The 72,089-nt window shown below is 43.0% G+C and overlaps 1 pseudogene across 1 annotated transcript; it reads left to right on the top strand.

Moving 5' to 3' along the window:
• The first annotated feature begins 47,772 nt into the window (after nt 1-47,772).
• LOC309823981 (signal peptidase complex catalytic subunit SEC11A-like) lies at nt 47,773-48,317 on the top strand (annotated as a pseudogene). The gene has a single exon. The product of its transcript is annotated as a signal peptidase complex catalytic subunit SEC11A-like (transcript).
• The last annotated feature ends 23,772 nt before the right edge of the window (nt 48,318-72,089 follow it).

Here is a 72,089-nt window from a genome sequence, read left to right as displayed (position 1 = left end):
CCACATGCCGCGGAGCGGGTGGGCCCGCGAGCCATGGCCGCCGAGCCTGCGCGTCCGGAGCCTGTGCTCCGCAACGGGAGAGGCCACAACAGTGAGAGGCCCGCGGACGGCAAAAAAAAAGAAACATACAAAAACATTCAAAACAATCTTTTCTGTTTGTTAAAAGCAGAAAAGTTCATTGTTAACTTGCCATTCCCTTTTATTTCTTCTGAAAGCATCAACTCTGAGAAGAATGACTTCTGCTGACACCCACACCAGTTGGTGGACTGAGACAATGGGTCTCGCTCTAGTGAGTAACCTAAGGGCAGGAAGGGAGTTAATGAGCCCAAACGGAAGACGCTGAAAGAAGGCTCTCCTTATTGTTACTGGGATCTATGCTTTGTTATGAGACATCTTCCCAAAGTTTGTTTTTTTTTTTTAATTTATTTTTGTCTGCGTTGGATCTTCGTTGTTGTAGTTGCGGCGAGCAGGGGCTACTCTTCGTTGCGGTGCGCGGGCTTCTCATTGCAGTGGCTTCTCTTGTTGTGGAGCACGGGCTCTAGGTGCGTGCGGGCTCAGTAGTTGTGGCTCGCGGGCTCCAGAGCGCAGACTCAGTAGTTGTGGCACACGGGCTTAATTGATCCAGGCATGTGGGATCTTCCTGGACCAGGTCTCGAACCCGTGTCCCCTGCATTGGCAGGCGAATTCTTAACCATTGCGCCACCAGGGAAGTCCCTTCCCAAAGGTTTTTTTTTTGTTTGTTTGTTTGTTTGTTTGTTTTTTGCGGTACGCGAGGCTCTCACTGTTGTGGCCTCTCCCGTTGTGGAGCACAGGCTCCAGACGCGCAGGCTCAGCAGCCACTGCTCACGGGCCCAGCTGCTCCGCAGCATGTGAGATCTTCCAGGACCGGGGCACAAACCCGTGTCTCCTGCATCGGCAGGCGGACTCTCAACCACTGCGCCACCAGGGAAGCCCCTTCCCAAAGGTTTTTAATGTACTGCAGTCTTGTTTTTATTTTCCCTTCTTGAGAGGGAGACAAGCACTGTGTACCAGGGAAAGGTCTAATCTACACTCTGTGGTCATCTCGTAGCTCTCTTCCACATCCGAGGTCTGCTCCTCAGCACCGGCACCTTATCTGTCAAGCTCAGGGCCCAAGAAGTAGACCATAGAGAATGTTCCACTCTATGGCAAGCTGTGCACTGAAGCAGAAGCTCAGTCCCTGAGTCCATGCTCCTTTCCCCACCCTGGGATGGCAGAGGAGATACTGGAAGGTTCCTGTCACCTTTGTTTGGTTCATTCATTCTTTCATTTAATAAGCATGGCAAGTCTAACATATTGCAGGCTCCATGCTAGATGGTGGAGGTTCAGAGGTGTCTCAGATACAGTTTCTAACCTCAGAAGTTTACGGTTTGGGGGATGCACTTGGGGTATGGACGAGGAGGGGTGGACTGGGGCAGTGGCAATGAAGGGGGCAGAGTCGGGAGATCACGGATGGCTTTCTGGAGCAGGTGACACACGAATGGAGACGCGAGATTTCTTGCCCTTCCTTGCCTGTTCTTCTTGAGCACATGAAAAGTTATGGCATGATTGCATGCTGACAACTTCTACTTAAAATACACATACATACTCAAATACACGCTTTCCTTAAAGACAATTTTTTAAGAGCAGTTTTAGATTTACAACAAAATTGAGAAGAGGGGACAGAGATTCTCAGATAGACTATTAAACCAAGCCGTCTCCATTCTGGGAATTTACAGCATCGAAAAAACGCTAATACGTAATGGCATGAATATACAGATGTTCTTTGCAGCAACTGCTTAAACTGACAAAATAACTGGAAAATAAGAGAATTACTGAGTAACTAATCATACATTCATCTCATGGGATATTTTGCAGCTACTTAAAGAGAAGAATAAAGAATAAAAAGAAGAAGAAAGAATGAACGCAGCTCTACAAAACAACCTGGAGGGTTAGTCTATGAGCCACTGTCGAATGTAAAAAGCAAGATAAGCAAAAGTGCGTGCCATATGCTGCCTTTTTGGTAAAAAATGATAAAAATCTCATGTACGGCATATATGGATATCTAGAGAGTTACATGTCTGCAGAGAAATCTTTGGGACAACGCATATTAGGTTGTGCTGGGTTTTTCGGTTTGTCTCGCAAATCCATTCCCTACCTTCCCCCACCAGCTCTGTGCCCTGGACCCTGACCTTGATGGGCTGTATCTATGGACCAGTGTACCCTTTGGCTTCCGGTTGGTTTGGTATGGGAAGTACCAGCAAAAGATGAGAAACAGGGAGGAATGTGAGGTCAGGGTAGATTCCCCTGGCTTCGTTTCTGCCAGTGGTGGTGGCTGCAGGTGGATGCCATCCCTTTATTGAAGACCATCGTGAAGACCATCTGGGGGGGACTCCAGATGACCATTCTCTTTGTTTTATAATCTTTATTTTTGGCCCTTCAAGCCTAGAGGTCTATCTGCTCTTGCTTCACCAACTTTTGCTAGTTTTTCTTGGTCCCACTCACACCTTTAAAATTGTCCCTTTAATAAAAGCTCCTTGAAGAGTCTGTATGAGTGTGCCGTCTGCTCCCTGCAAGGGCCCTCACTCATCCTGTTAACATGGGGTATCTAGGGGAAGGGATTGTAGACATGAGAGACAGTGATGGAGGGGAGAGGAGAGAGAGATGGGGAAGTCACGCCAGAAAGAAAAAGAGAAAAAACACACTTGTGGAGTCAAGTAGTTTATGTAAATCATGGGGACATACAGAATGAAGTTAAATAAAATACTAAAAAAGGAGAGGATTTAAAAAGCACTACCAAACGTAAGGTAGATAGCTAGTGGGAAGCAGCCACATAGCACAGGGAGATCAGCTCGGTGCTTTGTGACCGCCTGGAGGGGTGGGGTAGGGAGGGTGGGAGGGAGGGAGACGCAAGAGGGAGGAGATATGGGAACATATGTATATGCATAACTGATTCACTTTGTTATAAAGCAGAAACTAACACACCATTGTAAAGCAATTATACCCCAATAAAGATGTTAAAAAAAAAAAAAAAGCAGCCTGGAAAAAGGAATAAATTAATTCAGAAAAGGTTCCTGTCTTCCCTACACCCACCCTTCTGCTCAACAACAACAACAACAAAAAGCACTCCCCTGTCCCTACCCCTTCTCTCCAGCAGTGGCGCTATAAGGAGCCTTTCTCTCTCTCACTCCTGTTTGACCCCGCCTTTCCCTAAGCCCAGAATAGGAAGCTCAATGGGCTCCACTTCGTGCTCTCACCCCAGCTGAATGGCATGAAAGGGGCAAGGTCAACGTGAGTACACGCAGGACAGGGAAGGAAGACACAGCCCTGGACACGGGGAACCTCCTCGGATGTCCACAGCAGGCTTTTCTCCTTTGTGTTACACACTCAGCGCTTTTCTCCCCACAGGCTTTATTCCTGCTGGTCCTTCTGCTTGGTCCTTCCAAAGTCCTGTTCATTATCTTTCCATCCCCCAAAAGTTTCCCCAGAGCTCCCCCTCCCTACTTTTCAGATGTTAATCACTTTTCCCATCTCTTCCCTTTTCCATAGATCTGTTATCCCTTTTTTCAATGGTAGGCCAATTTTTGGTCTGTTTTAGGCACTAAAGTGGGAGCTCTTTAAAGGCAGGCACTGGGTGCAATGCTCACGCATAACTCTGGCACCTAGCCCAGGGCCAGGCACTCAGAAAGTATTCACTGATTGTGCGTTGACTCGAATTGATCTGTAGAGATTTCTCAAGGGACTAGATCTCTAAGCTGAACCAGGCCACTTTGTTACCTTATGTATGATGACTTATAGAGAGGAGAGGTAATCTGCTTGAAGTCTCGGAGCCAGCATTAGCAGAGCTGGTCTGGAGCCCCTCGTCCAGCGCCTGTTTTGAGGACACACACGGCCTCTCGCAGTCGGAACCCTCTCACTGTCTTCTCGCTCGTGCTCTCAGCCTTGGGGGTCCCAGCTGGAGCGGTGAATGGCTGCACGTGGTTCTTCCTCTTGCCACGCTGAGCACTACCTGGCTTCTCATTTGGCTTAGACTTGCTCCTCTGTGCCCGATAATCTCCACTCCAGGATGGCTGCCTGTTACCAATCCCGCAGGGAGGGGCAGTGGAGGTGCCTGTCTCCTGGGCCCTGACATGTTATCCTTTCCAGAAATCTAGAGTGAAGCATGTGAGGTCGACACTCCTGTTTTATTGCAGGAGGGAGAGGGGCAATTCACCCTGCATGGATAACCAGAAAAGAAATGCTCAGGCTTCAGAAAATTTATATTCCTTCTAACCCAAGGCTTGTTGCAAATATCTCCCTAAAGAAATGATGGCCCTGGTGATTTATGGCCCAAAGCTGACTGCCATCCAAAAGGATTATTAGACACTCTGGGCCTAAAAAGTAAGTTCGTGTCATACATACATATACACAGATACACATTCTTCCTCTCTCTCTCTCTCTCTGTCTCTTTCTCCCAATAAAACCTAGACACAAGCTCCCTTATTAGGCTTCAGACTTGCCAGGGTCCATGATACCACTGTGGCATTAGAATTCATGTCACTGTCACTTAAAAAGACTATCCCTATGGGTGTCCTGATCTCCTGAACAAGAGTCATTCTGGGCTGTACTTTGAAAACCATGAAGAACTGTACAAATATGAGCTCTTAAGGTTAAGATGATTATCTAGGTGATTCAGAAGGGAAATTCTCTTGTCTCAATGGAATAATTTAAGGAAACATTTTGACTTGAATCGCCCGGATGATTACTTGAGTTCTCCAACAACCATTGTTTGTATTGACACAGCTTTTGAAATTTGGAAAGGAATTCTGCCACAAACGTAAAGTTGGAAACTTCTTTTTCCTGGATGTGAGTTTTTGCAGTATCTTTTAATAATCCTTCAGACTCTTCAGACTGGCTTTCCTATGACCAGAGTTCTCAGGTTGGTTAGAAGTAAAACCCAGCGCTTGTTAACCAACCCTGTTCCTCTTTACCTGAAAGAGAAATGAGCATAGGCACGCAATACCTTTAAACACATAGGGTGGTGCACACCTTTATTTACTAGCTAGAAAAGAGAGTTATCTGCTGGGCAGTGTGACAAAATCGCATTGTGATTTCTGGTTCTCCAAAGAGGAAGAGGGAACACAATTCCTCCCCAAGAACTCTTTGGTTTGGCAGTTGGGATTGTTTGAGTTGTGATAAAGGCTAATATTTATCCAACCAGCTTCCCAAATCTGACCTGCTACTTGGAATCTGCTCAGTAGTGACCAATTGGTTATCTCAGAGCCCTGTTTGTTATCACAGCCAAGAACCCAGGCTGGTATGAAATACCAGTATATCATCCCTCCAGGACTGGATTGTTGAGTCATGTGGCAAGGCCTGAAGGGAGGTTTCCAGTTTAATTCATTCTAGTTCGCAGAACGATAATTTACAAAACGATGAAATCTAGGAGTTGACTGTGGGTTTAAAAACCAGTTAATGGTCCCAAAATATAACAGATGAAGAATAAGATGCCCAGAGAGGATTAATGACTTACTTGGGTCACGTGGCTGGTTCGTTGCAAAGTCAAGCTGGAGTTGTCTTGGCTAGTGTTAACATTAATAAGAACTGTGTACCGGGCACTGGGCACTCTGCATTGCAAGTGATAGAAGATCCACCTTCAAGTGGCTTCGTTTATAAAGGAAACACATTTACGTATGGTCCCAGGGCTGGCTTCAAGGTTTGGTTCAGTGGCTCAAATGAGTAATTAGAGTGGAACTTGGCTTCTCTCTCTTCTTTCTCAGCCCTCCTTCCTTAGCACTGGCTCTCTTCCAGGAAGACCTTTTCCCTTATGCTTGCAGAATCACTGAGAGCAACTTGTGGGGCTGTAGACGCCAGGGTTCAAATTCAGTAGATAGTAGAATGTGAGCTTTGCATGTAGCTCCACGGGTCCCACTGGCCTGATTTGTTTTTTGTGCCCATTGCTGAACCAGTCACTGTGACCAGCGGGATGGGATTTGTTGATCTGTTTAAGTCAATCAGGCACCCTCCTGGGAATGGATTCGGAGCCCAATCCATCTACATCCCCACAGCTCAGTCCATGTTAACCTGACTACTGTTGGGCTGTCTTCACTAATGTGACTACTGTTCCACTGTCTTCATCCATGTAGTGATGAAGATAAAAGTTGCAGTTTATTGTTCATTTCAGGAAATTCCTGCCTAGTCTTTATAAACAAACAAGCAAAACAAACACAATTTAAATAAACATCAAACTCTGAATTTTCAATAAATAGCATCAAATGACTGTCAATTCTCTAAGACGCTTCGAAACTCTGCCTCAAAATACTTGATTGTCCACCAATCCCAAACTCTTATATCATGATCCTTATCTAATCCTAATCAAGCCTCCCCCACATTGAAAGCCTATCTTAAACCAGACTTCAGAATCTTATGAACATTCCAACTTTGCCCCTGTGATGTTAGTAAGACTCTCTCATGGTGGCATTCTCCCTTACCTTGATAAGAATATACTCAGCTTTGTCTTATCCACTGTTTATTTTGGTGATATTTCCAGGGAGTCAGCATTCAGGATTCATTCCACTCAAAACACTTTACTAGGGAATTCAGGGTAGAGTTAAGAAGAGGGGAAGGGGGATGGATGATGGGGACAACCAACAAATGTTTACACATGCCCCATGAGTGGGGCTACAGCCTTTCCATCTTACACAGGTAAATGACTGAGGAAATGGAGTGGAGCGATCAGGCATTTGGCATCACTCATTTGGCATTTATTTTAGGGAAGTAAATGAATGAGAAGCCAGATGAGCAACAGGGTGATAGATGACAACATAGACTCAGCTGGGAAGGTATGAATGCATGGTCTTCCCTACGGTGTGTCCCCACTGCCCCTCAAGAGCCTAAGGGATTTAAGACAATGTCTTTAACATTAGGAAGAGTCTGGGTTTGTTTCGAGGCAGCAGGAAGAACACTGAGCTTGAAGTCAGAGACCCTGGGTTCCAGCTCTGGTTTCTTTCACTTACTAGTTGTATGGTCGTAGGTAGTCATGGCACACTCCCTCTCTGAACCTCAGTGTCCTTCTTTGTAGAGTGAGAAAGGTAAAACTCATCCTATTTTATTTTGGAGATGGAAAGTGGATAATAAACATGAAAGGAAAATTTTAAATGCAGAAATATCATATAGATGTTCTTACTCATTATTAATTTTGCTAGCCATCAACAAATTCTTACCCAGTTGCTACTGTAACCAATTTGGCCAAACTCTGGCAGGATTTAGAACGTAGGCTGCTAGGACAGAGAATATCTAATTGCCCCAAACCAGGTCCACAACCTTGGCACTGCACAATTTCCCCATTTGTAAGGAACCGGATTTCTCCTGCTTTAATTCCCAGGTTGGTCAGTGGAAAGAGCACAGTACTTAGAGAAACAGGGTCTGAGATCTGATACGACATTTACTGGATATCTAGTTTTGGGCAAGTCACTTACCCTGTTGAAGACTTAACTTGTTTATATGTAAAATGTCTTTTTAAGCAGCCAGTTCATATGCTGTTGCAAGGATTGTGTATGAGTAGACTTTCAATACAGGTTGTCCAATTTGAATCTGATAGTTAAGTCATGTTCTGTGTGATGTTTTTGTGACAAAATTACACTTTTGTGTTTGGACATCTTAGTGCACCAGTGACCCCAGAGAAAGGAAATACATGAGGGAGTGCCTCCGTGTCACCGTGAAGCTAATTGATTACAGCAATGAGAATTTTTGTAATCCTAAGGATGAAACATCCAGTGACTATTTCAGGGATAATTACTATGTCTTATAATTGTAGGTATTCCTGGACAGGACATTTCCTAGTACTCTGGAATTCTCACGAAGTGGCAGAGGTTGGGATAGTTGCATTTCATGAGATAGTTTTACATAGCAAAGCATTTCACAATGGTACGTGTTTCTCCCTCCCACACAAAGAACCCTGGTGAAATGTCCCTTCCCTTCATGGTAGACCTTATTTTCCCTCAACAGACTGCTCAAAGATGCACATGAATTGTCTTGAATGTTGGCAGCAGTGTGGTTCTGTCTGTACAATTAGCAGAAAGCATGGTTCTGTCTGTATGGCTAATGATTTGTGTGGGTTATTTAATTAACGTGATAGTGTAGATTTTGTGGTAGAACAAAATGAAAGTTGTATTCAGTATAAAAATTTAAGAATCATAGAGAAGAAATTCATTTTACTAAGGGCTCTGTGTTCTTCCCTTTAAGTGGAAGGAGAGAGGACCAGGAACATGGAGCCTTGGGGTTCTCTAGTTATCGTGGATCAGCTCAGCATATCTTGTGCATGGTGAAAGAAATTCTGGTGGTCACTGCTGGTCAAGTGTCAAGATGGGACAGCCCAATGGTCAACATAATGATGAAGGGGTTAAAACAGCATGGCATTGAGATACACAGGTTGGAAATGAAGGGAAAAAATGAGAGAGACGGAGAAAAGGAAATCATGTCTAAAGAAGATTTTGCTTTTTTGTTGTTGTATTCTTCCAACTCTTTGCATTGATTCCTTTGAGAAAACCTAGAGTGCAGATCTGCATTAATTCTTAAGGCTTTTAGAGTTTAAAGCTGTTACTGAATACACTTTCATGTAGAAATTGGTCCATGTAAGGATACAACCCATGGGAGGGTTGTGATTATGAATTCTTAAGGGAGATCCTCCCCTCTACTTTCTACCAGAATATAAGATGTGCGGTTTTCTTTGCAGTCCTCTTTGAAGCCAAGTTGATGGAATGGAAGCCAAGTGGATGTCTTGCTCACCATTACAATGAGGGTGTAGACATCTGGAAGCCCAACTTCATGTATTTCTATTAGACTCCTTAGAACCCTAGGCTTATCTTCTTTCATTCACTTACCATGAGGCAGCAAAATGATGCTCATATTCATCAGGCTTGGTGAATGCCTTTGAAGTGAAAGCTGGTTCCAGGGCTCTACTGGTCTTTCTGAGTTTCCACCTTTATTCAATCCCTCATATGAATATTCCTTTATTTCTTAACAGCTCATTTACTGGATGTCCTAGCCAGAGCAATTAGGCAAAAATAAGAGAAAGAAAGAAAGAAAGAGAGAGAGAGAGAGAGAGAGAGAGAGAGAGAGAGAGAGAGGCAGGGAGGGAGGGAGGAAGAAAGAAAGAAAGAAAGAAGAAAGAAAGAAAGAAAGGAAGGAAGGAAGGAAGACAGAAAAGAAAAGAAAGAAAAGAAAAGAAAAGAAAAAAAGGCATTCACATTGAAAAGGAAGAAGTAAAATCATCTCTGTTCTAAACAACAAAAGAAAAATAGACTGAAAAAGAAAATGAACAGAAGCTCTGGGATGATAACAAAAGACCTAATTGGAGTCTTGTAAGAAATGTCAACACAGAATCCTACACTCTGCAAAAATATCCATCAATCAACATGTTGCAACTGACACTTATAGAACAATACACATTCCTTTCAAGGGCCCACAGAACATATGCAATATATATCCTAAGACATAATACAAACCTTAAAAAATTTAAAAGAACAGAAATCATATAGAATGCATGCCTTTACCACAATGGACTCAAAGCAGAAATCAATGACAGGAAGATTAGAGGAAAATCTCCAAATACTTTGAAACTAAACTACACACTTCTAAATAATCCATGGATCCAAGAAGAACTTTCAACAGATATCTTAAAAAATACATTGAACTGAATGCAAATGGAAATGCACATCAAAATTTGTGGGACACAGCTAAAACAGTACTGAAATGAAAACTTATAACACTGATGTACAAAATAGAAAAGAGGAAGAGGCTCAATCAATAATCTAAGCTTCCATCTCAAAGACCTAGGGGGAAAAAAGCAAAATAACTCCAAAGCAAGCAGAAGGAAGTAGAAACAAAGACAATGGCAGAAATCAAAGAAACTGAAAACAGAAAAATGATAGGGAAAATCAATGAAACAAAGAGCTGGTTCTTTGGAAAGATCAATAAAATTGACAAAATTCTAGCAAAACTGGCAGAGAGAGAGAGAGAGAGAGAAAGAGAGAGAAAGGAGAAGATTCAAATGATCAATATCAGGAATGAAACAGGGGGTAACATTACAGACCTTGCAAATAACCAATGAATAATAAGGAAATACTACAAACTATACACATACGTTGGACAACGTGGATGAAATGGACCAATTCCTTCAAAAATACAAAGCACCACAACTCACTCAATAGGAAATAGATAATTTCAGTAGCTTTGCAACTATTAAGGAAATTTAATTTGTAATTTAGAAACTAAAAAAAAAAAAAAACTCTCCAGGCCCAAATGGTTTCACTGGAGAATTTTACCAAACATTTAAAGAATTAACACCAGTTGTACACAACGTCTTCCAGAAAACAGAAGAGGAAGAAATACTTCTCAATTCATTTTATAACATATGCATAGTGCTGGAATTCTAGCCAGCACAGTAAAGAAAAAAAAAAAAGGAAATAAAGGGCATACACAGAATACGTGGAGATACCAACCTCGCATATTTTGCTGGTGAGAGTATAAAACGGTACAGACACACTGACAAATATTTTGGCAATTAAAAAAAATCTAATATGCCAATACTACGTATCTCCGCACTCCCGGGCACTTTTCTCAGGGAAATGAAGAACTTATGTTCACCCAAAAACCTGTAGACAAATGTTCATAGCGGCTTTATTCATAATGGCTCCAAACTGGGAATAACCCTATTGTCCTTCGACAGGTGAGCGGTTAAACAAGCTATGGTACAACTGTACCATGGACTACTACCCAGCAATCAAAAGGAACAAACTACCTATACATGCAACAATGTGGATGAATCCCCCACTGTATCACACTGAGTGAAAAAGCCAATTCCAAAGGTTATATACTGTTCGATTCCATTTATCTAACATTCTTGAGATGAAAAAATTATAGAACTGGAGAATAGATTAGAGGTTGGCAGCGATGATAAAAGGGGTAGGGGCAAGAAGGAGGTGAGTGTGGTTATAAAGGGCCCACATGAGGGATCCTTGTGGCGGTGGAAATGTTCTGTGTCTTGATTCTATCAATATCCTAGTTGTGATACCGTACTATAGTTTTTCAAGATGTTACCATTGAGGGAAAGAGCGTAAAAAGTGCATTAGAGATCTCCCTGTATTATTTCTTACCATTGCCTATGAATCTACAATCCTTTGAAAAGAAAAAAAAGTTTTTAAAAAATTAGATCAATTAGGATACCCAACTTCATGTGACAAAAGGACTTGCCAGCTGTTGCTTGACAACAAGTACATGGACTGATCTGACAGTGCCAACAGATGTCATTTGTGCAGCCTGTTTCCTAATTATATATACTTCATGGATTCCATCGTAATTACAGTGGGACTCACACTATATTTCCCATGCCAGAAATCACCATATTCCCTGAGTAATTACTCAGGGTCAAACACCTTTGGCAGTGAAGGGTTTGCAACTGATGGCTGACAAACTGTCAAGAAATCAAAAACTCAGCTTAATTTGGAGGCAGGGTTGGGCAGTGGTCCACACTCCTTATATGTCAACTAAAATAGCTGGGGGAAGTGCAAAGAGTGTCCTAACAATAAGTGGGTAGTTGGTTTTCAAGAATGATAGATGCCAGGTAGTGCTTAATTTCCCTATTTATGGCAAAAAAAAAAAAGCTCAAGGAGGACATGATGATAACTCATTTGCATATGGTCATTGCCCATCTTCACTTGTCTCCCAAAGCGGAACTTTGGCAGGAATCCTTAGTACAGAGTTCTCCAGAAGAGAGGCACTGTTTGGTTGACTGCCTTCTGGGTTCAGAGTATGTCACAGACTTCATTGAAGCCTCGCAGCACTATTATGACATCCATTTTCCAGAAGGAAAACCTAAGGCTCCAGGAAAGTAAAGCGACTTCCCTGAGGTTGCAAGTGGAGTTAATGAGAGCTGAAATTTGATCCTAAGTCGCTCTCACCACAAAATTCCTTTGGTCATTTTTTGCCCCGTGGTAGCAGGTGTTGCTCCAACTTCTTTAAGACATTGGTCTCAGAGCTGAGAATAACAGCAGGTCTATGAGCACAGTCAGCATTAAATAGAAAGGAAGCGCCTTGTCTTGTGGAAAGAGCACTGGATTTTGAGATCTAAATTTCAGATTCTTGTACTGCCTTCAGCTCTGAGGCTTTTACATAAAGCCCTTCACTTCTGTGAGCCTCAGTTTCTTCGTTTGTGAAATACTTATTGCAACAATTAAATCAGGCAACAAATGAAAAGTATAGTATAGGGCTTGGCCCCTAGTTTAATACACGATGGATATTGCAGTTGCTGTTAGGAATTCCTTGAGCTTAGGACAGGGCAGGGCAGACACTCTGGCTCTAGCTAATCATTAACCCCTAGCTTGCAACAGGTACCTCTAGGCCACCTGCTTCTCAGGGATCTGTTCCAGGAACACAAAGGGTAGGAGCCTCCGCATTTCCTCTTTGGAGGTTGCAGCCTCAGAGCCTAACGTAGGTCTCTTAGGTTCTGCCAGTCCATGTGCTCCAAAGGGAACCTCACTGACCTAAATGTTGTCTGCTCCAGAAGCCTTCCAGAGCTGGGATTCCTCAGCTCTTTGCTCCTCTCTCTCTCAAGCCAAGCTCACATGGCATTCATTTTGTGTCTGCCCCCCTATAAGGATGCCAAGGCCCTGAAAGCCGTTGTTGGCTTCAGTGTTGTGGTTTTAGGCCAAGCACAGGGCCTAGAAAAGCGAAGGCAGGAAATGCATGTTTAAGAAGAAATTGACAAATGACAAGCACACGCACGATCTTCCGGAGGCTGTGCTGGCTATGGACCGGTACTGGTCTGCGGGCTGTTAGGAACCGGGCCGCACAGCAGGAGGTAAGCAGCAGGCAAGCCATTGAAGCCTCACCTGCCGCTCCCCATTGCTCCCCATCGCTCGCCTTACCACCTGAACCAACCCCAGTCCACGGAAAAACTGTCTTCCATGAAACCAGTCCCTGGTGCCACAAAGGTTGGGGACCGCTGCTTTAGAGTGATTAATGTCGGTACTCACTGCCCTGGTGGTGTTTGATGTCAGAGGGAGAATGGGGATGTGGGTTGGCCCCAACTGCAGGCATTTTGTGTTGGGCAAACAGGAACCTTTCCAGCAGAGCCGATGTTATCTTATCACACCTGTTAATTTTCATAGTTGGCATTGAGTATGTATAAAGAACTTTTCACATGAGACTCAAAGTGCTCTGACACCTGCTCTGTAACATGCTCTTGTGTTGTTAGCATCTATTTTTTATTTCCTTCCTAGAAGCAGAATCACAGCCTGCTTCTCAGCTTGAGCTCCTAGACTGTTGGCAGGACCAACAGCAGTGGCAGAGGAGGTCTTCACCCAGTTACTTCCACAATTTTCTGATGTCTTGGTAGAAGGCAGAGGCCATGCCGGTTGTGGTTGCTGGTGGGGAGTGTGGATCTGGGAGAGTCCAGTATGGGAGAGGCATCCTTTGCCTCTTCCTCTTTCCTCTCCTCCCCGCTGAGGAGACACTGTGGTTTTGAATCCCAGCTTGGTCACTCTCCAATTATTGACTTTGTGCAGAAAATTCTGACTGTGAGTTTCTGAAGCCTTAAAATGGGGGTAATAACAGTCATCCTTATAGGGCTGGGGAGAGGGTTTATCTATCAGCTCTGCAGTGTCTATTGACACTGCTACGTGCCTGCTATGTGCCAGGTACTGCCGTAAGTGATGGGAATACTTCAGGGAACACATTAAACAAAAATGTCTGCCCTCGTGTTCCTTACATTCTAGAAGGGGGAGACAGGCAGGGAACAGCACAATAAGTAAATTATATAGTATATTAGAAAGTGATAAGTGATGCTTAAGAAAATTACGGCAGCAGGGATGTGAGTACTGGGAAGAGGGGGTATGCAGTATTAAATAAAGTGGTCGGTGAGGCACGGGGCTCACCGAGATGACATTGCAGCAAAGACTTGAAGTTGGTAAGGAGGTGGAGAGCGTTCCAGGCAGAGGGAACAGCAAGTGCAGAAGCCTTGGGACTGGAGTGTCCCTGAGTGTTTGTGGAACTGCAAGGAGGCTTACAACTGCATATGAACGTACAATTACCTAACCCCCCAAATTTTAAAGATAATTTAAAAGTTCAATTTAAAAACTCAGATCAATTAGGATATCCAAGTTCATGCAATAAAAGGGCCAGAGGCAAGGTAGTAAAGGGAGAGAAGTGAGACATGAGGTACAGGAGGTGGGGGGCAGAATGCATAGGAACTGCAAGTCATTTGAGCATTTTGTTCAGAAGAGAGAACTGATCTGACTTGAGATTTCAGAAGGCTCCTCTGATTGCTGCAGTGAAGGAGGCTGTAGGCTGACAAGTGAAGTAGCAAGGAGGCCACTTAGCCAGTGAGGGTTGGAAATGATCCGTGTAGAGAACATGGTACAGTGTTGAGAATGGAGCCTGGCAGGTGATGCGGTATCAGTAAATGTTAGTGTGACTATTCTACTGTTAATAAGAGACCACGTTACTATTCTATTGTTAATAAAAGACCACTACCTGGTGTACCTGGTCTCCATCCAGGTGATGAATACACTCCAGCACTGGCTCACCTTGGCCACGGAAACCTGATGTGCTCTTTAGAAGAACAGTCTCTTTTGCCAGTGGGGCAAAGTAATAAAATAAATCCATGATTTCTGTAGTTAGACAAGTCTATACTAGAATCCTGGCTCTAAAACTTTCTCTATGACCTTGGGAAAATTCTTTCACATCTTCTTGAGCTACAGTCTCCTCTCTGGCAAACTGAATAATAACAGTCCCCTCCATATAAGGTTATTGTGAGCACTTATTATAATGACACACATAAAGTGTCTGGCAATAGTATGCACTCAACATGCTAGTTTTATCCACCACCCCTCATGCTCATTCAGGCTGAACTCACTTAGACTCTATATTTCTCTAAGTGGTGCTCATTTCTTTTAAGTATTTTCTGATTCAGAGTCCTTCGGAAATAAAAAGTCTTTAATGTTTACTAAACGTTCATGTTCGATAAAATAGTCTCTCTAATTTTAAAAGGACGAATGTTGGAGGTGTGTACTGATCACTCCTGGCCAAATGCCTGTGGGAAGCTTGTTTGTTCAGATTATAAGCCTGACCCAGCACCGAACTGAGTGCTGGGCACCTATGAGGTGTGCAATAACTGTTTGTGAAATGAATGTGTCAGGCTATAATCAAGGGCCCCACTAGTCACGTAACTGATGGCATCTTACCCTAAGGATAGGCAAAAGGGAAGCTAAGGGATAATTAGAATAATCATACTTTGTACCCCTAGAAGTTTTCAATGTATTCATTAGATTGATTCTTACAGTTTTTTAAAAATTGGTCTTTTAAAATATGTTTCTACATGACACAATTTTAGACCCTCAACATGAGAGCATTGGATTTGGAGTCCAGAGCTCTGGGCTGCCACTGAGGCTTCTCTCTTGGTGCCTCTGCTGTGTGGCTTTAACATGTGACCTAGAGTGTCTGGAAAAATAATTAAAATATAAATGACCCTACATCACAGTGAAGCTGAGAATATCCCTGAAGCGAATGGTCTATGAAAGGCCTTCATGGATCCAACCCGGTGCGTATGCGTGGTTGAGGGGGGAGCACTGAAGCAAAAACCACTCTTCCCCTTTTCACTGTTTAACACTGAGGAGAAGCTGTGTGGGCAACACATAACTGTGGGACATATTTATTTATTATAAATCATTTTCTTCATTTGATTGTTTCCTAGTATGAAAGAGATACATGCTTGTCATAACAAGACCAATGCGCGAAAGCTCTCTTTGCCCACCCTACTCTCTCTTTTCCCTGCCAGACAGCCAAGGTCAACAGACCAAGGCGAATCCTTCCATTCTTTTCTCTTTTCTCATTCACACACAAATATAAAGACACATATAGAGGGCTCTATTGTTTTCCTGAAATGGAATCATACTATGCTTGTTAGTATATACGCGAATATATATGCACATATACAGATAAGGGGTTTATTTCATTGGTAAACAAATGTGGGATCATATTATACATACTTACCTGTATCTGGCTTTCCTCACTCAATAAGACCTCTAGAAAAATCTCTTCCTAACTCAACTGGTATAGTTTGAATTTACTCTTTGCAATGACTGTTAGTTTATGGCTGAGAGAAACCATAATTTACTCAACCATTTCCCTATTCTTTTATTTTTGGGTATTCTTTTAGTTTCTAGTTGCGAGGCAAGTTACTTCGTTTCTTTGTGCCATTTCTTCTTCTACCTAATCCAGCTTAAAAGCTTTTGCACAGCAAAGGAAACCATCAACAAAATGAAAAGACAGCCTATGGAATGGGAGAAAATATTTGCAAATGATGCAACCAGCAAGGGGTTAATATCCAAAATATATACACAGCTCATACAACTAAATATCAAAAAAACAAACACCTCAATCAAAAAGTGGGCAGAAGACCTGAATAGACATTTTCCAAAGGAGACATACAGATGGCTAACAGGCATATGAAACGATGCTCAACATCATTAATTACTAGAGAAATGCTAATCAAAACCACAGTGAGGTATCACCTCATACCTGTCAGAATGGCTATCATCAAAAAGTCTACAAATGTTGGAGAGGGTGTGGAGAAAAGAGAACCCTCATACACTGTTGGTAGTAATGTAAATTGGTGCAGCCACTATGGAAAACAGTATGCTGGTTCCTTAAAAAAACTAGAAACACCATATGATTTACCAATTCCACTCCTGGGTATATACCTGGAAAAAACAAAAACTCTAATTTGAAAGGATGCATGTACTCCGGTGTTCATAGCAGCACTATTTACAATAGCCAAGACATGGAAGCAATCCAAGTGCCCATCAACAGATGATTGGCTTAAGATGTGAGATAGGTAGATAGATAGATAATGGAATATTACTCAGTCATAAAAAGAATATCACCATTTGCAGCAATGGGGATGGACCTAGAGAATATTATGCTTAGTGAAATGTCAGACAGAAAAAGACAAATACTATATGATATCACTTATATGTGGAATCTAAAAAATAATGCAAATGAATGTATATACAAAACAGAAACAGACTCACAGACATAGAAAACAACTGTATGGTTACCAAAAGGAAGAGGGAGTGGGAGAGGGATGAAAAAAGAAAAGAAACTTACAGTGTTTAATGGATAATAAACCCATTGTTAAAGCCCCCCAAAAGTGGGGTTACTAATAGAGCCTAAGGATTAAATAAGAAAATGCATGTAAAACACTCAGCAGAATTCTTGGCACATTCTAAGTATTTAATAAATATTAGCTAATATTATTGTTTTCCACAAAATTCTTTAATAGAGCCAGTGATCCCTTTTTTTTTTTAGATTCAAACATTGAAAGACCTTGATATTTTGGCTCTCTTAGAGTTCTCATACCCAATTACAGGTTTCTCTTTTCTTATGTTTCCCCTATCCTTTCAATGGAACTCCACTGAAGTCTTTCTCTGTGGCTATTTTAATTGCCCCTTTTTCCTGTTATCTCGACTTCTCCCTGGGGCATGGCAAATCTTCAGCTCAAAATTTCTATTTGCCCTTATTGAGTAAAGTTTGTCGGGGAGGAAGAGGCTTCCTGGGCAAGGCAGAGGCCAGGGGGCAGCCTCCCTTCTTAGTTGGAGGAAACATCTAAGGGTGTGGTCTACAGTCCAAATGGGCAGACTAGTCCAGGAGGGACGTTCAAGTCAACAAGTGGGGAAGGAGGGCTAAGGATGCTCAGGTACGATGCTTCATTGTGCTCAGTCACAAGAGCCCTTGGATCAGGCAATTACAGTATCAGCTGGAAGGTTCTTGGTCACAAACATTTGGCAAGCAGAACCCCATCCACCACTGGGGCTCTCTGGAACAAGTCTTTACCTCTGGCCTGAGCCAGGTAAATTGGAAAAATCCAGACACATAGACTCCATGGTAACAGTGAAATAGCATGCTTGGCAGGGAGACTGAGATAGAAACCCAGTCATGTGAACCAGACTAATGCACAAGGGCCGAGGCACAGGACAGGCAGGCACTGGACACAAGAGTACGTCACCTTCCCTAGGGTTCCCTGAGGCTGGATCCAAGGCTCTCGGGTGTTCTGGGCTGGGCTCAGAGACAGAAGGCAGAGGTCACTGTAGCTGGGTGGGTCTGGAGAAAGAGGAAATAGTGCCATTGTCTTAACCAAACAATCCACACGGCTGGCTGTCGCCAGGCTGTACCTTCCAGACAGGTAAAAAAATAATGATACCCAGTGTGACACTTGCTGTAATAGATGTAAGTGTAGGGATTGTGGTAGCACAGTGCAGAGTTTATACTAGGCCTTCAGCAAATGTTTGTGAGTTGACTGCTGTGCTTCAGAAACCAACAGGAGAGAGCCTTGCCTTTCCCTGGAGGAGTCAGGAAGTCTTCCAGAATAGTTAGGATGGAGAGGGTCTTAGGGCAAAGACGAAATAAAGGAAAGTTTCTGCAGAGCGGGCTGTGCCCCTGGGTAAGGAGATAAGAGGGAGTACGAGTATCTGGAAAAAAACAGAAGTTTGATGTGGTTGGATCACTGTGTGAATGAGACTGAGAGGAAGCAGGAGAGAGAGTTAGAGAAGGAGCTACGGTCCTGCTATAAAAGCCCTTAACCAACAAGCTAAGGAATGTGAATTTTAGAGCAAAGAAAATCACTGTCACCAGGAGAAGACAGTGAGAAAGTCAATGACATGGTCAAATACATCAAGCATGTATTTCTGAGAAGCTAAGTATGAGTCAGATAGAGACCATATCAAATTATTTTTCTGTTCTGTTGTGGTACAATGTTTTTATCTTTATGGCTATTTGAATAAGTTTGACTCCTAACACTTCAGCATTTCATGTCTTGGTCCTTGCCACCCTCAAATACTACCAAAATAGTAGGGTGGTCATGACCTAGTACAAGAAGGCCTACCAATGAGGCCATCAGAAACTAAGAAAGAACTGAGCATCAGAAAGATTCAGAACACATCAATCAGGAGAGACGTAATACCACTCCTGGGGGCCCCTGAAAGGTTTAGCATTTTTATTGGTTATTTATACCCTGTGGCAAATGAATTTTCTGAGGGTCAGATTTGACAGGGTGGCAGGAGAATGCTAAGGATACTAGCTAGGGAATCAGAAAACTCGAGTTATCCTAATACAAATAACCCAAGAGTAACATGGGACTTGGGCCCCATGCATTGAGAAACAACATCCTGGGAAGTTTACTGAACCCAGAAGTTTCTGAAAAACGTGTAAGTTCTCCTCTATTTTTCACCAGAGTTGGGAACTGGAATGCCACAACAGGACGGGTAGATCATGAGGTGTCCAGAGCCACCCCTGGAGCTGGTGGTCCATCAGATGATATTTTGGCCACCAATTAGAGCTCACTTCTGCACATCAGGTAATACGGATACTTAATGGAGAAAGAACTATTCGGTCTTTTATATGCTAGGCTCATGGCACTTTCATCTCCTCTTTCTGTTTTGTTTATTTATTTGTATCTACTTTTGAAAGTAGTTCACTCTCACTATTTAAAAAGAGCACAACAGGGCTTCCCTGGCGGCGCAGTGGTTGAGAGTCCGCCTGCCGATGCAGGGGACACGGGTTCGTGCCCCGGTCCGGGAAGATCCCACATGCCGCGGAGCGGCTGGTCCCGTGAGCCACGGCCGCTGAGCCTGCGCGTCCGGAGCCTGTGCTCCGCAACGGGAGAGGCCACGGCAGTGAGAGGCCTGCGTACCGCAAAAAAAAAAAAAAAAAGCACAACAAAATGGAAAGTAATAAAAGTAGAAAGAAAAAGCACAGTTTTTTTTAACCTTCATACCAGAGACAACCGCTGCTGACATTTTGTAGTATTTTCTTCTCGCACATTTCCTATACAATTTTCCTGCAGTTGACCTTATAAAACTCCCATACTCCCAAGAGGACACCTAGAAAGGACAAGCTCAACATAAGCATAAAATATAGTAATGACATATCTTTTAAAAACTTATGAAAATATAGGAATCAAGATAACAGTTGAGTTTAATAAAAATCAATAGAAACAATTACATTTGTTTTCCCTTTTTTATTGGCAGAAGCTAAGATTTATTTAGTGTTCATCGCCTTAGTCCTAGAAATAAAACCCTGGGAAGTAGGCATTGCGTAGTCACTTTTCAGGTGAGGCTCAGTGAAATTAAGTGACTTACAGAGATCAGACAGCTGAGAAGGGGCAGGCCTGGATTTAGACCCAGGTCTGGCGGACTCCAGAGCCTGTGCGTTCCACCTCACCACTCCTGCCACTCTTTAAACACTGTGTGGCTGCTTTATACTTCTAGAGTTAAAAAAAAAAATTCCTCTTAGGGGGACTTTTAAAATTAGCAAGTTCCATTAAGTTTTATTCTGAAATTCTATAATATATTTTAACAGTGGATGTTTATTATATTTGTGGCTGTCCCTCATCTTTTTTTAAAAATAGACTTTAATTTTTAGAGCAGTTTTAAGTTCACGGCGAAACTGATTAGAAGATACAGAGATTTCCCACATACCTCCTGCCCCGACACATGCACAGCCTCCTCCGTTATCAACATTCCCCACCAGAGTGGTACATTTGTTACAATTGGTGGACCTGCACTGACACATCATTACCATCCAAAGTCCAGAATTTACATTAGTGCTCAGTCTTGGTGTTGTACGTTCTATGGGTTTGGACAAATGTATAATGACATGTAGCCATCATGATGGTACACAGCGTAGTTTCACTGCCCTAAAAGTATACTGTGCTCTGCCTATTCATCCCTCTGTTGTGGCCTCTCCCGTTGTGGAGCACAGGATCCAGATGTGCAGGCTCAGCGGCCATGGCTCACGGGCCCAGCCGCTCCACGGCATGTGGGATCTTCCCAGACCGGGGCACGAACCCGTGTCCCCTGCATTGGCAGGCGGACTCTCAACCACTGCGCCACCAGGGAAGCCCCACATCATCTTGTGACTAGCCTTTCTCTGGGGGCATTCTCCTGATTCCCAGTGTAGTGATCAGAAATCACATTTTCAGGGGCCCTGGCAGCTAGGTCACAGTGTGTTCTTGGTTTCATCAGCTGGATACTTCCATACGGGGCTTCAGATTGGAAGTGAGCATTTTGAGGAATGGAACCTTCCCAGGCATCCCGTGTACTCCCGTGAGTGGTGGCAGAGGTGCGAGGTCTTCAGGGGAGCCAGGGATTGCTCGGCTGAGCCGGCATCAGGAATGCCGAGAGTGGAGGTTGCGATAAAGCTGAGGTCTTGGCGTTTCCTCTTTGGCATCGGCAGTGGTGACAGTGAAGATCATCCGCCCATCAGCCTTTCTATGGAGTGTGTGTGTGTGCGTGTGCGTGTGTGTGTGTGTGTGTGTGTTACAGCTTTACTGAGCTCTATTCACATACCAAATTCACTCATTTAAAATGTACAATTCCATGTGTTGTTTTTAGTATATTCATAGAGTTATATATCCATCGTTATAAGTTTTAGAACATTTTTATGAGCCCCCCCCCAAAACTTCACACCTCTCAGCTGTCACCTCCCACTTTCCCATCCCCCCAGCCCTAAACAACTATGAATCAACTTTCTGTCTATTTGCCTACTCTGGACATTTCATATAAATGGAATCATACAATATGTGGTCCTTTGTGACTGGCTTCTTCCACTTGGCATAAAGTTTTCAAGGTTCGTTGATGTTGTAGCCAGGATCAGTACTTCATTTCTTTTTGCTGCCAAACAATAATCTATCCTATTGTGGTTTTGAACACTGTTCCTGGAAGTACAGCCATGAATCTGTTTCTCTAGCTTTTCTAAGGATTCTTTGACATCCTTTTAAATATCTTTTAATAAATCCATTTTCTGCTTAAATTAGCCAGAGTGGATTCTGTTGTTTGCAACTAAGAACACTCACTGACACATTTGGGGTCTATTAAGATTGTGATTTAAAAGTTACTTAGACCAAGCCAACCATAAACTATATAGTCTCTAAGGGCCATTCAAGCTCTGGTGTTCTATGAGTCTATAAACTTGAGACCACATGAAATGGTAGCTGGCCTCTGAGAGCAGGCTCTCTTAAGACTGAACTTGGCTAGGACAAGAACTTCTCCTCCCTTTGTGCTGACTCCTTGCTGCCCACCTTCTTCCCTAGGAGATCCCAGTCCCCACTCATCTCCACACCTAGCTCCTCTACCTTTAGCCAGGGCTCTCTTCCAAGCCCCAGCCTCATATCTCCAACTCCTCAGCCTCTCTTGCCTTACTTCAAATCCCACTTGGCCAAGGCAGAACTCTTCACCTTTCCCTCCATACAGTTTCCTTTCTACCCTCTTCATTTTCTTTGGTGGTACCAGCCAGCATTCTCTTGGCCAAGGATTGAAATCTCACAGTCAGCTTTGTCTCTTCCTTTTTCTCTAGTAACTTGCTCTTTATGTCCCCAAATTACCAAGTCCTGCCTTTTCTTCCTGTGTGATAGGTTCCTTATATTCTTTCCTTTTTGTTCCCATTTAAACCACTGTTATATCCAGGCTTCCATTAGCTCACCCCAGATGCCTTAAAAGAACTTTCAAATGGGATTCTGCATCTAGTTTCTCTCTTTCTAATGCAGTGAGTGGACTCCAAACTTTAGATCATGTGCCCCTATCAGTAAAAATTTTGATATCTTTCTGTCTCTCTTGCTCGGTCTCTCTCTCTCTATGAGACAGAGAGAGACAGAGAGAGAGAACATAAATATAATACTTTAAAAATATATTTGCCTTTAAAACATATACACAAAAATACTTTTTACAAGGATGAGATTTAGAAAATAGCAAGGAGATGTTATAAACATTTTCTTCCCATGACATAGTGGATAATCTTGCCCATCAGCTGCAAAGCCTGTTGCTCTCATTGGTTCCCTATGCTGGTGCCAGAGAGATCTTCACACTGCAGATCTGTCTAGGGTGGTTCCCTCTTCAAACCTTCCAAGGCTCCCTTCCGAGGTGAAATGAACTCCTAATCATCTATTGCACTCCTTTCCCTCGTAGCCCCTTCTTCGGTTTTCGCTCAAGACAACTCTGCTCAGGCTGGTTGGTTGGTTTCTCTGCACAAGCCCAAGACAGTGCAGTCTCCAGGACCTCCTTCCTGCTCCTGCCAGCCCACCTCAGAGAGCCATCCCCATCCGTCCACACCCGAGCCTCACGCATCAGAACACACACCCCATATTGTGTCAAACGTCTGGTGAGCTTTAACAAAAATCTCTTAGATCTAGTTATTGAAACTTCCAATAATCAAATGACTTTGACATGCACATGACATTTACATTTCTTATCATCAGCCCCTTTCCCAAGGGAAGACTGAATTTCACAAAAGTTGAGGGACTTGCCCCAATTCACAAAGCCTAGCTAGATCTGCTATCCAGACTTGGCTGGTTCCAGAGCTCATGCTTCTCCCACCATCCACTGTTCCTCTGGTAGAATAAGAAACAAAAATGACTATTCAATTTAGTCCAGCCCCTGGGGCCTCTCCTCAACCCTGCACTAGTCACCAGCCAGAGCCCCTTTTCCCTTCAAATTCAAGCTTCCCAAGTGGGGATAAGACATTCACACTACCCACTTCACAGGGCTGCTGCCGGTATTAATGAGCTAATGTTTGCAAAATACTTTGAGCTTCAAGAAAAGCCAGGTGCCAAAGAACTACAAAGGGTTATTAAGACAGGTAGACTTTAAATCCCCTTAACAAGCTCCCTCCCCTCAGAGCTAATCTGCTGTGGATCCTCCTTTCCCTTCTAAAGCCCTGGATAGTTGCTCACCTCTGTATCTTGAGGGTGAGAGTGATGTCTTCTCTGCTTTCTCCAACTTTCTTCGCTTATTAATCCTTGAGCCACAGGTATTTTAATATGGCAAGTGGAATCCTTCTAATGTTTAGAATCTTATCATGAGAAGGGCCCTTCAAGAACACGTAGCCCATGCTTAGATCAGGACAAAAGGCTCAAGGCGAAACAGGTGTCTGCCCAGAGATCATGGCAGGATCAGAGGCCATGAGCCTTGAGTTACACGCAGCCCACGCACTCAGGAGCGAGATTGGAGAGGCCACACCACCTGTCCCTCACTCCTTTCTCAACTCCATCAGTGGGAGCTGGGATTGGGTCTAGGCTGGCAGGGTCCCCAAAGACATTTAGCCAGTCCTAGACCAAGTCTAGATCCCCAGATGGGGAAGAGCAGTGTGTTGGAGGGAGAGAACACACACACTGGATCTCACACACCCCTGAGTTCCTTCTCCAGCTCCCTCACTTTTTCACTGTGGAATGTTGGGATGGAATTGGTCGATGGGCTCTAATTTTCTGACCCCTGTTTTGAAGCACAAGCCTGAGCATGTCACTTCCATGCTCAGTGCCCTTCAATTGTCCTCCCATTGCCTGCAGGGATCAGAGCTTTGGCAATAGGGATGCCTGCCTCATCGCTTGCCTTTGGCATTTCTGCCAATCCCTGGTGATCCTTTGAACATGCATTTTCGCATGTTTCCCTCAGCCCTGCCTCTTGTCTTCTCACGTACAGCTCATTCTTTTCCTCAGAGCAAACTTCCTCATCTTACTGGCTTGGAGAACTCTTTAACTCAACCCGAAGTTCAAAAGTTCCCTTCTTTGTTGACCTTTCTAGAGATTCCTCCACTTATAAGTTAATTCTGCAACATGCGTTGTGTGTCAGAATCCAGGGGAGCAGGGATGAGTGCGACCCGCCGCCCTCCCGGAGCAGATGTGTAACTGGGTGTCTGTAAGAGTGCTGTGACGGAGGAGAGCACAGAATGTGGGGAAAAACAGAGGGGCTGGGCCTAAGCTGAGTGTCAAGGAAAACTCTCTGAAAGAGGTGGAGACTAAGCTGGAGTCTGAAAGGCATATAGGATTTAGCCAGACGGACAGAGGATGAGAAGTAGAGTGAATCAGACAAAGCCGGCAGCACATGTGTAGATGAGGGATTCTGGAAGGGTTTAAGTCTGTACGTCTCCCCCAACAGGATAACAATTCTCCCTTATTCACTAATGGAGAGACAGCACAGCTTAGGCCAGGGATCAACAAACTATGGCCCGACACCTGCTTTTGTACGGTTTGTGAGGTAGGAAAGGTTTTACATTTTTTTAAGTGGTTGAAAAAAACCCAACAAAATATTTTATGCACATAAACATTCTATAAAATTCAAATTTCAGGGTCCATAAAGATAGTTTTATTGGAACACAGCCATGCTTATTGGTTTTCGTACTGTCTATGGCTGCTTTCATGCTACAACAGCAGAGTTGAGTAGTTGCGACAGAGACCAGATGGCCCATGAAGCGAAAATATTTACTATCTAGCCCTTTACAGAAAATGTTTGCCGACTCCTGGCTTAGGCTGTGGAATCAGACTGCCTGGGATCCAATCCTGACCCCTCTTCCTACTACTTATGTGACACTGGGAAAAATTCTTAACCTCTTTGTGCCTCTGTTTCCTCCTTGGAAGATTAAAAATATGGCTGTTATAAAACAACTGAGTTAACACGTTATTAAACATAAAATATTTAGAATAGTGCCTTGCACGTAGTAAGCACTCAGTAAATGTTAATTATTATCACCATTGTGGCTTCAGAACCCAGCAGTGGGCTTGGCACGCTCTGTTATTACTCAAAGGACGTCTGTTGAACGAATGAGTGAGTAAGTGAATGGAGGTGTGCTCTGCCTCATCTGATTTGTGTAGCCTTATTCCACTTGCCTTTCCCCTTGCCAGCACCCACTGAGCATCTGCTAGCAATCTGGGTCTTGTGGCATTTTCCTTCTTGTGCTGTTAATTTTTAAATGAATTTTCAGGCTGTGGATGATGGAGGGAAGAGCAGAGGGTGTGGGGAGGGGACCCATGAAGTATGGACGCTGGAGCCATAATTGTGGGGTGTATGCATAAGAGATCGTGTTTCCAGAGAGTAAGGGCCCCTAACGTAAACAATTTCTACAAGGAAAAGAAAAGAAATAACCATTTCTCGGAGCCCCCATTGTGAGTCCCGTAGGGAAATGGTCCTCTTCAGCATCTGGAACTTGCTGCAGCCTCCTAGGGAAGCCAGCACCGGGACCACGGAACAGAAGGGCAGCATCGCTCATTTGTAAGCTGAATGCTTTTGTGGCTGCAAGGCTCTCTTGTGGTTTGGAATAAGGCTCCTGTCCTTGGCGGGTCACTTGTCCTTCAAAAACTAGCCCAGAACGCTTTGAACACCTCCAGTGAAGCTCAGAACTCTTCCTTCAGGGAAAGTTTTATCTTTAAATTGACTGGAACTCCAATGAATCTGAGCCAAGCGTTTTGGGTCATTGCAGACCCTACTTCTAACTGGTTTCATTTTCCACATTCACCCCAATATTACTTTGGGAGCTCCACAAAGGACAGAGTGTGTAGATTCATGTCTGCCTTATCTATGTGTTCATAAAAGTTACTAGCACGGACCAGAAGAGTAAGTGCCACCAAGTATGCGCTGAGCTGGAAAACACACACAGACACACACGCACACAGACACACACGCACACACACATACACACACACACGGACACACACACACAGACACACATGCACACAGACACACACACAGACACAGACACACACGCACACACACACACACATACACACGGACACACAGACACACACACAGACACACACACAGACACACACGCACACAGACAGACACATGGACACACACACACATACACATACACACGGACACACAGACACACAGACACAGACACACACGCACACAGATGCACACACACATACACATGGACACAGACACACGGACACACGGACACACAGACACACACGCACACAGACACACACACACACACATACACATACACACGGACACACAGACAGACACACAGACACACACGCACACACACATACACATACACACGGACACACAGACACAGACACACACACACATACACATAGACACACACGCACACACACACACACATACACACGGACACACACGCACACAGACACACAGACACAGATACACGCACACACACATACACATACACACGGACACACAGACACAGACACACACGCACACAGAAACACACATACACACGGACACACACACAGACACACACGCACACATACACACGGACACACAGACACACGCACACAGACACACACACATACACACGGACACACAGACACACACACATACACACGGACACACACAGACACACATGCACACATACACACGGACACACAGACACAGACACACAGACACAGACACATACACACAGACACACACGCACACAGACGCACACACACATACACACGGACACACAGACACACAGACACACACACAGACACACAGACACACACACAGACACACACGCACAGACACACAGACACCAGACACAGACGCACAGACACAGACACACATGCACACACACATACACATACACATGGACACACAGACACACAGACACAGACTCACACGCACACACACACACGCATACACACGGACACACAGACAGACACACACACACGGACACACACGCACACAGACACACAGACACCAGACACAGACGCACAGACACAGACACAGACACACACGCACACAGACACACACGCACATACACATACACACGGACACACAGACACCAGACACAGAAACACACACAGACACACATGCACACAGACACACAGACACACAGACATACACATACACACAAACACACACACATACACACAGACAGACGCACACACACATACACACAGACACACACACAGACGCACACACACACACACGCACACACACACAGATACAGACACACATGCACACAGACACACACACACAGAGCAGCTAAAGCATCCTTGTCAACGTACTGAATCCGCATAGGCTGAGCCCTGTCAAAGGAGAAACACCACAGCCTGTGGGCCAACTGGAGATCATACTGTGTTTACTTCCCTTGTTTTCAGCCCAACAGCCTATGAGACAGGAAAGGATGCAGCGTGTGATTCTTACTCACTTAGCTCCTGGTAAATCGAGAACTGGAATCTTGCTTCAATAGTAATTACTATGATTGTAGTTCCCTGTGGAACTCGTAGGGCGAGCTCCAAACACAACTCCTCAAGCTTGTCAAATCATTGCATCGATTTGCTTATGAAAGGTAGTTCTAATCAAAAGGCGTAATTACAATATTAAGTACCAAGCCTTGGTGTGCAAACTCTTGAGTCATAAGATATTAAGCTTAATTTAACTCCACTGAAGGAGGCGTGCGGTGTCATGCACTCAGCTTTCTGAACTGTGGTGAGCCCAAGCTGAAAACTTCACCCCCGGAAAGTGGACAAATTACTTGGTCTATTAGCCACTCAACTATCACACATTATACAAGCCAGTGCACCTGCCTTAGGGAGCGTTTCCTCTCTGAAGTCCTAATACTTTAGGGGTTGCTGAACAAGATCCCACACTGCCTTACAGCCTCTTTTGGGGCTGTAGCCACACTTAGACCCGGCTCTGCACCCCAAACCATCTATTCACTCATTCATTCATTCAATATATGTTGAGATTCACAGTATGCCAGGTCCTGTGCTGGGCACTGTGGATGCTGAGATAAACAAATAAGACATGCTCTGGGTCTTCAAGGAGCTGACCATTGGTTTGGGAAGTTAGGCTCATAAACAGGTGATTAACCTACAATGTAAAAGTGCAATAATTAAAAAAATTTTCAAGAAGAATAGAAAAAGGAATGCCTCCACCTGACTTGAAGAAGTCAGAGAAGGCTTCAAGAGGAGGTACCACCCCAGCTGATTCTAAAAATGAGTGAGTGCGAGAGACTGTCCAGTGTCCCAAGCAGAGGGAATAGCACAGCCAAGGTGTGACAGAGTGAAAGAGCACTACATACAGCATTTCAGAAATTTTAAATAGTTCACTGCGATTTTTAAAAATAATATGCACACATACACGTACAAATAACACAAGTGCTTGGACAGAGGCTGTGACGAGGCCCAGGAGAGGGAAGCTAGTAATAGGACATCTGTCATATTAGTACCATCCAACCCCCTCCCCCCAGAAAGAGGGTCAGGAACCAAGTGCTGTATTTTGAGGAATCTACCCAAACATATGGTGGCAATCTAGCAGACTCCACAAACCCAAACCCCGACACACATCACACACGTAGACACAATCACCTTGCCCCGCAAAGCACACAGGTCCTCCTGCTGGGTGCGGCAGCGACCAAATGAAGTGTATCCTTTTACACATACAGAAAATGACCCTTGTACCCTCAGGGATACACCCTCATCTCACAACCAAGTCTGATCTGGGGTTCATTAGCAGCAAGGGGAGTTTTCCCATACAGTAAGTGGAGTGATCAATCATGCTAGCTGATAGATTGCCTAGCAGATAAGTGCTGCTTTTAATCACCTGTTTTCATTAACATTTGAATCATCCTTCAATTTGGCTAAGACACTAAAAAAAAAAAAAAGATTCTAAAAACAAAGACAGCACACATTTGAACCCATTTAGTTTAGGACTTCCGTGTTTTTGTTTTTGTTTTTGTTTTTGTTTTTGTTTTTTTGCGGTACGCGGGCCTCTCACTGTTGTGGCCTCTCCCGTTGCGGAGCAACAGGTTCCGGACACGCAGGCTCAGCGGCCATGGCTCACGGGCCCAGCCACTCCGCGGCACGTGGGATCTTCCCGAGCCGGGGCACGAGCCCGTGTCCCCTGCATCGGCAGGCGGACTCTCAACCACTGCACCACCAGGGAAGCCCTGGGTTTTTTTGTAAAGACTTAACTGACACACAGCGACATTTAGAAAGGAGACCTGCTGTGGATCCTTGCCTGAGGAGGTTCTGTGGCTAAGAAGGTCAAACACATGACGAGCCTGATCTTCTCTTCATCCAGTTAGCCTCACCATGTTGTTCCTTTGCTAGATTCCAAGAGAGAGGCTGGAGAGAAAGTATACTGTTGTGCACAAAGCCATCCATCTACATGAATAATCATTCTGAGCTTGAGGTCAATGGCCAAGATATTAGCCCCCAGCACAGGCCTAATGATTTGAGACAGAGATGTGGACCATCTGACTAGTTTTCAAGGCTCGAGACTTCCAAAGTAAAACTCGGTAGTCTTTTGCATCTTTGATGTTAGGAACAATTGGAGATGTTTTTGGTTTGATCAGATTGGAAGGATAAGAGTTCATTTCTTTAAGTTCTTCAAATGAGTAAATAATTGCCCAGAAATCTTTATTTTTTTTCACTTGAGACTTTCCTTTTGTTACCAAATGAACAAAGGCAATAATTACTGGTGCTTTCATTACTTTCTAACATCATAAGCAATGCTAATATCTGTCCTTATTTAGAACCACTTCTATTCCTAGGCGATGTTAAAAAAACTATGAACTTTCATTTTCTCTATTTCAATTCAAAGTGAGTTGGAATATGAGGAGAATAAGTTCTTGCTCCTTCTGATTCAAGTTTAAAAACCTGACTAGTATAATTCCATCCTAGGAATGTTCCAGTACTGTCGAGCTTTTCCTTGGGAGGTTATCAGAGAGGCTTAGAGATTTGACAACAAGGTTACACTGGGTCACATCGTTCAGACCTTTCTGAAAGCAGATTTTCTGAGAGGCTGGGATCTCAGATTGGCCTGTCATTTCCGGGCTTTAATATATATATAGTATGGAAAGAGAAGTGGGAGGTTAGTCAAGTGACAATGTTTCTAGATTCAGGTCTGCTCCAGTTACTAACTCAGTGACCCTGGATAATTCATGTCTACTCTCTGGACTTCAGTTTCCTACTCTGTAAAGGAAAGGAGCTGTGCCTGATAGAAAACTCTCATAGTTATGACATCATAAGTTTAACAGTATGGCCAACATTTACTTGAGCATCAATACTGTGTTTGGGACACTGGGCTAAGTGTCACAAATAAAAAGATGAGTCATAAATGGTCTTATCTCCTGAGCTTTCTGGATCTAGAGGGAGAGGCAGATACAGTTAGCGTTGACATCAATATGGATTTGAAATTTAGACAATCCATTAGTCTATGAAATGTTCCCATTATATCCATTTACATGGACAAAATGGCTTTTGAATCAGTGGAGTAAAGAGGAGATTACATTGCAGAGGTGTTCAGGAGGACAGCTGGAATGAAAGCTTAGGGAGAGATTGACTTATTGGGGGAAACTCATTCAGTTCTCAATGTTGTTTTTATCCTCATGCAACAGTGTCTCCTGCGTAAAGGCAATGACAAGCTCTGGAGATGGAAGCTCCATAAACAAGCTGCTATTAATCATTATCATAATGATCTGAACCAACCTGCTGAGCCTTTGGATGTTTGCTCAACTCCAAGGATTAAGATGCAAATCTGGGTGTGATCTCAATCACCATTGCATTAGGATCTGTGGTCCATTCATCTCAGGCTACCAGTGAGCAGAGGTAACCTCAAATGAACACATGGCATTTCTCCTTCCACCCCAGGGAGGGGACTCTATGCACCACTCCTGCCCCCTTGCCCTGGCTCCCACAAAACCTGGGGAGGGTTTTCTGGGTGGAATCCAGCCAGAATGGTATACTTTCCCTTCTATTCCAGAGTCATCAAAAAATATTTTCCTAGTGCCTCCCTTCAAGTTGAAACCCCAGTGGCCATGGGAACTTGCCAAACAAGATACTTTGCAAGAGGAACATCTCCACAACAAAATCTGTAAAAGACGAAAGAAAAGGGGGGAGGTACTCAAACATGAAAACTCCAGGCATGAACCCAAGATCTAAACACAAGGCAAAAGGAGGTCAGGTGATTGCTTCAGTCCTTCAGGAAAAGAGACCTGGGTTCGGGTCTTAGCCCTCCTCCTGCTTCACGTATGCCCAGATGGTGGGGCAGTCAGGACCACAGGATTTAGAAACAGGTGAATACCCAGGTTCTGTTACGTGCTCTCTGACCTGGCTCACATCACGTGACTTCTCCGTGCCACCTCTGTAAAACAAGAATGTTAATAGATACACCCTCTGTAGGGTGGTTGTGAGATAACAGTATTTCTATAACCATTAAGTATAAATGGTAAGGAAGGTGTCTCACAGATGGGAGCTGTCTGTGTGCTCAGAGCAAAGATAAAGGGAGCAAACGCATCACACTTATAAGCCTGTCACCTCTGCCCACTCTTCAGCCTCCCAGGAAGGTTCAGTAGGGTTTCCTCCTCCCCAGATTCGATCACCCAGCTCCACTTGCTCTGAGGATGTGACCATGCTAATGGGCTAGCCTGGGGGAAATGGTCTGGCTTAAGTTTCGGGCTCCTCGGGGTGGGTGATGATGTGAGAAGGTCAGATAGTTAACACTCCAAGGGTCTTTCCCAATGTAGATTCCTTGACATTTGCTATTTAGATCAAAGTATTTGTTTACCTCTATTGCTTCCCCATTAAAAGCTTCCCTGACTGCCCTGGCTTTCCTTTAGGCTAAACGTCAGCCAGTCGTCGGTGGGCATCAGCGATTTTGCAAAGACTTCTAGAATAGTCACCCTTGTACCTGCCCCACGATGATGTTTTCTTATGTCTGGCCTTTGTTTTTGAGGCAAGCTGAGAAACAAACCACCACAACAGAACAACCCTAAAACGGCTAACAGGGTAGCAGCCGACAGTTTCATGAGAAAATGAGAGGAAAACATAAAGGCTATGCAAACCAAAGGTTAAAGGAATATTCTACCTCATAATGTGTAAGAAAGTTTTGTAAACTGTTGAGTGTCATCTGTGCAGGTAGATGTCGGGGTAGATGTTGTTTTACCGTTGTGACGTAGGCTCTTTGGGTCTCATGTTTCGGCAATCTGAATGAATGCACTGCGTGCGAAAACCCTGAAATTCTAATGAACAGCCTGATTGTAAGCTGTCTTGGAACTAATTGAAGGAAGATGACTCAGTTCGGATAAGCAAAAGGTATATCCCCAAGAAATTCTCTTTTTGCATCTATCCCACCCTTTTCCCAGGCCTAGTAGAGTACCTGACACGAAGTGGGCACCCTGTGAATTAAGAATTTATCTCAGCCTGTCAGTTTGTTTAGGATACTTTGTCAAGATCCTTCACATTATCTTATATCCCTCTACTCCCACTGACCATGCTTAAACATCCTTTCTGCGATTCTTTCCAACAGAGCAACGCTATAGCTCACTTTTGAGAGAACATGGACTGTGCAGACTATGTTATGCTTGGTGGTTCCTTTAAGACCACCAAGAATTTATTCTGGCAGGCCTGTTCCCTTAAAGGATGTCTCCCTTTAAAACTCCCGGAATACAGAGAGTGCGTGTGTGAACATATGCTCAGGTCCCCACATTTTATGGAAATGACACTGAATCATTTTGCAACAAAGGAAGGGCTTTAGATGCTTTCTGGAGGTGTGGCCGAGCGGCAGGATCTGGGCAAACCAGTCAGATGGGTGTGCCCCTAAGCAGCCAATGGCCTACCCTGGAAGGAATTGGGTTCAAACTGTGATTATGGAAGATTCTAAGCATTCCTACCTATAATCCAGGGATGTTATATTCTTCATGACCATGTAAGGAGGTTCCTAACCAGTGGATAGCCTGTTGCTCACCAGACTGAGAGCTACTCATACCTTTGCACTTGGAGTCTCTTGGCCAAAGAGCCCTTTACAGAACTTCCAGCCTAGTAATTTTGGGTCTTCTTTCCAAGGAGCCCTAAAGTTCCCCAAAGCTGCCTTTGTGTCAACTGCAAGGGCAGAGATGGGACTACATAAATTCCTGAAGTCCCTGCTTCACCTACAACAGTTCTGATTTTGTTCTCTTTCGTATCTTGGGATCCTTTTAATGATTTATTTTAAGAAAAGGAGTAGTTGTGCTTAAAAAATGCTTGAATACAATTTCATTTTTTTTTTTGACATAGACAAACTAGGTCCAAGAGATGAACAGTGAAACTGATCGCTTCAAGGTCACCAAAGACTTCCGTGTTGCCAGATCCGATCCTCTTCCTAGCGGACCTCGTGGCAGCATTTGACCCAGTTTACCACTCCCTCCATTTTGAAACACTTTCTTCTCTTGGCTTCCATGACAACATACTCTTCTAGAATTTGTCCTTTGATACTGGCTTCTACCTCTTGGTCTCTTTTGTGGGCCTCCAATACTTCATTTCCAGATGCTGTTCTTTCCAGGACTCTGCTCAGGGACTATATCTCTTCTTCAACTGCATGTGCTTCCTGGGTGATCACACCTACTCCCATTGCTTTAAATGCTGTCTGAGTGCCACTGATGCCTACTTGCATATCTGCAGTCCAGACCTCTCCCACTGGACTCAAGCATTGTACATCCAACTTCTTGTCTTTTGCACTTGGACATCTGCTGGGCGTCTCAAACTTAACATTTTGAAGACCTCTTGAACCTCCCACCTCCAGTGTATACCTTGTCCATCTGTCCTATCCAGTAACTGCAGCCTTCCATGTCACCTTGTATATGGACTAGAGTAGTATTCCTGGCTGTGGAATGTGTGGTCAACAGAATTGCCTCAAATCCTCTGGACAAAAACTTAGTAGCCATCTTGGATTCTTCTCTGTCTCTTGCTCCTACATTCAGTTGATCAGTATCAGGACTCTGGTTCATCAAATCCTTCTCCACAGATGCCATCTGAACTTATGCTATTCGTTTCTCACCTACACTGACGGAACAGCCTCTTAACTAGTCTCATTGCCTCTTCTCATGCCTCTCCTTCCTTCATAATCCATTATCTCTACAATAGAATTTTCTAAAAGTGTAAATCAAACCATATTCCTCTCCTGCCCAATACATGTCAATAACCACCTGCTGCACTTAGTATAAAATCCTCATTCTTTCCTCTGGCCTATAGGGTCCCTGCTTTCCTCAATGACCTCAGATGGTACAACTCTTATCCTCACTTCCCAAGTTCCAGGCACGAAGGTTTTCCTCTGATACCTGGAGCACTCCAAGCTCAGTTTCACATTGAACCCTTATAGTAGCTGCCCCTTATACCTGGAATGTTCTTCCCCTAAGTCTCAAGCTCAAGTCTAAACGTTATTGTTGACCTTCGGAGAAGCCCTCCTTGACTTACTTTTCAATTGTAGCCTTCCCAGACACTTTCTAACATGTTTTCTTGTTTCATTTCAATCATAGAACTTACAACTCTCCAACTTTTCTTTTTTCTTTCTCTTATTCATTGTTGAATGCACTTTGTCCCTCTAATCAAGGTCTATGAGAATAGAAACCTTGCCTATCTTGTGCAGTGCTTTCTCCCCAGCCCCTAGAATATAGTGTCTGGCACCTGACTGATATTCAGCAAGAATATACTGAGTAAATGAATGAAGGTGACTTGTCCAAAGACACACAGCCCTAGTAGAAGAAAGACTCATCAGGCTTCTAGACCCCTACTTCACAGAGGGACTCATAAGATTAACTTCAAGCCTCTCTGTTCAGGGTATTGTTTTATGGATTTACATAATGTTTTCTTTCCATAGAGTGAAAGAAAGAAAGAAAGAAACTTCCTTGAGTTATAATCTCTGGAGTCATGAGGGTATTTTACCGCCTAGAAAAGAATCAACTTATTCAATAAACATTTATTGAGAGGCTAGTACCTAGAATTGTTAGGCACGAAGAATAAAAGCATGAATAAGAAACAGTCCCCACCCTGTTCTCTAGACAGGGAGAGAGAGACACCTAAACAGATGATGACAGTCTTAAAATTTTAGTGGACACGATAATACTAGCTAATACTTACTGAGCACTTATTGTGAATGGGGTACTCTTCTGAATGTTTTAAGAGCTTAACACGTTTACTCTTCATAACAATCCTATGTAGTATTCACTATTATTCCCTTTGTTTTGCAGCTGAAGAAATTGAGGCATAGATTAGGTAATTTGTCCAAGGTCAGAGAATGAGCATGTGTAGAGCCTGTTAATCTACTCTGGAGTGCATCCTGTTAGTCACTATGCTATACTGCCTCCCTCATAGAGCTGTGTGGAAAGTGACAGGAACATAGGGAATTATTCCCTCCATCCTTGGTGCAGGAAGGGAAATTCAGTGAAGGCTTTACTGTGGAAATGACATATGAGCTTGGATCTTAGGAAGAGGGGGATTCCCCTAAGGGAGAAGTTGTGGGAGCATGAAAGGTAAAGAGAACAGCTCGTGCAAAGCCACTGAGTTGTGAAAGGGCCTCTTTGTCTCAGAAACTGTGCAATTCAGTGTGGCTGGCACATCGTGAGTAGCAGGGAAGGGATGGGAGGTAAAACTGGAGAGAGATGCGGGGACCAGGATGCAAGGCTTCTTCTACTGAGGGTTAAGGAGAATGAGTTTTCCACCCAATGAGAGCAAGTGGAGACTTTTAAACCAGTGAATTACACATTCTAAACTTGCCTTACAAATGCCACATCCTTCACGCAAAGGGTGGACAGGAGAAGGGGAAAAATGAGTAGAGATACTATTTAGGAAGTACTTGCAGCGGTGCAGACAGGAGATGCAGAGGGACTGCAGGGCATCGTGGCCCCTATCTCCTGCAGGTGAGCAAGGTGTGTCTGATGCTACACGTGGAAGGAGAGGAAGAGCGGCTGCTTGGGGCAAGCTAAGCATGTTTGCCTAAGGCGTGTCTGGGGCCATTTCTCCAGCAACCAGGGAGGTTAGCAAAGGCTCAGCTGCCCCACCCTCTGACTCCAGCCAGATGTTGCAAGGGCTCTGGGGACAGAGCCTCTTAGACACTGCTGTGGCTTCAGGCCTTGTTAGGAAAAGGCTGCTATCTTCTTGGTAGTGCCTGTGTCTCAGCCCAGGCGCAGAGTGAGGTCAATGCATTTTTCTCCTGCCTGCCTGTCACTGTTCTTTCACAACAGGTTTGAAAAACATGCTGAGGTCACAGGAGAATGTGTTAACGTGTCTGGTGGATTATTATCATTCTGTCATTCCTGTAATTGGTTAGAGGGGATGAGTTCCTTTGGTATTTAGACAAGCAAGCATGGGAATTACCATTATCTCTCTCTACAGCTGATGCGTGGAAATGATCCGAGAAGCAAATATCGGTATCAACTGATATCTCATCAGTTGTCTTTTCATAAACTTCCCTTACCTCTCCTCACCTGAGGATTTCACAGACCCTTATCTACATCCCCATTGCCCTCATGGTAAAACATCTGAGGACAATATCGGAGAGTTTAGAGGAAAAATGGCTGAAGGGGATTTGCTCCCAGTATCCCTTGCTGGTTTTAAAGAAATTATATATTTTTTCTACTAAGCACCTGGAAGACTGGATATTAGCTCTATTTCAACTCTTGATCACAATGTCTAAAAATATAGTAGCTGCTGTTGATACAGTGATCATAGCAAAATCTCTCTGTCATTGACTTGGTTGTTTTTGTGTTTCAGTATATTGTGATTTTTATCTACATAAAACACGCTTGTAGATAGCTGCAAATGTTTTTAGACTTAGAGATATTCTACCAGCCTGGGGACTCCACTGATTTTGCCGCGTTAGGAAAGGATGTGAGCTATGATGTTGGAGGATTCCAGTACATTGAAGGACTGTCACATAGATTAAATATGTTAAAAGGATTGTGGTTAGGATTGTTTAGGGCAGAACTTTTAAAAAGTGTGTTTGAAACACAAGTTATAGGAGTCATTTTAAGGAGAAAAAAATTCCATTATGTACTAACTTTGGGATGTGGTGGGTATTTTTTTGTCTTGGAGATTCATAATATAACAAAGAAACTGTGTTTTGTCCAATTTTGTTTAAACATAGCATTTGCTTATGCTTATAGAGACCATGGTGTGTGTGTGTGTGTGTGTGTGTGTGTGTGTGTATGTTTGTGAAGGAATTTGTAATGAATGATTTTCTAATGTTTCTAAAAAATGCAAGGCACATGACCACAGCCAATATTCTGTCCTAGGTGTGGATTTTCCATTCAGGTTCTACTGACATTAGCTCTTTTCTTACAGCTCTTTCCAAGCTTTGGGTGGTCGGTTGTAAGTTCACTTTCATGACTTTTTCCAGTCTCGGATCTCCCATACCACGTATCACGTGTGTGGGAAGAATGTTCTAGGTTTTATTCTACCTCTTGTTCGCTTTCCACTTGCTAGTTACTCGGACTACACCATCAGCCGGTCCCCCTCACGCCACTTTCTCAGGCCATAATTAAGAAATTCAAATGCCAATTGCAAAGATTTTTCTCACATGCTTTTACCTTTTTTGAGCCAGTTGATAATTGTTTCAAAATCATTTCACTCTGGGAATGCCAACTTAAGGTTTCAGGATATTAAAATACCAAAGTTGTATTCCTAGTATCTCAACCACCACTTCTCTGCCTCTATACGTCCCCCTTTCTTTCTTCCTCATCCAAATAATAAACGAGTTGCTATCTATTAAACATCTACAATGCACTTTATATATTTTATCTCATTTGACCTTTATAATGGAGATTGGGAGCAGAAGCCCCATTTTACTGTTGAGAAACCAAGGCTCAGAGAGGTCAAGATACCTACTTAAGGTCACACAACTAGTAAGTGGCAGGATAAGAAATTGCATTTGGATTTGTCACACTCCCAATTTTGTATCACTTTCCGTCCTCCTGTATCTCAAATTTGTATGGGTACCCCTGGATGAGAGCACACGTAAAACTATTAGCAGTCATGGGGAATCTGCTGGACCATCCACATTATACACTACGTAAACATTATGGGGAGGAAGTAAATATTTTAAATTATTCTCATGGTAAAACAAACTAGCTCATAATATGGGCTGGAATACATAGTTTCAAAAGAATTTTTAAAGATGGAACTGAAACTGCAATGAAATCTTGGGCTTTTTGAGGGAGCTTTGAGTCAAGTTCCTAGACTCCTAAGAATACCAGTTTGTTCTATATGGTTCTGTATACCATTAAGTTTACACCACGGAAAAGAAACTTTGCTTATACCTTGCTACTGCCCTTGCAGAAAACATTATGTAAAGTTCTAAACTCAGTTCTTGTCTAATATTTTTCTAAATTTTATTATAGTGGTTTCCTCCATTCCCATGGTCCTGTCTGTAGCTTCCAACCTCTCTTTGGACACATACCATTGATTTGCTTATTCATTAGTTCATGAGAACTTGACTGTGCACCTATTAATAACCTACAGGGTATCTCTACCTCCATGTGTGACTAGAAACATCTAACAAAACACGTAAAAATGAAATTCCTTATTCACCCCTTCTAAAATGTTCCTTCTCAAAAAACTTTACTGCTCTTTTTCCAATCATTCATGCTTGAAACATGAAAATTCCCTTGGACTCCACGTTTGCCCTCATGATGACGTTTGTAGAGTTGGAAACATCAGCCGTCACCCTCCTTTTCCTTTGTGGCTGCCCCAGGTCAGTCCCTTATTGGTCCTTGCTTAGATCAGTGGTTCTCAGACGGGCAATTTTGCCACCACCACCCCCCCCCCCCGCCCCTCAGGGAACAGTTGGCAATGTCCAGAGACATTTGTTTGTCACAACTGGCATCTAGTGAGTAGAGGCCAGGGATGTTGCTAATCACCCTGTGGTGTATAGGACAGCCCCCTACAACACTGAGCCCCCAAAGTCAAAAGTGTTGTGGTTGAGAAACCCTGGCCTGGTCCATGGGAAAATCTTGTTCACTGGGTTCCTCCTCTCCGCTTCTGCTTCATCTTCCATGCAGCTGCCACCTTAAGGTTTCTAAAGCATATATCTTCTGATGTCATTCCACTGCTGACACCTTCAATGGTTCCTAGCAAACTTCTAAGCCTGTCATTCAAGATTCTCCAAAATAGTTCCAGTTTTAGTTCCCACTCCCTCCCTTCATGCCACACCATCATACCACACTTCTTACACCTGGTCTTCTCCCAGGCGGTATCCTCTACCCTTGAAGCCTTTATTGTTCTCTTCCTCACCCTCACCCCTCCTATCACTGTCTATCAAAACCCTGCCCCTCCCTCCAGCCCGACCTCAAAGGCTATCTTACTTTCTAAAGCCTTTCCTGATTCCCCCAAATGGCATTAACTCTTCCCAACTCTTCTCTCTATGGGCTGCCGTCATCGCCAAGTTGTATTCCCTTGAGGACAGCAGCTGCGCCTGGATGCTTACACTCAGATCCCCACGACACCGAGCCTCGGCTGGCGTGTTTCAGAGTGGCCATTAAGAAGGGAGAATTGGGAGGAACGCGGAAGGAAGTGGGCATTCACACAAGGAGGGGCAGAGGGGAGCGTGCAGGAGCACAGGGGGTCTGATCACAGTGCTGAAAGCTGACGGCTCAGCTACATCTGCTTTTTGAACTTCCATCTTCCATCATGAGGTCACTGCAGCTGCCCCAGTTCACTCCTCTTCTCCCCCCTCTTCTTCCTTCTCTTCCTTCCTTCCTTTCTTTCTTTTAGAACATTCGTTCTCAAAGAAAGGAGCAGTGATATTACTACCAAGGGGATAAAAATTAATTCTTTGAATATGAAAAAAACCCTTTAGCTATGACAATGGTGCGTGGCCCTCCAAAGCGCCACCCTACCCAGAGAAATCTTATTAATTTCTCTCGTTAGGGATAATTTACATTTTAATTTATGTTTTCTCTTTGTGGGGGGATGGGGTGGTAGCAATAATTTTATTTAAAGGTTGAGAAGCATGTATTAGACGTATTAGAAACCCTGTATAAGGTGAGGGGTATAAGCATGATGGGCTTACACACACATATGTTTTTAAAACCCATGGAAGATTTTTTAAAGGCTCAATTCTTTCATTTGTAAATAATTAGAGAAAATATAAAGTATTGCCACTCACATACTGCTTTCTCTGTTTTGTCAATAAGAAAACTGAGGCGCAGAGAAATGAGTGTATTCATTCATCAAGATCTCAGTGGAGATCTACGCGTGGAACAACTACGGAGCACCTACTGAACGCTGGCAGAAGACCTCAGACCTCCCAAAAGGCAAGGAACCCCCCACGTACCTGGTTAGGGCAAAAGAAAAAACTAAACAGAGACAAAAGGATAAGGACGGGTCCTGCACCAGCGGGAGAGAGCTGTGAAGGAGGAAAAGTGTCCACACACTAGGAAGCCCCGTCGCGGGTGGAGACTTCGGGAGGCGGAGTGGGGGAGCTTGGGAGCCGCGGAGGAGAACACCGCAACAGGGGTGCGGAGGGCAAAGCAGACAGATTCCAGCGCAGAGGATCGGGCCGACCGGCACTCACCAGCCGAGAGGCTTGTCTGCTCGCCCGCCGGGGCGGGCGGGACTGGGAGCTGAGGCTCCAGCTTTTGTCGGAGCGCCGGGAGAGCACTGAGGTTGGCGGCGTGAAGACAGCCTGCAGGGCGTTAGTGCACCGCGGCTGGCCGGGAGAGAGTCCGGGGAGAAGTCTGGAACTGCCGAAGAGGCAAGAGACTTTTACGTCCCTCTTTGTTTCCTGGTGCACGAGGAGAGGGGATTAAGAACGCTGCTTAAGAGAGCTCCAGAGACGGGCGCGAGCCGTGGCTAAGAGTGCGGAGCCCAGAGACAGACATGAGACGCTAAGGCCGCTGCTGCCGCCACCAGGAGGCCTGTGTGCGAACACAGGTCACTAGCCACACGCCCTTCCGGGGAGCCTGTGCAGCCCGCCACTGCCAGGGTCCCGGGTTCCAGGGACAACTCCCCCGGGAGAACGCACGGCGCGCCTCAGGCTGCAACGTCACGCTGCCTCTGCCGCCGCAGGCCCGCCCCACACTCCGTGACCCTCCCTACCCCCCAGCCTGGGTGAGCCAGAGCCTCCGAATCAGCGGCTCCTTTAACCCCGTCCTGTCTGAGCAAAGAACTGACGCCCTCCGGCGACCTACACGCACAGGCAGGGCCAAATCCAAAGCTGAGCCCCTGGGAACTGTGAGAACAAAGAAGAGAAAGGGAAATCTCTCCCAGCAGCCTCAGAAGCAGCGGATTAAAGCTCCACAATCAACTTGATATACCCTGCATCTGTGGAATACCTGAATAGACAACGAATCATCCCAAATTAAGGAGCCCTGTGGATGAAAGCCTCTTGGTGCTGCAGCCAGGAGTCAGTGCTGTGCCTCTGAGGTGGGAGAGCCAACTTCAGGACACTGGTCCACAAGAGGCCTCCCAGCTCCACGTAATATCAAACAGCAAAAATCTCCCAGAGATCTCCATCTCAACGCCAGCACCCAGCTTCACTCAACGACCAGCAAGCTACAGTGCTGGACATCCTATGCCAAACAACTAGCAAGACAGGAACACAACCCCACCCATTAGCAGAGAGGCTGCCCAAAATCATAATAAGTCTACAGACACCCCAAAACACACCACCAGATGTGGACCTGCCCACCAGAAAGACAAGATCCAGCCTCATCCACCAGAACACAGGCACTAGTACCCTCCACCAGGAAGCCTGTCCACCAGGAAGCCTACACAACCCACTGAACCAACCTTAGCCACTGGGGACAGACACAAAAAACAACAGGAACTACGAACCTTCAGCCTGCAAAAAAGGAGACCCCAAACACAGTAAGATAAGCAAAATGAAAAGACAGAAAACACACAGCAGATGAAGGAGCAAGATAAAAACCCACCAGACCTAACAAATGAAGAGGATATAGGCAGTCTACCTGAAAAAGAATTCAGAATAATGATAGTAAGGTTGATCCGAAATCTTGGAGATAGAATGGACAATAGAATGGACAAAATGCAAGAATCAGTTAACAAGGACCTAGAAGAACTAAAGATGAAACAAGCAACGATGAACAACACAATAAATGAAATTAAAAGTACTCTAGATGGGATCAATAGCAGAATAACTGAGGCAGAAGAACGGATAAGTGATCTGGAAGATAAAATAGTGGAAATAACTACTGCAGAGCAGAATAAAGAAAAAAGAATGAAAAGAACTGAGGACAGTCTCAGAGACCTCTGGGACAACATTAAACGCACCAACATTCGAATTATAGGGGTTCCAGAAGAAGAAGAGAAAAAGAAAGGGACTGAGAAAATATTTGAAGAGATTAGAGTTGAAAACTTCCCTAATATGGGAAAGGAAATAGTTAATCAAGTCCAGGAAGCACAGAGAGTCCCATACAGGATAAATCCAAGGAGAAATACGCCAAGACACATATTAATCAAACTGTCAAAAATTAAATACAAAGAAAACATATTAAAAGCAGCAAGGGAAAAACAACAAATAACACACAAGGGAATCCCCATAAGGTTAACAGCTGATCTTTCAGCAGAAACTCTGCAAGCCAGAAGGGAGTGGCAGGACATATTGAAAGTGATGAAGGAGAACAACGTGCAACCAAGATTACTCTACCCAGCAAGGATCTCATTCAGATTTGATGGAGAAATTAAAACCTTTACAGACAAGCAAAAGCTGAGAGAGTTCAGCACCACCAAACCAGCTCTACAACAACTGCTAAAGGAACTTCTCTAGGCAAGAAACACAAAAGAAGGAAAAGACCTACAATAACAAACCCAAAACAATTAAGAAAATGGGAATGGGAACACACATATCGATAATTACCTTAAATGTAAATGGACTAAATGCTCCCACCAAAAGACACAGATTGGCTGAATGGATACAAAAACAAGACCCATATATTTGCTGTCTACAAGAGACCCACTTCAGACCTAGAGACACATACAGACTGAAAGTAAGGGGATGGAAAAAGGTATTTCATGCAAATGGAAACCAAAAGAAAGCTGGAGTATCAATTCTCATATCAGACAAAATAGACTTCAAAACAAAGACTATTAGAAGAGACAAAGAAGGACACTACATAATGATCAAGGGATTGATCCAAGAAGAAGATATAACAATTGTAAATATTTATGCACCCAACATAGGTGCACCTCAATACATAAGGCAAATACTGACAACCATAAAAGGGGAAATCGACAGTAACACATTCATAGTAGGGGACTTTAACACCCCACTTTCACCAATGGACAGATCATCCAAAATGAAAATAAATAAGGAAACACAAGCTTTAAATGATACATTAAACGAGATGGAGTTAATTGATATTTATAGGACATTCCATCCAAAAACAACAGAATACACATTTTTCTCAAGTGCTCATGGAACATTCTCCAGGATAGATCATATCTTGGGTCACAAATCAAGCCTTGGTAAATTTAAGAAAATTGAAATTGTATCAAGTATCTTTTCTGACCACAACGCTATGAGACTCGATATCAATTACAGGAGAAGATCTGTAAAAAATACAAACACATGGAGGCTAAACATACACTACTTAATAACGAAGTGATCACTGAAGAAATCAAAGAGGAAATCAAAAAATACCTAGAAACAAATGGCAATGGAGACACGACGACTCAAAATCTATGGGATGCAGCAAAAGCAGTTCTAAGAGGGAAGTTTATAGCAATACAATCTTACCTTAAGAAACAGGAAACATCTCGAATAAACAACCTAACCTTGCACCTAAAGCAATTAGAGAAAGAAGAACAAAAAAACCCCAAAGTTAGCAGGAGGAAAGAAATCATAAAAATCAGATCAGAAATAAATGAAAAAGAAATGAAGGAAACGATAGCAAAGATCAATAAAACTAAAAGCTGGTTCTTTGAAAGGATAAACAAAATTGATAAACCATTAGCCAGACTCATCAAGAAAAAAAGGGAGAAGACTCAAATCAATAGAATTAGAAATAAAAAAGGAGAAGTAACAACTGACACTGCAGAAATACAAAAGATCATGAGAGATTACTACAAGCAACTCTATGCCAATAAAATGGACAACCTGGAAGAAATGGACAAATTCTTAGAAAGGCACAACCTGCCAAGACTGAATCAGGAAGAAATAGAAAATATGAACAGACCAATCACAAGCACTGAAATTGAAACTGTGATTAAAAATCTTCCAACAAGCAAAAGCCCAGGACCAGATGGCTTCACAGGCGAATTCTATCAAACATTTAGAGAAGAGCTATCACCTATCCTTCTCAGACTCTTCCATAATATAGCAGAGGGAGGAACACTCCCAAACTCATTCTACGAGGCCACCATCACCCTGATACCAAAACCAGACAAGGATGTCACAAAGAAAGAAAACTACAGGCCAATATCACTGATGAACATAGATGCAAAGATCCTCAACAAAATACTAGCAAACAGAATCCAACAGCACATTAAACGGATCATACACCATGATAAAGTGGGGTTTATTCCAGGAATGCAAGGATTCTTCAATATACGCAAATCAATCAACGTGATACACCATATTAACAAATTGAAGGAGAAAAACCATATGATCATCTCAATAGATGCAGAGAAAGCTTTTGACAAAATTCAACACCCATTTATGATAAAAACCCTGCAGAAAGTAGGCATAGAGGGAACTTTCCTCAACATAATAAAGGCCATATATGACAAACCCACAGCCAACATCGTCCTCAATGGTGAAAAACTGAAAGCATTTCCACTAAGATCAGGAACAAGACAAGGTTGCCCACTCTCACCACTCTTATTCAACATAGTTTTGGAAGTTTTAGCCACAGCAATCAGAGAAGAAAAGGAAATAAAAGGAATCCAAATCAGAAAAGAAGAAGTAAAGCTGTCACTGTTTGCAGATGACATGATACTATACATACAGAACCCTAAAGATGCTACCAGAAAACTACTAGAGCTAATCAATGAATTTGGTAAAGTAGCAGGATACAAAATTAATGCACAGAAATCTCTGGCATTCCTATACACTAAGGATGAAAAATCTGAAAGTGAAATCAAGAAAACACTCCCATTTACCATTGCAACAAAAAGAATAAAATACCTAGGAATAAACCTACCTAAGGAGACAAAAGACCTGTATGCAGAAAATTATAAGACACTGATGAAAGAAATTAAAAATGATACAAATAGATGGAGAGATATACCATGTTCTTGGATTGGAAGAATCAACATTGTGAAAATGACTCTACTACCCAAAGCAATCTACAGATTCAATGCAATCCCTATGAAACTACCACTGGCATTTTTCACAGAACTAGAACAAAAAATTTCACAATTTGTATGGAAACACAAAAGACCCCGAATAGCCAAAGCAATCTTGAGAACGAAAAATGGAGCTGGAGGAATCAGGCTTCCTGACTTCAGACTATACTACAAAGCTACAGTAATCAAGACAGTATGGTACTGGCACAAAAACAGAAATATAGATCAATGGAACAGGATAGAAAGACCAGAGATAAACCCACGCACATATGGTCACCTTATCTTTGACAAAGGAGGCAGAAATGTACAGTGGAGAAAGGACAGCCTATTCAATAAGTGGTGCTGGGAAAACTGGACAGCTACATGTAAAAGTATGAGATTAGATCACTCCCTAACACCATACACAAAAATAAGCTCAAAATGGATTAAAGACCTAAATGTAAGGCCAGAAACTATCAAACTCTTAGAGGAAAACATAGGCAGAACACTCTATGACATAAATCACAGCAAGGTCCTTTTTGACCCACCTCCTAGAGAAATGGAAATAAAAACAAAAGTAAACAAATGGGACCTAATGAAACTTAAAAGCTTTTGCGCAGCAAAGGAAACCATAGAGAAGACCAAAAGACAACCCTCAGAATGGGAGAAAATATTTGCAAATGAAGCAACTGACAAAGAATTAATCTCCAAAATTTATAAGCAGCTCATGCAGCTTAATAACAAAAAAACAAACAACCCAATCCAAAAATGGGCAGAAGACCTAAATAGACATTTCTCCAAAGAAGATATACAGAGTGCCAACAAACACATGAAAGAATGCTCAACGTCACTAATCATTAGAGAAATGCAAATGAAAACTACAATGAGATATCATCTCACACCAGTCAGAATGGCCATCATCAAAAAATCTAGAAACAATAAATGCTGGAGAGGGTGTGGAGAAAAGGGAACCCTCTTACACTGTTGGTGGGAATGTAAATTGATACAGCCACTGTGGAGAACAGTATGGAGGTTCCTTAAAAAGCTACAAATAGAACTACCATATGACCCAGCAATCCCACTACTGGGCATATACCCTGAGAAAACCATAATTCAAGAAGAGTCATGTACCAAAATGTTCATTGCAGCTCTATTTACAATAGCCCAGAGATGGAAACAACCTAAGTGTCCATCATCGGATGAATGGATAAAGAAGATGTGGCACATATATACAATGGAATATTACTCAGCCATAAAAAGAGACGAAATTGAGCTATTTGTAATGAGGTGGATAGACCTAGAGTCTGTCATACAGAGTGAAGTAAGTCAGAAAGAGAGAGACAAATACCGTATGCTAACACATATATATGGAATTTAAGAAAAAAAAATGTCATGAAAAACCTAGGAGTGAAACAGGAATAAAGACACAGACTTACTAGAGAATGGACTTGAGGCTATGGGGAGGGGGAAGGGTAAATGGTGACAAAGCGATAAAGAGGCATGGACATATATACACTACCAAACGTAAGGTAGATAGCTAGTGGGAAGCAGCCGCATAGCACAGGGAGATCAGCTCGGTGCTTTGTGACCGCCCGGAGGGGTGGGATAGGGAGGGTGGGAGGGAGGGAGACGCAAGCGGGAAGAGATATGGGAACATATGTATATATATAACTGATTCATTTTGTTGTGAAGCTGAAACTAACATACCATTGTAAAGCAATTATACTCCAATAAAGATGTTTAAAAAAAATAAATAAAGCTTAATATAGAATCCAAGATGATAGTAGACAAAAAAATGTTTGTTTAATTTGAACCAAAAAATAAACTTGGATTTCCAAATTAAAAAAAAAAAAAAAAAAAAAAAAGATCTCAGTGGAGGAGGGTCCTGTCTAGTGTGAGCCTGGCCCGTGTGCAAGTCGTTCCTCCCGTGGGTCACATCTCGCCCTCTCTTCTGACCATGTCCCCTTGCCGGCCCCGCCATGGTATTTCTCGATTTTTTGATGATGATGTGCAGCGGATGAACAAGCGGCAGCTCTATTATCAAGTCCTAAATTTTGGAAAGACTGTCTCCTCGGCACCAGTGCCCTGGAAGGGGTTCACGGTTATAACTGGAAGGGAAAGTCCAGTTGCCGTGGTGCTCGGCGGCAGCACGGAACGTGCATTTCATAGAGGAGATTTTCTCTTTCTATCAAGTCGAGTTGAAGATCATCCCGTAGGAGTGGAAGAAATTGTTGTTTTTAGGATAGAAGGAAGAGAGGTTCCTATAGTTCACCGAGTCTTGAAGATTCATGAAAAGCAAAATGGACCTGTGAAGTTTCTGACCAAAGGAGGTAACAGTGTGGTTGATGCCCGAGGCCTGTATAGACAAGGACGACATTGGCTAGAGAAGAACGATGTTGTGAGGACAGCGAGGGGATTTGTTCCTTACACTGGGGTTGTGACCATCCTCGTGAGTGACTATCCTAAGTTTCAGTGTGCAGTACTCTTCTTGCTGGGTTTATTTGCGCTGGTCCATCGTGAGTAAGAAGTCTGCCTTGCTGTTCCTGGAAGACGCTGTACTTTTTGTTCCTGAATGTTTGGAGCAGATATCGATCTGTGGTTGGTGGAATGGAGAACACATGTTGGTGCTTCTTGGTAGCCCTGGTTTGCATTAAGTTTATGTTTCCACGCCAGAGTACGTGTGGGCGGGTGCATGTGCACCACAGTGTGCACTCGAGGGGACTTTCAATCACAGAATTCCATATGTTGTCATTGTCACACTTTCGCATTTTTGTACATCAGTGAATTTTTTCTATTAAAAAGTTGAGCCAAAAAGAAAAAAAAGATCTCAGTGGAGTGCCTATAAATTCATAGGGTTTTCAAGGTTTAAGAGAACTAACTCGAGTAAAGTATTGATACTTAGGAGCAAGACACATGCTAGGCATCAGTAATATAGCCACTAGCATCAGCGTCATTATTATTGTTTTTACTACATTCCAGGCTCTGAACTGAGGCGCTGGGAATAAGATGATGGTGGGGAAACAGACATAGTCTCCACCCTAATGTAGCTCACACTCTAGTGGGTGAGACAGAAAATCACCAAAGGATGTATAATTGCAAACTGCGGTGAGTGCAGGGGGAGCCGTGAGAACATATAACAGGAGGGACTGATTTAGTGGGGGGAGGAGGAATGAGGAAGGCTCCCGAGTGCAATGATAATGAACTGGGATCTGAAGAATGAGTTAAGTGGGTGAATGAGGATGTGAAAAGCGCTCCCCTGGGAAGGACCAAAGTATATGGAGGCTTCTGCGAGGAGGGGAGCGTGGAGCGTTTGAAAGACAGAAACACCAGCGTGCCTGGAGCCTAGAAAGCGAGGCAGAAAGCGAGTCGGGATGAGTCTGCAGAGGCCTAGACCATGATAGGAGAGTTAGTTTTACCCGAAGATAAATGGAAGCTGTTGAAGGGTTTTAAGTCAAGGATTGATGTGCTATGACTTAGGTTGCCGTGGAGAAAATGGATTGGGAGAGGATGAATGGAAGGGGAGTGATCATTTAAGAGTTCTTGCAATAGTTCAGGTCTAAAGTGATAGCAGTGAAGATGGAAACAGGTATACAAATTTGAAGATACTTAGAAGGCAGAACCAGTAAGAATGGATTACATGTGGAGGGTGAGTGAGAGGGAGGGGTCTGGCTTAGGGAACTGCATGGACTGTGGTAACATGTCTGAGGCCACTAGTTAGTAAACAGCAGAGCCAGGCCTATAATCTAAGGCTTAGATCAATGTCCTAAAACATCGTAGCTGGTTCCCAGTGGCTGGGCTTCATTTACTTCTGCCCAAGTTCCTGTTGAAACATTGTATCCTGGGATACGAACCTCATAGAAAAGGTCTTCCAAAGTTGGAAGCATCTAACAACCTCGGATTGGATTTAGGGAAAGTGAATTAAAATTCCTGTAGCGTGGGCAGGCCACTCAATATTGCTGAGCTGGCATCCTCATTCTGTTAAATACAGACGGTTAAAATACCCACTTCAAAAGGTAGTTCTGAGGTAGGGGTTAGAAGCACTAGCGTCAGTCTACAATGGGCACACCTGAACTTGGACCCTGGGCACCACGCTCCATCTTGCTCCTCAAGTCACAGTTGTGTCTTTTTCTTTGTAGGTTGTTCCTGTGACACGTGGGCCAAGAGGAACTTTGGGCTGGGTGTCTTTTTGTTCTGGTGTCCCAGGTGAAGTCAGCTGCATTTTCCTGCATGTTAGAGGCTCAGGAAATCTGTCCCTCACCATCACCAGGTGGGCCACCAGAGTGTTCTCTGTGCTTGAGGTCTGAAATCAAAATGGTAAGTTAAGAGCCTAAGGCAGATGGTCTCGAAGTTTACAGTGCATAAAAGTCACCGTCACCTGTGATGGCTTTTTAAAATATAGATTCCTGGGTCCCACCGCCCTAGCTATTCTAATTCAGAAAGCCAGGATGAAGCTGAGGAATCTGTATTTTCATAAGCTCCCAAGGGTGAATCTAAGCCTGGAAAGTTGTCCATTTGGTTGCGATTCTTTGAGGGAAGAAACTCTGTCAGCTTCACTAACCCAGGGCCCAGTGGGGTACTAAATAAACATTTGAGTTCAATTGAATAAACACTGAATTTTGTCAAATTGAATTACTGTGTTGTGGCCTTATTTTCCTTCCCATCGATCCCAAGTCAATTGCTGAGGAATCTGCTAAGATTTTAGGAACGATAAAGTTTAGAGAGAGGAGTGAGGTTCAGGAAAATGTGTGTGTGTGATATGAGGAGTTATAGCAACCCGCAAGTTACTACCAAGCAGGTTAAAAGGATGTGGGATTCTCATTGTTAAGGACCTGCTGCTGCTGGGACTCCATTTCATTCACCCAATATTTTTGTGAAGCTATGTAATTAAAAGTAAATTAAGTCAGCCCCAGGCTGAACAAGGCACATTATCTCACCCCAAGGCATCCTCCCTGGAGCCAGGTGGCTAAATTCCAGGGGGCCCCTGTGCCCTGAAGGCAGCTGCTTGAGGGCTGTCCGGCTTCTTCTTGACCACGCAGGGTTTCATTCCCTTCCCTATGCCATCTCTTCCACAGCAGCCCATCCATACATTCCCCCCGCCCCCTGCCCTGTCAGTATTGAAATCTTTTATTGCTTGTGAGAGTGAAATATTCCAAGACCTGGAGCAGAACATCCCTCCAAGCTTGCTCTTACTATCCCCACACACGTGGTCCCTGACCAGCTTTCCTGTATAAACTCATGTCCTGATACATATTTGAAAAGCAAAACTTAAATCATACACTTGGTAGACATATGATTTTAAAATACCATGAAAAAGAGGATGTACTTAGAGGGAACTCAGGGTGATGAGCAAAAAGGCCTTTGAAAGGACAAGGAAAACAATTCTAAGTAACTTATCTTTTACCTTTGTCCCAAACAAGCTACCCACTAATGTTGCTTCTCATCACTTACTCCTTTATTCCCACAATCACTGTTCCACTTCTTTCTTCCAGACTGGTTCATGCTTTCTGAAGGAACCTGATTTTGCCTGTGACCTTTGATTGATCATGGGGTCAATGTTGGGTTATAGAAGGCCACCAGATGGATTGGAAGAAATTGAGAGCAGAAAGAACCACGTTTGAATCCTGGATCCCTTACGTGAGTGACTATGGATGAAATCTTCCACTTTAATAAATACCTGTGTTATGCTCCATGCTTTCCAGATGTGGAATGAACATTAGGGCAGAGAGAAGAGTTTAGAACTGAGTCTGTGACTCAGAGGGGGCTGGAGGCCTGTCTTTTTATTAGAGGAGACGCTATGAGCAGGAGGTAGGCTTGCTGGCTTAAAGGAGTTGTTTGCTAAGGTTTGTTTTAGCAGCAGAATTCCTGCTCTCCCTTTAAAAAAAATTTGTGTTTAAATAAATGTGTTTGTTAGTTTTTCTCCGTTGTATTCTGAAACTTTAGAACATACCCCATTGTACATCTGAAAACTCTTTCTAGAGACATTTGTTGGGTGGGCAACTCACACACTCACACATATGTGGAAAGCCATTGCATACAGTTTACAGAGCAAGTTAACTGAAGGTGCACCAATGGTAACAATCTTTCCTAATATGATGTTTCCCCTGGCATATGAGAGAGACTTGGTTCCCCAAACTGAAAGTCACTCAGCAGAAATCTCCTGTTTTTCTAAATTGTGGTCAGTCTCTGGATGAATATAAAGCAGTTCTGAGATGCCATAGAGAGAAGTAAGAACAAGTTCATTTCCACTGACAACTTTTCTTGGAAGTACAGTCCACTTCCATCTCCTCCCCACCCCCAAATTTCCCTGTCTGAATCCAGCCCACGCTCAGAAAACGCCCTCTCCTCTGTAATGTACTTTAGAACATGAGTGCTTTAGGAAAGGAATGACCGATCTCCCAAAGGTCCAGAGGTTCTATTTGCCAGAGAGGTTGGATTGAAGAACATTCTGGGCTCCACCCAACCCCACATGAGTAAGAAATGCAGTCTCATATAGGACAAAGGGAAGGCATCTGATCATACAGGATTTTACTGACTAGGAGTAAACTAACGATTTAACCCAGAGAGGGTGACCTGAGGAAAGAAACTACTACTCTATCAACCTGTAAGCCCCATTTCTAACATTCCAGCGCCAGCTATACTATCCAAACAACCAGATTCCTAAGAGCACTTGTTTGGCCTATAACACGAGTCATTTATTGAGAACTACTCTTGCCTTATGCTACGTTAGGCGCAAAGAAAAATGAGAAAAAATATATTAATACCGTAGAATTGTATCAAGGTCTGGGACATAGTAACCATTTAAAAGTGGTATTGTTGTTGTTGTTATTGTTGTTGTTGTTAGTTGTTGTTCCTGGGCAAGTTTTCTGCCACGTACCAGTAGTGTTGACATTATTGACTTTTTAGACCTTGCTTATATTAGGTTCTCCTCCTACTTCTTGATCCAGGACTCCTTTCATTTGTTTTTATAATAGATGTATATCTTTATCTATCTATCTATCTATCCATCGATCTATCTATCTATCTGACATCTCCCACATATTATTCCATTCTTTTCTCTCTGATTTTACTATGATATAGTCTGGATTATAGCAAAAGCTTCTTTAATCTCTCTCCCTCTAGTCCGTGAGCCCATAGAGGGCAGGGGCCAAGGATTACATCTTTCATATACCAAGTCTGATAGGAATTCCATAAATATTTTTTGAGGGCACATATGACCAATGAATTGATAAATGACTGAATAAACTAGCATGTCAGCCTTTCCACCACTAGTCTTTCTGTTTCTGGCTGGTCAGGCCCACTGCAAGCATACTGTTTCCTGAAGATTCCATCTTTATCTCGTTACTCCCTTGCTCAAAAATATAAGTGGCTCTCCATTATCCTTTAAGCCAGATTTGAAGCCGTCCCCACCCTGTTATCTTGCTCTATCTGATGTGCTGTCCAATGCCCTCTCCTACTCTTGTGTGCATAAATCCAAGTGTCTGGCAGGTTGGGCTCCTCTCAGGCACTGAATTTCTGTATAGTCATTCTTTCCAGATCCTTGCTCATGACTTGGCCACCTTTCTCTTCGAATATCCAAACCTGACCCATCATTTAATGCCCACATCCTAGACCTTAGCAACAATTCAGCCCATATAGACAGAGCCCCTGCTCAGAACTTCCCATACCCACATGGTTTCTGCTTGGCTCCTTGCCGAATGCTACCCTGTATTACTATCTGACGATCAATTTATAAGGTCCTGAGAGCAGGAGCCATGCCTTATGCTTCTTTGGATCTGGACCATTTTTAGGGAATCTTGTCAAAGTGAACTCAGTGCAACACGAATTTTACAGAAGAGAATTCTCTGAAGTATAAAGCTGAGCTTGGTCCTTCTTGTTTCCATCTAACCACTAAGTTTACTCCTTTAGATATAGAGTGGATCAGTCAGTTCTTTGGGTCCCCAGTGTATATTGTATAACATGTATGTCCTAATAATGGTGACAAAATGGTAGCTAACATGTGTGAGTACACATGTGTGTGAGTAACATGTGTGAGTACACATGTGTGTGAGTAACATGTGTGAGTACACATATGTGTGAGTAACATGTGTGTGCATATTTCAGTACTTAATACTCTCTGTGCAAGGCCCTGTGCCCAGTACCTTAATATTTTAATTTAATCATCAAATTCCTATGAAATCAGTTCTATTATCCTACTTTACAGATGAGGAAACAAATCAGAGCTTCAAATATCATCAAGCCCTGACTCAGTTTCATGCCCAGCGCTAGATTCTGGGGATGCAGGTATCAATCACGCACAGTCTCTACTCTCAAAGGGTTTAGAGACTAGGAGAAAAGAGGAAACGAATAATTATGATTCAGTTCAACAAGTGCGGTATCTGAACTAGTATAAGCCTTTCCTCTATCAGATGAAGGTGGTGACCAACCCTCTCCCATGTCCGAACCATGCCTTAAGTTTCTTAATTTCAGCATTTAACTTCTGCAGTCTTCCTCCTAATAACTTATACTCCCAGTTTAGTCATGAGAAGACATCAGTAAATTCCAAAAGAAGGATATTCTAGAATATACTTGAGCAGCACTCCTCTAAATTATCAAGGTCATCAAAAACAAGGAAAGCCTGTGGGATTGTCACAGTCAAGAGGAACTAAGGAGACATAACAACTAAAGGTGATGTGGTATCTCGGTTGGGGTCCTGGGGCAGAAGAAGGATATTATATAAAACCTAAGGAAATTTGAATAAAACATGGACTCTAGTTAATAATTATGTGCCAATATTAGTTTATTAGTTGTATCAAATATACCATACTAATAAAAGATGTTAATAATGGAAACTGACTATGGGGTATAAGGGAACTCTCTGTACTATCGTCTCATTTTTTTTTTTTGTAAATCTAAAACTGTTCTAAAATATAAAGTCTACTAAAAAATAATAATGTTAACCCTTAAAATAAAGGTTGTGAGTGACTGTCAGGATAATGAGTCTAGGAAGGCAAGGAATCTGAGCAAAGGAGTCCATTTATGGTGGGAGGTAAAGAGGAGAAGATGGTGAGTTTGGTTTTGGAGCTATTGCCTTGGAGAGTCTGGCGGGAAGCCCGGGTGCCCAAGAGGCAGCTGAAGAGCTTGACTTGGAGTCTAGGGGAGTGGAAGAGGAAGACCTGGGCTGAAGACACACACTTGGGAGTCATCATGCACACAGGTGAGAGTTGAAGCATTTGATATTCTAAACACCATTCTGGAGATCAGTAGCCAGCGAGTCTGTTATTCCTGTGTGACGGATGAGCCGGAGGAGGCGGGGGGAGAGCCAGTTTGGTTATAACTACAGAGCAGCTGGAGCTTTCATCCTCAGGGGGAGCCAAAGCAGCCTTGTGGGCATAGATGCTGTGTTTTCCTTATTCTGGAAGGCAGTTTCCCGAGATAAACTCTGGATATGATCATTATGTTGGTGAGTAAGTTGATCTAGCCTCAACTGCATAGACAGGGATCCCACAACACAATGCTTCCACGTTATTGAATACATTGGTTTTTCTTTTAAAAAAAAAAAAAGGAAAATTTTAATGCTTTCTTCCATTGCACGTTCAGGGTAATTATCTTAGTTGAAACTACTTTGATAACCATCTTTCTTGAGGACACAGCACCTCAGTAGTTTTAAAACCTAAGTTAATTAGATATCTGATGTTAACAAAAGCTTCCATTAAAAAAAAAAAAATCCTCAAGAGCTGCACCCCCCAGACTCTTGCTACAGCAGAAGAGTCCATGCTAAGTACAGTTTTTATCATCAAACTGGCACTTTTGTGTAGTTAATCATAGTTGTCTGCAGCCTCTGGGATGGAGAAGGTACACCCCCCAACTCTTACCCCCAAGGATGAAAGACTCGTCACTATGGTAAAATCCTTGTTTTTCACATGACAGTCCTAGCGAGCTGGGTCTTACATACACTAAGATATTAACTTTGCTTATGGTCTAGTTTGTAGGGAAAGGATATTTCTTGGAAATTTAAGGGGGGATAGTCTTAGTTAACTCTAAGATAAGTATCCCAATGAGTATGAAAAGATGAGTAGAATTATCTAGATGTGCAAAATGACCAGCCTCCTAGAAATGTTCCTAGCGATAAATTCCCAGAAATGTAAACTCTCCTGACTATAAGGAAATGAAGTTTAGAACAGACTGCTATATCCTTTAGAATCTTTCTACCCCACCCCAAACACTCAAGCATGTGTAAGGGAACATGTACACACATGCGCACACACCTTTGACTTCCAAGCTGAGCAATGCAAGGGCAATTTCATCAGCTTTCTTTAGGTCAGAGAAAGAAAAAGTTGGTAGCTGGAAATGCTGCAGCTTTGGCTCCTGGCAAAAGGCAAAGAGTGGGACCTGTGGCCACAGGCAGCCTGCGTCTGAGCTCCTGCTCTGTCTCTCATGGGCTCTGTAATCCCAAGCATGTTGCCTAGCTCCTCTGAGCCTCAGGTTCCTTCTTTAAGAAATGGGGATAGAGATGCTCATCTCAATTCAATTAATACACATCAAATGTCTTCCAAGTGGCAGGTACTGTTCTGGGGATACAGTCATGAACAAGAAAACACAATGGCCTCGCTCAGAGACAAGTGCATTTCTGGGAGGTTGCCGTAAGTACTCAGGTATTCAGGATACTTGGGTTACTTGTGGCTTGGAGCCTGTGCACTGAGTACACAATATTACTGTGCTTTTCTCCCACCCCAAGATGAGCAGTTGAACTTGAGTAAAAGGTACAGTCGAACTAAGGGACATTTAGCAGCACGAGGCCTAGGACTGAAGGGTGTTAGTTTATGAGCGTCAGAATGCTTTAATAGTAAATACATTGAAAATCCAATGTGCTTTGGCGTCATAAAGAGCTGGCTGAAATCTCCGCTTTGTCCTTCACTACCTGTGTGATATTGTGCAAAGAGATTCTATAATCTCTTTGAGGTTAAATTTCCTCATCTGTAAACTGGAGCTATTGTTAGCGATACCTACCTAAGGTTGATGTTATAGGTGATAAAGGAAACATTATGCGAGAAGGGCTGGTTTTATGGCAAAGTGATAGCCACATGTTAGTTATTATTATGTTCATTGTTATTAACGATTAAACTCCAGCTATGACAACAGCCCCCACGTGGTGTGTTTGGGGCTGATGTATTGCATAGGCTCCAGGATGACATCCAATTACTGGAAAGATTTGTAAATAAGTCCCAACCTCATTAGGAGCAGATCCAAGGGCTGTGACTTTCTTCCAAATAATCGCAGCAGAGACCACGGCACAGAGAGGAGGCCTGGGTACAGCCTTTCCCAAGTTCTCAAGAGCAACCTGTGGCTCCTACTTGGTCTCTTCCTCAGTTGACTTGATTCCTCTCCACATCAGGGATTGGGTGGAGAGCATTTAAGCACCACAATTGTACATCGATCTTAGAAACACCCCTCACCGGTAGTCAACCAGAATTCTAATCTGAGGCCAGTTTCTTTTACTTCTCACGACCCAAGAAGAGTTCCAGGCTCACTTGAGGAACCACCACTGAAGCACTTGGGGAACCTTCATAATGTCCACAAAGTAGCATTTTAATCCTGATAGTCCTGGATGCCCGAGTCAGTCTGAAGAATCGGTTTCACCATGTCTTGTAAGAGGCCATGTAAATATGCAAATAGGCTCTTGGAGAGTATCTCAGATGTTCCAGAGTTTTAAAGGTAGGCTTGCAGGAATTCCTCTGTGTTAGGACAATATGAAATGACTCACTAGGGCTTAGTTATGCCAACTACCTTAGTTTCATGAATTCATCATACAGTTTCATACCCCAGTACCTTTGCACATGTTTTACTCTGTTTGGGGGAACAATTCCTCCTCTGCTTGCCTGTACATTCCCTATTCATCTTTTAAAACCTAGCTCAAGCATCCTTCTGTGAAGACGTTCCTGATTCCTACTCTCTCTCCACCTCACCAACAGGCCTGGCTTCAAGTCCCAGGACCAGGCCCATTTAGTGAGTTCTCAGGAAGTGATTATTGTTTTCTCAAATTCTTGGAGTTGACCTGGTTTCTTCTCCAGTCTCTGACAATTAGACCAAGTGCAATGTGAGAGGCTGGAAATCAACTATGCAGTTGTGAAACCTTTGATTGGCAGCAAGATTCTAGGTTGCTCAAATGTGAGTTATGTAACCTACACATTGTGCAATGGGCAGGAGGACCTCACTGTGAGCGCAGATTTGGAGGTTATTTCTATTATAATAGCACATCTGCCTCATTTCTACTGAGGCATCAAACCTCCCAGCCCCAGCACAGCTCCTGGTCCAAAGCAGGAACTTAATACAGATTTGCTATTTCTGGGGGACAAGAAAAGAAGCTCAAAGGGGAGAGGATCCTGGGAGTCCTTCCCTTATCTTCTCTATTAGACTGACCTACTTGCGGAAACCCATGTTGGCTGCCCTGGAAGCCATTTCCCCATTCTAAGACAGTAATTAGGTCAGAGGAGGCAATCTCATTGCTGATGATGAGGTTGACTCTATGTAGCACTATGTGTTTGGATGAAAAATGCCATCACAGTTCAAAGTAGTCACTATTATCTTATTATGTTACTAATCAAAAAAAAATTTTTTTTTGCTTTTTTATGGTATGAAAACCACTATTTTAATATTCTTAGAAAACAATTCCTGTTTCATATTCATTCCTTCTACTTTTCCTATTTGGATATCCTTCTGCCAAAGATTTCGACCAGAAGAAAGAGCTGAACCAAGCAAAACTAAATCTAAGACGGCTACACAGCAGTCAGGCTAAAGGAGATTAGGGCTATGGGCACCCCAAGATGTGGAGCCAGCGGGGGGCCGTGGTTGTCAATCCAGCTCAACCCTGCTCAACACTTCCTTCCCCTGGAGGACTCCCTGCTCCTCAACCAGAGGTGGCCTTTCTTCCTCCACACCTTGTTTCTCTGAAGACACTTACCATTGTGTGTCTTAACACTCTTAGTAAATTAAGAACTCCTTAAATTTGAAGACTGTGACCACACAGTTTGGTGGAAAGAAGATACACTCTGGAGACAGACAACCTTGGGTTGATTATTTGGTGGTTGTTGATGAGCTGTGTGCTATTAGATAAGTCACTCAAAGTTTCTGAATGGGCTTTATCATCTCTGAAACAGGGATGACACCACCTACTTTGCAAGTTAGTTGTGTTGATGCAGTAAGACCACATAAACACAGGGTTTGGCAGTACAAGTGAGTGCTGTGGGATTAGACAGCCTCTCCCACTAACCAGCTCATCAGTTCTGTCAAGCTACCTAACCCGCTAAGCCTCAGTTTTCTCTTCTGTAATATAGGGTCAACAGGACCCTCCTCGTAAGGTTTTGAGAGGATTAAATGAGCTAATACATATGAAAAAACTTTCCAGCTAACTTGACACAAAGAGAATGCTCAATAAATGTTGGCTATTATCAGTGCTTCACCCATTGTCATTTCTCTCCCTTCCTCCTTGCTCCTCTGAAGCATCCTACACAGTGCCTGGCAGAGAGGCAGGAGATACTGCTGAAGTGAAATGATGTTATGATGCACAGTTCATCACATAAGCTTGGGTGTTCGTTTCCCCCGTTCCAGTATTTTATAGTCTCAAGGATTTTTCCTTGAAGTTAATTTCCATGTTTAAAAGGAAGACCTCGGCTAAAATGTCCAGATTTAATTAGTTTAGAGGGGAAGGGAAATAAGTGTTATAAGAAGAAGGAAGACAGAGAGAGAGATAGGAGGAGAGGAGCGACTAAAATGGGAAGGGACAGAGAACATTCTGGAAGACGATTGCTAGGTTACCCTAGCACGGGTCACTATACTCCTCCTACACTCATGTGTCTTGGATTTTGGAGATATGCTCATTGTCGCTAGAGTGGGGATGGCTGGAGGATGGTTGGAGGTTGGCACATTTCTTACCTAAACCAGGAAAGTTTAGCATCCAGGAATCTGCGACCAGGACAGACCCAGCCGCATAAGCATTTCTCATAAGAAGTGCAGTGAGGTCCCTGTTAGCCCTGCAAGCTGGTGGCCCCAATGGCCCAGAGTGTGCTTCTCCAGAAAGTGAGTGTGTCATTCTTAGTCAGAGTTGTTCCCTCTCAGAGTCCTCTGGAGTCACGGCCAGGCCCCTCCACACTTGGTCTAGCAGCAGAAACCAATCCAGGGCAGTTCCTGGGCCGTGGGCCATGCTGTCCTTGGCCAGCTCTCTCTGCTTCCATGGAGTCAAGCCTAGCATGCAGCCTGCAGAGTGGTTAGAGCCCTGGGTCTCTGCTGCAATTAGAGCATGGGATTATAAATTCAAAGACGATTCTATTTGGGACAATTCTCTTTTCACCAAATCCCAAACAATTCTTAAAAACCACCCAGAGATCCACACTTGCAGCAACATTTCTTTTGTCTCAGAACCATCTCTGGGGGTGCCAGGGGCCAGCAAGAGAGTCCTGTCTTCCTTTTGTTCTTTGATTCCTGGATGTGAATAGAAACCTATGCTACTCTGGGAAGGGCTCCGAGGTCAAGGACATGGGATGTTTACACAGGAGGTTTCACCATATCCAAACTTTCTATCAAAAAGTTAGGTAATGGCATGGACATATATACACTACCAAACGTAAAATAGATAGCTAGTGGGAAGCAGCCGCATAGCACAGGGAGATCAGCTCGGTGCTTTGTGACCACCTAGAGGGATGGGATAGGGAGGGTGGGAGGGAGGGAGACGCAAGAGGGAGGAGATATGGGCACATATGTATATGTATAACTGATTCACTTTGTTATAAAGCAGAAACTGACACACCATTGTAAAGCAATTATACTCTAATAAAGATGTTAAAAAAAAAAGTTAGGTAACGGCTTTGGCCCACCCATTGGACCCAATAACATTTCCTTAAGGATCCTGCAGGAGACCCCATCTCCTTATCCACACAAAATGCTCCAGATTCTGGAAATCATGCTTTACGGTAAAAAGCGGTTTAACTTTTCTAAAACTTGTAAGTACATTAGGTCATGTTTCACTTCTTTCTTTGACTTGTAACTCTCCCAAGAAAATATGGGGGCTTGGCATCCTCCCCCTCCCCAGGATGTTTGGGAAATTGTATATTTGTGGTTTCCTTATGTTAAGGAAAATTTCCTTTCTTCCCTCCATCCCATCCTGGAGTTGGGCTTTGCTTGGCAAACTTTTACTGAACAGAAGAAGGCCCTCATCCTATGGTCTTGCCTCCCATGTTTCTTGACTATTCTCTTCTCTACAACAAACGCCCACAAGGAATATTCTTTTTATGCTCATGCTTCCACATATCAGTCCCATGCTGGAAACAAACACTTCCGAATGTTTCCCCCTCCCTTTTCCTTCAACTATAACTTAAAAAAAACTGAGATGTAATATACCTGCAATAAAGTTCACCAATCCCAGATGTACAGTCCAGTGATTTTTTGCATATATATATATACATCTGTGTAACAACCACTCTGATCAAGACGTAGACCATTTCCAGCTCCTGGGAGCCTCCTGTGTGCCACTTGCCTGTCAATATTTCCCCACCCAAAGCCATCACTATTCTGACCTTAATTTTACCTTTTCTTGAACTTCATATAAATGAAACTGTACAGCATGTACACTTTTGTGTCTGGTTTCCAATGTTTTTCTACTGGGAATTCACCTTCTTTTTTGACACGTGAGGGGCACTGAACAAATATTCACTGAAATAAATATATAGAAGATCCAAGTATGAATCTGATTTTTAAAAGAACATGTATTATGAGGAAGAGAGTTTCAGGGCCAGATAAGATCTCCTCTAGTAAGGAAAGTAAGGGCAGCAGCAAGACCATTGCTCGTAGGTAATATTACAAAGGAAGAATATGAAAGATATTCTTCACATACTTCCTCCTCCTCGGCACCCGTAATGGTAAATTCTTTCTGCTGTTAGGTTCACATTGGATTGTTATTTTTGAATTATTATTTTCGAGGAGGAGCCTGATCCCAGGGAAGGGGCACAGCTCTGAGTCAGGGGCTGGGTTGGTACCACTGTGAGCATGGCACAGTGGAGAGAGTCAGGGGACCTGGTCCAGATGCTTCCTGGTTGTGTGTGCTTGGAGAATCACTCAGCATTTCAGCCCCAGTGTGCTACCATAAAAAAAACTATTGAGTGGATTAAAGAAAATGATGGCTATGACTGTGCACTGAAACCTACAAAGCACTAAGCAGATTAGCTCCATAAACTAGTTGTGATGGTTCCTTTTATGTGTTAATCTGGCTGGGTCATGGTGTCCTGATATTGGGTCAAACGTTATTCTGGATGTTTCTGTAAAGGTGTTTTTTTAGATGATATTAACATTTAAATTGCTGGACTTTGAGTAAAGCAGATTGTCCCCCATAATATAGGTGGTCCTCATCCAGTCACTTGAAGGCCTTAGTTGAACAAAGACTGAACCCACCCTGAGCAAGAATGAAGCCTGCCAGCAGATGGCCTTTGAATTTGAACTACAACTCTTCCCTAGGTTTCCAACCTGATGGCTTACTCTGCAGATCTTGGACTTAATAAGACTCCATTATCACATGAGCCAATTCCTTCAAATAAATCTCTCTCTCCCTCCCTCCCTCCCTCTCTCTGTGTGTATGTGTATATTTGTGTGTGTGTGTGTATATATATATATATATATATCCTGTTGGTTCTGTTTCTCTGGAGAACCCAGACTAATGTGCCATTTTTCATGTACTTTATTGATACGAATGATTTCTTATTTATTTTGCTTCTTCTTTCATTCCAAATGCTATCTAGTTTATTGTTTCTTTTCTGTATCACTGAAGAATATATTTAAATCACATTTTCTTTGTTTTGCTTGTTATTAAATCTATTTCAAGTAATTTTTGTCATCCATGAGAGAGGAAGGTGGAAGTCACTTTTCTGCAGACACACTACACGTTGCACTCTGAGCTAGGTTGTTAGTGACATTTAGAGACATTACTTCTTACCGCCCCATTAATTTCAGCATGCTATGCTTATTGGTCATGTATTTAGACCTACTGGCTCACTGCTAGGCACACTCCACCCTCTGTGACACCAAGGTCATGCTAAAATTTCCCTAGAAGTTTCGATGTAAACGCCAGTATCTGAATTGAGCACACCCAGCTTTGTCTGACATCTAGAATCCTTCTCCCTTCCCACCATAGTGAACTGATCAAATCAACATGTGAAACTTTCTGACATCTCTTTGGCCCTTCCCTAACACAAAGTTTCAATCCAGAATTATTTCTTCTAGACCCTTCCTTATCTTTCCTTGAGGGCCTCCCAGGCAAAGAGTACACCCAGTCCTGGCTTACTTTCTATAGGACCTGAGGAAAGGGAAGTAATAGGATTTGGAGGAGAAATTGTATCTTCTTCTTCCTTCCTAGTGAAGGCCCCACCCCAAATAATGGCCAGTTGTGTGTCTTTGAGGACCACAAAGCGGGTCAGGGTGCTGTCAGACAAAAGGAAGCGGGGCCATCGTGGTCTGTGTCTTTTGTCATTAAAATTCCTGCTCTTGTTCTTGGATTGCTTCACCGATACACGCATAATTTCAGATTTTAAAAATTCCCATGTGATCAGATATCTTTAGCTTTATTACTTTCATCTGACTTTGTTGAATCATGACTATATGAGAATATGATGGGTAGAATTTCAGTTTATATCACTGAGTTCATCTCAGGTCTCTATGCGCTCTCTTCTTCCTCCCTCCTATCCCTTTCTTCTTCTAAAAAAAAGTTATGGGGGGGACTATTTCCCAGATTTTAAATATAGTTTTTCCTGATATCTATCAGTTCTGTATAAGCATTTCCTCTTTTATTAGTAGGAGATGTTCTTCAGGTCTTTGATCGCACACTGGTTTTATATCAATAGATTTTGAGACATGCTCATTAAGCCATTCACTCATGTATTAATAGCCGAAAACGGCATCATTTGTTGTTTGGTCTTAGATGGTAACTTATTCTCTCCATGCCTCACCTTCTTCATCGGTAAAGAAGGGACAATAATATTCATCTTTCAAGGGGTTTGTGGTGAGGATTACAAATAATGATTATTTTTCATTTACAATAAATGACTATTTATATTATTATCAGCTTTGAAAACTACTGATGCATTACATATATGCTTTTGTCTGCATCAAATGTTTTATTTAAGAGAAAATAAATAATGTTTACGAGGTGCTTGATGTGGTGCTGGATATAACAGGTACTCAGTAAATGGTGGTTACCATCGTAGTTATTACAAGTTCAAATCATGGGTCTACATATGAGAAGAAATGTCTGAAACAAGCATTTAAAGCACTCAGTTCAAGCCCTGTGTGAGGCATCATAAGACATCATAAGCCCAAATAACAACTTCCCACCCCAGGGGAATAAGTTTATAATCTAGCTGTGGTAGCACACGAACATGGCTGGCAAATGAAGGCACAGGCCCAGTCTGTGCTCTAGAGCAGTGCTTCCCAAACTCTTTAATGTCATATCACACAGAGGAAATAAGAATATAATAAGGTTGAAGGGGACTGGAGGTGTCTATATGGAGCTCGATTTTTTAAAAATCACTAATTTTTTCTTTTATGATAAATGGTGATGAAACAAAGTTTTTAAGAATATATTAAATATTAAATTTATATAAAACTCCCAAATAAATGTTTTTAAATTTTTCAGTGAGTAATTCAGCTTGTGTTCATTAGCATAACTTTTAAAAATCTCAGTCCTTATGCTTGAAATGACTGCACAATCCCTGACCATGATATTTTAATAATTGTCTCTTCAAATTCTTGACCAGAAACTTTTCACATAGATGTGGTTCAAATTATAAGACATTTGCATAACAGTTAAAACTTTTCTACAGTTGAAATTGTATTTAAAGAACCTAACAACTCTTCCTCTTTTATTGGTAATAATGGATTGTTTATAATAATGCAAATGGATTTCAAATCCAATTGAACTTATGTCAAAGTTTCAAAATAATGATGAAGCTCTAATTTGTAAGACATGCAGGCATTCTTAGAGCACACACCCTTCAGCCAGCTAGTAAACCACTGTCAATGGAAGCATCTTGCTTTACGGCTTTAGTCCGATTCAGGGTATCTCAACGTTGGCACTAGTGACATTTGGGGGCAGATAATTCCTTATGTGGGGACTCTCCTGTGCACTGTAGGATGTTTAACAGCTTTCTAGCTGCTACGTACTAGACGCAATAATCCCCCACATGCCCAGACATTACCAAGTGTCCCCTAGGAAGCAAAATTACCCCGTGTTGAGAACCACTGCTCTGCGTATTAAATGAGAAACTTGTAAGGCACCTGCTTGCACACAGCATTGCGGTTATGACCTGGGTTCAGACCCATCTCTTCCCCTTGCAGGCTGGATGACCTTGGAAAAGCCACTCAAATCCTCTGAGCATCATTTCTTCACTTTAAAATGGGAGCATCATCTCTACTGGGTCTGTCTCACTGGGTAATTAATGAAAATCAAATGAGATCTCAGATACAGCAGTGCTAAGCCATCTACGCCGTCAGTACCGGCCTTGACACACTAGAACCGTGTGAGGGATAGTGTGGCAATGAGGCCTCATGACTCAACTAAAATCCCTTCCAAGTGACTTGTGACGTCAGAGCGCTCAATACATTTTTGCTTCTATTGTTATCATCCCCATTCTTCAGGCGAAGAAGCTGAGGCTCTAAGAGGTAAAGGAGCTTGCCCGATATTGCACAGCACAGTGCAGGGAGACAGGGTTGAGTTCAGAAAACATGAACTCCAAAGTTGCTGTGTGTCTACGACATTCACGTGCTTCCCAGTGAACACAAGTGCCATGATTAGAAATAAAAAGCAGCTCCTTCTGTGAGCAAAGGGGGGTTGCCACTTACAAAATAGATCTCTGTCTTATGGCAGGGGTTGAAGGAAGTACCACGGGACAACAGGATAAGATAATTTAGATACGTTTCTCCTGCTTTCAATTCGGAAAAGCCAGATCTCCTCAAGAACTGCTTGAAAGCAGCTGAAAATGAAAGGGCAGAGCCAACCCTACCTCCATGCTATGAATCATTCACTCAGAGGGTTGAGTTGTGCCTTCCGCATCTGGGCTCTTTTATTTTTAACTTTGCAAGCCTCGGTTTTTCTGGCTTCCTAGGGGAAACCCCTCTGGTGCCAGCAGCTTCGCTTCAAGCCCTGGTCGTCCTGCAAGCCTCTGGCTGGCGGAAGGGGAGCACAGAGGACGGCTGTCCTCTTAGCTGGCTTCCCTGAGGGAAAGTTCCTGATCTCTGGAGTTCTAAAGCCTGAGCCCAACCGCCACCATCACTGCTACCTGCTGTGCTCAAACACATTCAGTTCTGCTGCCTTGTAGAGGGAATTCTCCCCTCTGGGTCTTGCCTGGCCTTGCAAATTATACTGAGCCAGGGGTGACTTCTCAAGCTCCCAATTCGTGGTTTGTGGTTACAGAATCATTAGGAGGGCAGCCTCTGCAGGGTGCAGGTTACACCCAACCGTGCACCTCTTCTCTCCTAAGCCTCTGCTCTGGACACAGGATTCCGGATTCCAGGCAGCCGAGGGTGGGGACAGTGCACGAAGATCAGCTGCAGCTCTTTCCAACAGAGTCCCAGCCACATGAAAAAAGAAGTTTCGATTAGCTTGGGTACAGTGCCCTCCAGGAAGATGCCTGGCAAAGTCCTAAATGAATGTCAAGAGGTGGGATGTAGGGAGGGGAGCATCAGGTTTGGAGTCAGAGAAATCTGGGTTTGGAATCCCAGATCTGTCATCCATGAGCTGTCTACCTTCTACTAATCATTCAAAAGAATGAGCTTTTTCTCCTTTTTTTTTCTTTCCAGATGCATATATATATTCAAAAAGACTAGTTAATTAACGTCTTCAACTCTGTACAATCAGGTAATTCTCTCAAACACAGTTGAGATGAGAATGTACAAAGAACATAGCACCCAGCACAGATGGGCGCTCAGTAAGTGTTGCTTCATGTCTTTCCTTCAGCAAGTCTTTGTTGAGCACCTGTTATGTGCCATTGTCCTGGGCCCAGTCCCAGATGGTCATTACTCTGCACTTTATAATGCTGCAAGTGTGGAATCTGCAGTCAGAACCCAGCCTTCACTCTAGTTCCTCTTCTTACCAGCCTGCAACGCCAGGCAAGTCATTTCCCTTCTCTGAGTCCACATCTCCTCTCTTATAACATGGGGAGAACACTTACAGGATTGTTGTGGTGATGCCATGAGATCACACACCTAAGGCAGTGCCTGGTACAGTGAATGAGTTAATACATCTATCTTTTTTTTGCTTCTTCCTTTCTACTCATCTGCTAAGTACTTGAAACTGCTCAGAGGTGAGGAACTTCTAAAATGCTTCTGATTGTTGCCTAAACAGTACAAATATTGCCCCTCACACTAGCTGACTGAATATTAATAAGACTTATTAATATTAATAAGCTGGTGTTCCTCACACCAGCTGATACCTACAGGTTACCCTTTTTTTCTCTGTTTTAGCAGCACTAAACTCTGTCTATTAAATCACCTGGAGAACTTTAAAAAGTATCAGTGCCAAGGCCTTCCTGTGGAAGTTTCTAATGGACAGCCAGAAATGAAAGCCACTGTTTCTTTGCCCGTTGTTCACTTTTCATTTGAAAAGATCAAAGCTCAGAGAGGTTAACTGAGTTGCTGGAGGGCAATCAGCTAATATGGAGCCTGAATAGGAATCCAAGCTAGTTGTCTAGCACAACAATCTTCCCATTACTTTATGTTCTCTCTCATTGTCTCAGCGACCTTTAGGCATCTGGTTGGCTTTTCTGCTTTAAACTATAAATGAGGCTTGAGGTGGGCTCCCCAGAGTTGGTCTCCACAGAGCAGAGAGAGTAGGCCTCTCTGCTGGGCTTGGAATTTCATGGAGTATCTTCATTCCACAGATAATTCCTGAGACATCTGCTGTGACCCACAAGCTGGGCTAAGCCTGATGATGCAGTGTGAATGAGACACAGCACCTGCTCTTGAGGAGTTCATGGCTGCTTGTTATGGGCTGAATTGCACCCCCCTCAAATTCATATGTTGAAGTCTTAATCCCCAGTGCTTCAGAATGTGACTGTGTTTGGAGATAGAGACTTTAAAGAAAAAAATTAAGTTAAAATGAGGTCATTAGGGTGGGCCCTAATCCAATATGACTGGTGTCTTTTTAGAACAGGAGATTAGGTCACAGATACACACAGAAGGAAGAACATGTGAAGACACAGGGAGAAGAAGATGGCTATCTACAAGCCAAGGAGGAGGCTTCAGAAGAAATCAACCCTGACACCTCTTTGATTTCAGGCTTCCAGCCTCCAGAACTGTGAGAAAATAAATTTCTGTGTTTAAACCACACAGTTTATGGTACTTTGTTATGGCAGCCTGAGAAAACTCATACACTGGTTCTAAAAGGGAGACAAGTAAGGAATTAGTCAACTAAAATACCCTGTAATAAACATCAGGATGATCATGAGATAGGGTTGCTATAAGAGCCCAGGGGAGGTCCCCAACCCTGGACGAGGGGTTGGGAGGCTGGCAGAGATGGCTCCACTGGGGAAGAAACACAAGCTGTGTTTTCGAGAACAAGGAGTTTGCTGGGGGAAGTGGGAGAGTGTAATGCAGAAAACCAGACTAGGGAATGTGAAGGTGCAAAAGTAAGAGACAGCATGGCCTGCAGTGCCTGTGGGGTCAGGGGATAGGGGCACGCGTGGTGGTGAGAGATGAGGCTGTGAGACTGTCAGGGGTAGGTTATCCAGAGGCTTGGGCATGTCCAGCTAACAGGCCAAGGCTAGGTGAACAGGAGCCAATGAAGGGTATTTCCACAGGGGAGCACCAGCTCAAGTTTTGTAAAGTGGCTCTGATGGTCACATGGAGGCTGGATTGGAGGGGAAAGACCAAAGGCAGGGAGACCATCAAAGAGCTGCTACAGCAGTCCTAGAGAGAAATATTAGGGGTCAGAACTAGTGCACAAGTCCAAGGTTTGGAGAGAATCTAGTGAGTCCTCTGGTGAAACAATGGTACAGAAAAAGGAAAGTGGAGAATTTTGTTTTAAAGACATTGTGATTGATTAGGTGAGAAAGAGAAAGGAGTAGGAAAAGTCAAGAATGACTCCCAGGTTTCTGGCTGGGACAAGTGGGTAGATGATGGTGTCAACTGCTAGAGTAGAGTTCTTTTTCCCTCCTGTCTTAGTCAGCTTGGGCTGCCGTATCAAAATACCTTGGACTGAGTGGCTTAAGCAACTGAAATTTATTTTCTCGGTTTTGGAAGCTGGAAGTTCAAGGTCAAGGTGGCAGCATGGTTGGTTTCTGATGAGAGCTCTTCCTTGTTTGTAGATGGCCACCTTCTCATTATGTGGCCTTTCCTCAGTGAGTGCTTATAGAGAGAGAGAGTGAGAACAAGTTCTCTGGTATGTTTCCTTATATGACACTAATCCCATCAGACCAGGGCCCCACCCTCATGATCTCATGTGACCCTAACTATTTTCCACAGGGTACATCTCCAAACGCCATCACACTGGGGTTAGGGCTTCAACATATGAATTTGGGGGGATACAGTCAGTCCATAACACCTCCCCACTGAAAAGATATGACTAATGGTGCCATATATTCCAGCCATGTCCTTGTTCCAATTGATTTGAGCCTCTTTGATGATTACAGGAGGAGGCTTGCAAGCACATTTGTTTACATTCATTTCTCTATCCTTCCATCCATGGGGGGAGGTGGTGGAAAAGGAGCCTCAGTTGGAAAGTTTGGGCTAAACTGTGAGTTAATAGTGAAGACTTTGAGATAGCCTCATCCACCAGAGGGCAGACAGCAGAAGCAAGAAGAACTACAATCCTGCAGCCTGTGGAATGAAAACCACATTCACAGAAAGATAGACAAGATGAAAAGGCAAAGGGCTATGTACCAGATGAAGGAAGAAGATAAAACCCCAGAAAAACAACTAAATGAAGTGGAGATAGGCAACCTTCCAGAAAAAGAATTCAGAATAATGATAGTGAAGATGATCCAGGACCTCACAAAAAGAATGGAGGAAAAGATCGAGAAGATGCAAGAAATGTTTAACAAAGACCTAAAGAATTAAAGAACAAACACATAGAAGAATTAAAGAACAAACAAACAGAGATGAACAATACAATAACTGAAATGAAAAATATACTAGAAGGAATCATTAGCAGAATAACTGAGGCAGAAGAACGGATAAGTGACCTGGAAGACAGAATGGTGGAATTCACTGCAGCAGAACAGAATAAAGAGAAAAGAATGAAAAGAAATGAAGACAGCCTAAGAGATCTCTGGGACAACATTAAATGCACCAACATTCACATTACAGGGGTCCCAGAAGGAGAAAGAGAGAGAAAGGACCCGAGAAAATATTTGAAGAGATTATAGTCGAAAACTTCCCTAACATGGGAAAGGAAATAACCACTCAGGTCCACGAAGTGTAGAGAGTCCCAGGCAGGATAAACTCAAGGAGAAACACATCGAGACACAGAGTAATCAAATTGACAAAAATTAAAGACAAAGGAAAATTATTAAAAGCAACAAGGGAAAAATGACAAATAACATACAAAGGAACTCCCATAAGGTTAACAGCTGATTTCTCAGCAGAAACTCTACTAGCCAGAAGGGAGTGGCATGATATATCTAAAGTGATGAAAGGGAAGAACCTACAACCAAGATTACTCTACCCAGCAAGGATCTCATTCAGATTTGATGGAGAAATCAAAAGCTTTACAGAGAAGCAAAAGGTAAGAGAATTCAGCACCACCAAACCAGCTCTATAACAAATGCTAAAGGAACATCCCTAAGTGGGAAACACAAGAGAAGAAAAGGACCTACAAAAAACAAACCCAAAACAATTAAGAAAATGGTAATAAGAACATACATATCGATAATTACCTTAAATGTGAATGGATTAAATGCTCTAACCAAAAGACATAGACTCGCAGAATGGATATAAAAACAAGACGCATATTATGCTGTCTACAAGAGACCCACTTTAGACCTAGGGACACATACAGACTGAAAGTGAGGAAATGGAAAAAGATATTCCATGCAAATGGAAATCAAAAGAAAGCTGGAGTAGCAATACTCATATCAGATAAAATAGACTTTAAAATAATGTTACAAGAGACAAGGAAGGACACTACATAATGATCAAGGGGTCAATCCAAGAACATACAACAGTTATAAATATATATGTACCCAACATAGGAGCACCTCAATACATAAGGCAAATGCTAACAGCTATAAAGGAGGAAACCAACACAATAGTGGGGGACTTTGACACCTCACTTACACCAATGGACAGATCATCCAGACAGAAAATAAATAAGGAAACACAAGCTTTAAATGACACAATAGACCAGATAGATTTAACTGATTTAACTTTCTTCTCAAGTGCACAAGGAACATTCTCCAGGATAGATCACATCTTGGGTCACAAATCAAGCCTCAGCAAATTTAAGAAAATTGAAATCATATCAAGCATCTTTTCTGACCACAATGCTATGAGATTAGAAATCAATTACAGGGAAAAAAACGTAAAAAACACAAACACATGGAGGCTAAACAACACGATACTAAATAACCAAGAGATCAATGAAGAAATCAAAGAGGAAATGAAAAAATACCTAGAGACAAATGACAACGAAAACACGACAATCCAAAATGTATAGGATGCAGCAAAAAAAGTTCTAAAAGGGAAGTTTATACCAATACAATCCTACCTCAAGAAACAAGAAAAATCTCAAATAAACAATCTAAACTTACACCTAAAGGAACTAGAGAAAGAAGAACAAACAAAATGCAAAGTTAGCAGAAGGAAAGAAATCATAAAGATCAGAGCAGAAATAAATGAAATAGAAACAAAGAAAACAATAGCAAAAATCAATAAAACTAAAAGCTGGTTCTTTGAGAAGATAAACAAAATTGATAAACCTTTAGCCAGACTGATCAAGAAAAAGAGGGAGGGGACTCAAATCAATAAAATTAGAAATGAAAAAGGAGAAGTTACAATGGACACTACAGAAATACAAAGCATCCTAAGAGACTACTATAAGCAACTCTATGTCAATAAAATGGACAACTTGGAAGAAAGGGACACATGCTTAGAAAGGTAAAACCTTCCAAGACTGAATCAGGAAGAAATAGAAAATATGAACACACCAATCACAAGGAATGAAATTGAAACTGTGATTAAAAATCTTCCAACAAACAAAAGTCAAGGACCAGATGGCTTCACAGGTGAATTCTATCAAACATTTAGAGAAGAGCTAACACCAATCCTTCACAAACTCTTCCAGAAAATT

The sequence above is a fragment of the Grampus griseus genome (genome assembly GCF_964374135.1).
Source record: "Grampus griseus genome assembly, chromosome: 6".
NCBI classification, from domain to species: domain Eukaryota; kingdom Metazoa; phylum Chordata; class Mammalia; order Artiodactyla; family Delphinidae; genus Grampus; species Grampus griseus.
Note: the sequence above shows the minus strand (reverse complement) of the source record. Positions and strands in the feature narration are given on the sequence as shown.